A 72,089-nucleotide genomic window follows, 5' to 3' on the forward strand; every position below is an offset into this window, starting at 1 on the left:
CGCGGCGGCCGTAATAGGGCAGGTGACTGAGATGTTTGCCGCATTAGCCCGTCAGCTCGGTTCGGTGGCTGGCGCCAACCAGGCCGCAGCATCGGTAGCATCGGCGACAGCATCGCGCCCGCGGATAAATATGGAGGTCCCCTCCTTTTCCGGGTACACGGACGCGAAATCAGTCCACGAGTTTTTGGAACAACTCGAGGACTACCAGACGGCTCTGGGCGCCCCAGATGACGTAATGCTAGGGCAGGTCCTGCCTGCAGCACTCGTCGAGAGCGCGGCGCGATGGAGGCGCTGCCAGCCGACTTTCCAGTCGATGGCGGACTTCAAAGATCGTTTCCGCGCCGAGTTCTTGCCGCCTGATTATGAGCGCCGGATGCTGGAGGAGCTCGCGTTGCGCACCCAACACCCAGAGGAAAGCCTCCTCGAGTACGTACGCGCAATGCAAGAGCTGTACAAGAGGGCAGATCCGACGGCAACCGACCGAGATCAGGTTGCGCGTGTGATCAGGCAGTGCCATCCACGCTTCAAGCCGTATCTGCGGGGCCGCAGTTTTACAAACCTCGAGGCCCTAGCGCAGGAGGCCAAAACCGTGCAGGCGGATTTACTGGCCGAACTGCGCTACCAGCCGCCCCCCAGGCCGGCCGAATCGCTAGAACCGGGATGCGCATGGGATGGAGGCCGAGAATGCGCGATGAGGGCTCGGCGCGCCGAGGTAATGGCCGTGGAAAGGCAGGCGGAACCCCCTGTTGTCCTTCGCGCGCTGGACCCGTACGCATTCGAGCAGCGGCGCCGTGCCGGCCTCACAGGCCGCGCGCCGAGCGAGCGTCAGGAAGGCGCGGAGAAAGGGGAGAGTCGTCCCCAACCGCTTCGTGGAACGAGGGGTCCTCCGTCCACGCGGCGGGTGAACGACCGGCTTTGCTGGAATTGCAACCAGCCCGGCCACATGGCACGCGAGTGTCAAGCTAGGCGTATGCAGGGAAACGCCCGACGCTGGCGGTGATGTCTGGTGGCACCGGCCTTTCACCGTCAGCGGGAGAATTTCATGGTTTTCAAGGCGCTAGTCAGGAAAAGAACTCCCGCCCCGGCGACGGGGAGGCCTTTGTCCCGCTCGCCTGTAGAGCTCAGGGAGTCGTTCCGCGCTCAAGCCCTTTTATGCTAGTGCAGTTAGCGGGTCGATGCTACTCTGCACTCGTAGACACAGGCTCAACGCTGTCACTGGTCGGTGACGAGGTGTACGAGGCCTGCCGGATAGGTAACATCCGTGTCAGACCGGCCGAAACCCCGTTAAGCTTAGCATCTGGGGCGGCAAAGGCAAAGGGAGCAGTGCGTCTTACGATGCGCTTTGACGGCAGAAAGCGGAGACATCGCTTCGTCTATCTGCCTGGCTTGTCGATACCAGTAATTCTGGGAAGGGATTTTCTCTCGAGCGAAGGCATTGTGCTCGACATGGGGGAGAATGGCTATCGTTACAGCCAGCTCGCCCCCCTCATTCCCTTCGAAAGCGCATCCTTGGCCGGCTGTCCTGCACAAAAGGTGGGTGTCCACACCTGTGCGACAGAAAGGCAGGTGAGCTCCCTCGAGATGCTGAGAGACGGTGGCCCGTTAGAAGCGATTATTACGTCTTTCTCAGGACCCAGTAGTCAGCGCCGAAGGCTCGCGGAAACTTTACTCCCGTTTTCGGATTGCTTCACGGAGAAACCGGGCAGAACCGACCTGCTTCAGCACGAGATTCAGACGGGTGATGCGCGCCCTTTCAGGTGTAACCCGAGGCCGTTAAGTGCGCATAAGAGGCAACTTCTCGACTGTGCCCTTGACGAGATGATTGATACCGGTGCGGTGAGACCCTCACAAAGTCCCTGGGCGTCACCAGGGGTTCTAGCGCCGAAGAAAGATGGATCGGTCAGGCTGTGTGTTGATTATCGTAAGCTCAACTCACTGACGCCTACGGTTGCTTACCCTTTTCAGTCGATCGAGGCTGTGATGTACGCGTTAGGGAACGCGAGGTTCTTCACAGTCCTAGATGCAAGCAGAGGGTACCTGCAGATTGAGGTGGCCGAAGGTGACATTGAGAAAACCGCATTCACCTGCCACCGCGGGCTCTTCGAATTTACTCGACTCCCGTTTGGTTTGTCTAACGCCCCAAGCACGTTCATGCGACTGATGGACATCGTGCTGGGCGATGCAAGGTTCAACTACGCCATGGCGTACCTCGACGACGTTGTGATATTCTCACAGTCGTTCGAGGAGCACCTCATTCACCTGAATTCCGTTCACGATAGAATGAGACGTGCCGGTCTAACCATTAATCCAAAGAAAGTGCAGTTAGCATCGAAGAGAGTGAACCTCTCGGGCTTTGTCGTGGATGATGGCACACTGAGACCGAATGATGACAAACTGAAGGCAATTCTGAACTACCCCTGCCCCATGGATGTGAAAAGCTTGCAGAGGTTTTTGGGGATGGTTACGTTCTACAGGCAATTCATCCCGCGCTGTTCGGAGCTTGCAAGCCCGCTGAACCTGCTGTTGCGTAAAGGCTCGAAGTGGGTATGGGGCAAGGAACAGAGTCACGCATTTGTTGCCTTGTCTCGCGCGATAGCGAATACCGCTAGTCTGCGCCTCCCCGACCTGAACAAGCAGTTTGTCTTGCAGACAGACGCTAGTGACTACGGTGTTGGAGCTGTTTTGTTGCAGGAACACGAGGGCAAACTGCGCCCTGTCGCGTTCGCTAGTCGCACGCTCACATCGGCGGAGCGGAATTACTCCGTGACCGAAAAGGAATGCCTGGCGATCGTGTTCGCATTGTCGAAGTTCGACGTGTACCTAGATGGAGCGGTCTTCACCGTGCAGACAGATCATCAGGCATTGTCTTGGTTAAAGAGGCTCAAGAACCCCGCAGGCAGACTCGCGAGATGGGCGCTGACGTTGCAACGTTACGCGTACGCCATCGAGTACCGCCGGGGCAGCTTGAACAAGGTGACCGATGCTTTATCGCGCGCACCGTGGAATGCTGGCGGAAGCGCTTCAGAGGCGCAGCCCAGTGTTGTAAAAAGCGGCGTCACCGCTGTTGGAGAGGAGGAGAGGGCGGACGGGAGTGTCGCGCCCGGTTTGGAGAAAGAGGAGACGGACAAAGGTCCCGCACGGCGCTGTGACGGAAGGGAAACAAAGCAGCTCGTGGCGGCGACCGCTCGCCTGCCTAGGAGCGAGGCAGAAAGAAATCTGTCTTGGGGAGTAGCGGTCAGTAGAGAAGAGCTGATCGAGGCCCAGAAAGCAGACGGTCTTTGCCAGCGGGTGCTGAAGGAGCTTGCGAGCAGCGCAGCTTGCACCGGGAACGCTGAGGGCAAGTACGACGCGTATATGCTGGGCGATGATGGCTTGCTGCTCCGCTATATTCCCCAACTTGACGAGGAAGAGGCGATAGCATCCCCTTTCCGAGTCGTGGTCCCGAGAAGGTTGCGGAAACGGTTCCTGCAGTACTTCCATGACTCAGCGCTGGCAGTCCATGGCAGCGGCAGTAAGACTTACGACAAGTTATGCCGTGTCGCGACCTAGCCAGGCATGAGAAAGGATGTGCTGGGATACGCCCGTACCTGCCCGGTATGCCAGGTAGCCAAGCCTCGGGTGGGCAAGCCCGCTGGCATGATGAAGGCGGTAGTTAGGAACTACCCGTGGCAAGTGGTCGCGTGCGATATCATGGGACCCCTCCCTCGGTCCGCGCGCGGAAACCAATTCATCCTGGTAATAACGGACCACTATTCCAAGTGGGTTGAGGTTTTCCCCCTTAGGAAGCTTGTGTCGGAACGAATTTGGGAAAAACTGTTGAAGACTTTCACTCGTTTCGGTTTCCCTTCCGACCTGATTACAGACAATGCTTCTTATTTCGCAAGCAAAGTCTTTGTAGACTCTTGTCGGGCGCTTCAAATCCGCCACAGGAGAACGAGTCCCTACCACGCTCAGAGCAACATAACCGAGCGGGTGAATCGAAATGTGAAGAGCATGCTGGTCGCGACGACCGAGCAGCACAGAGATTGGGACGCGCGGCTGTCCGAACTTGCGTTCGCTACAAGGACAACCGTGAACAGGTCAGTGGGTATTACACCCGCTTACTTAAATTTTGGGAGAGAGATCGCTTTTCCGCTAGAGAATGCCCTACTCGACGCGGCGGCCTGCGCCCCCTCCGCTTTCGCAGTACGCGGCAAGGCTCCGGGAGCGCCTGGAGGCAGCGCAGCGAGCAGCCCGCGAAAACCTCGATATCGCGCGCATGGAGCAGGCGGATCAGTACAACAAAGGTCGCCGTCACGTCGTTTTCAACACGGGCGACTTAGTACTCAAGAGAACGCACCCACTTAGTAAGGCAGCGCGCGGTTTCGCCGCGTCGCTAGCGCACAAGTGGGCTGGGCCGTACCAAGTTACGGCACGGACTACGCCGCTCACCTACCAGCTGCGGTTGTTGACAAACGGCGAAACCGCCGGTCCGGTGCATGTCGCTGATTTGAAGGCTTTCGACCTTCGCAAGGACGATGGCTGCGAAGCGGTGGAAAATCAGCGCGATGCGGCGATCTCACCCCCGGGAGGACGAGCAGGTAGCGGTGCGGTTCGCAACCGACGCTACAACCTGAGGACCAGGTAGCACCCGTTTCTCTCGATCAATTATCACTCGCAGTGCTCTCGCCCTCTCAGTATGTCTTCTAGGAAGCTCCAGTGGACCGACGCCCGTGGCTCGGACTCCAGAAGGCAAGGCAGACCACCGTCGAACGGTGGCCGCCATCAAGGCGCGCCACCCGGCTGGCGGCAGGAGCCGCGCGAGTGGCGCAGGTTCCACGGCCGCGGTGGCCCCCACCGCCAGCCAAACCACATGCCTAACCAATGGAGAGCACCTCCCAGTGGTGCAGGCCAACGCAAGGGCGCTAGGGATCATCAAGCGCAGGGCACCCCTCAGCACCCAGCGGCGCTTCGGCCGCCGAGCAGCCGCAACCCAGGCGGTCCAGGAGCCATCGGCCGCTTGTACAACGACGAGGAGCGAGCCGGCCTGTGCTCGCTCTGCGGCACACTTGTTGTGCACCGGCTCCGCCATGAGGCCGGTGCGTTGCATACCTGGCATAACGGTGACTGCAGCACCTTTCCCCGCTGTCCCTGTTGAAAATTCCAGCAAAAGTCATGTTGGAGAAAACGGTGGGCCGAATGGAAGTGTTGGTTTCCATGTTGGAGAAAACGGTGGGCTGATTGGAAGTGTTGGTTTCCACGCTGGGTGCTGTTGGAGCGAATGGGAGAGATGTTGGATGCACTAATGGCGACTTTGGGCCACCCTGGATTGAGTGGAAATTGTGGTGGCTGCACTGGCACTTTCAGTAAACAATATTGGGCTGAATGGAAACCACGCTGGACACTTCAGTGAACACGGTGGGACGGGATGGGCTTGGTGGTATCCATCGTGATTATCTCGGTGGGCCTGGCAGGCAACACTGGACTATGTGGAAACCACGGTGGGAGCCTATGGATGTGTACAGTCGCGAGCAAAAAATATTAGCACAGATCACTGGCGATCAGAATTCGTATATCTCACCACGCGGCGCTGCGGTAGGCAGAACTGCCTAACGGGCCGTTTCCATGTTTGCAGCCTAGGGGGGGGGGGGGGGGGGGGGGGGCAGGAAGTAAGCTTTATCAAGCGTGCACCGCGCGAGCGTTGAAGTGCCAACCCTACGTGACTGTGCTTGCGGAATTTATTTTGGCTCGGTTATCATGAGCACAGATGGCTTCTTTTTATTACTGTTTTTTTATGTCCGCGATGGTTTGTCAAAAGGAACTCGCGGGAACAATAGATGATAGCGCTGCTTTTAGTCAGCAGTTTTGCTGTCCGTGGCAGTCCGCTAATTTGCTGTCCGTGGCAGTCCGCAGTAATTTTACTGTCCGTGGCAGACCCCCTTAATACTGTAGAATGGGAACGGCCCGGCACTCCCGTTATCAGCCTCTCCGCCACCCGCAGTGCCAGGCGTTGTCATTCCGGCGCTCTGGTGTTCCGTCATGTGTGCTAATCTTTTTTACCCACGACTGTACCTACTTGTTTGGCATGGCACAAACCATGGCTGTATTTGAATGGCCGATGCTGGGCAGCAGATACTGCATATGCATGTGCCTATATGGTTGACAAAATGAAACTCATCAATGCACTAACAATCTCAGTGGGTCAAATCCATCAAACGTACAGTCTTTGTCAAAAGTAACCAGGCTGCATGGTTTGCTTCTAGCTCGTACAGCGGATCCCTCACAGCTTCCCTGAAGCTGGAATGGTAGCTAAAGGTAAGGGCTGAGGGTCTTATTACCTTCCAACACGTTTTGATCCTTAGGAATAACACTCCTCTATACAAGCTAGAAGCAAACCATGCAGCCTGGTTACTTTTGACAAAGACTGTACACTTGGCACTTTATGCTGTTGGAATAAAAACTGCAAGACAAATTTCTCTTTTTTTACACGTGCATTTGTTGACTTGACAGTTTCAGAAAAATTTTTTAAAAAGTAACGACTTATATACTTGGGCTTAGATTATCATTAGCAAAATATTTGAGAAAAAGTTTAACTTCATTGTTCACAAAATAATAAATTGCAGGTTTGCAGAGCCCTGCATGCCTGAATCTGAACACTCAATTTCATTCAGAAAATTTTATTGAGCGTGCATTTCAAGACATATACTAATTCAATTAACAAATTGTTAACCACATAGCTGGCCACACAGCTTCTTTGTAGAAGGGTTACGAATACAAATATATACACAGAATATTTCGACAAGGCTGCACTCTTATACATGCACCTCGGTACACAATTACCAGTACAACACTGTTTTTCAAAATAGAAATGCAGATATATATAAATACAATATGAGGATATAAATTACACAGCATATTTCATACTAAGAATTGATTTGGTTTTCACGTTGGATGAGAGAACTCCACTATAAAAAATGCACACCTTCACTGTAGTCTCAAGAAAGCATATACCGTGGAGGTTGTTCTCTCGACGCGCGTTTCAACGCTGCCGCCTCTCACGTCGTGCTGCCGATCAAACAGCGTCACCATGTTTTTACGACAACCTACTCTCTACGACTGCTACGTTGGGTATTTTGTTAGCCTTGCTGATCTCCCATCAATATAAAAAAAAACTTCCCCATACAAACAGAAATCGGCAAATAATTTCGTGAATGAGCAAAGCAGCAAGCCATACTGCCGTGAGAACTCAGGCATTTTTCAACCGCAGCGCAAGCAACAGGTCGTTAATTCGCGCGTTTCTACCAGTGGTAATTGCTCGCAATCGCTGCAATTTCTGTGGATGCCGATACGGCTGAATACCCAATAAAAATACCAAAAATAAAATAAAAAGTAGGATACAAGCTTTTTCACAACGAAACCGAAACAAAAACTGGTTGTCACCGCCAGGTGGCTGCCGGTAGCTGTTTTTCTGTATAACCCTAATGGCGGTTCGGGTGCTGCGTCGCGTGCATCGCGCTTCGGCGCTTGCTACAATTCGCTACTTGGATTGTGAGCCGTCGTGAACTGTGTTGTGGTTTGCGTGTGTTTCTTCTTGCTCAAGGGTGCACAATCGCGCAGTGCTGTCGACGTAGCCTATTCGAGGCAAAGTGTCATTTTTCTGGTCTCTCTAACTTTTCAGTCTGTGCGCTTCTTTGTGTAGTCCAGGATGGGTGTCCAGGCACAAAGACGCGCGGGCAGTGTCGCGGTGGAAATGTTCCAAATAAGGCCCGGAATATTTTCTTCTGTGTGACTACGTGGTAGAGAGTGCCGGCTACGTAGCACTCGTGCTGAAATCTCACTGGTTGGTGTAGTGCCCGTGACACGAAGGCAAACAGCGTTCTGCACGACTACGCAATCATCTGAAAAGGTAAGCAGTACTCGTGCATTATCCGAAGCATATAATGCTGGAACGGTGACCTGTCGTACTGCTGCAGTATTCGTGTTCAATGCTATAAAAAGCGTTTAAGGCGCTTTTGTTGTCGCCGCGGTGAGTTGCTCTGCCAAGAATTGTCGCTGTCGGTACTTGTTTTGGCGAAGGGGATGCGACCGTGCGTGCGCTAGCTTTGCATGATTTTGGTATGCGCATGTTTGCGCGTTTTGTTTCTTGTTGAGCACAGATTTGTCCTCGTATATGCCTCGTTCTACGCGTTTCTGCCCATGCTTGTTCACACCACCGCGCACGTTTCAAGGACCGGCACTTTGGCTGTGCGTAAAATGTATGATTGTCTTTCAAGATAGCGTTAGCACTTTGAGGGGGATTGAAACACTTTTTATTCGCCGCGGTTTTTGCTTGGCCCTAGACTGTTGAACCTTAGGTCGTGGGGTCGATCCTGATGGCAGTAGCCGCATTTCGATTTAGGTGAAATGAAAAAAAGAATGCCCCTGTGCTGTGCGATGTCAGCTCACGTTAAGAAATTCTAGGTGGTCTAAATTAATCCGGAACCCTCCAATACGATCAGTGCCCATTTTCCGCATCTGAATTCAAACCCCACTATAAAGAAAGCACTGTCTCAGGTTGCAGTTACCAACGAAAGTTAATTTCCGGCCGTCAGGATCTAATTTTTAAATGAGTATGTGAAGATTTTTTTTTTTATGATACCGATAGCGTTTCTGGCTACCCAGAGTATAGGATCTTGCATTTCGATCACTCTGCTGTTTGAAAATTGGTTTCTGAGGAAAACAAGTGACGCAATAATTGTCTCAGTTATTACGATGTTTATCTACGCTTTCGAACGCAGATTTGTTTTGCTCATAGCAAGATTCCTTTACTAGTGCTAGGGGAACTGATGCATTTTAAACAGGGTAGTTTTCCTTTGTATTGAGGCGTATACTTGGGCAAGTATATTTGCGTATACTTGGGCAAGTATATTTTTCGTGATCTTTTTACATTCATGTGATATTCACTGTTGGACCGAGTTCGCATGCTTGTTTTTGTACTCCTGTCATAGTGATAATGGAAAATTGGTATCTGCAGGTGGCACATCTGTCTTCCAGTCCGAGTCAATGGCATGGATTTTGTGGCCACCAGATGAAGTCAAAAGCTGTGTTGTAAGTTGTTACTGCATTGTGCTTTGTTCTTGTGGTTGCCATGAAATGTTCTCTTACTTCCATTGCTCTTTTCCTTAATGCTACTGCTTGGAGCAGTTTGGATTGCTCTGCAGAGCCCATGCTTGTTCACACCACCGCGCACGTTTCAAGGACCGGCACTTTGGCTGTGCGTAAAATGTATGATTGTCTTTCAAGATAGCGTTAGCACTTTGAGGGGGATTGAAACACTTTTTATTCGCCGCGGTTTTTGCTTGGCACTAGACTGTTGAACCTTAGGTCGTGGGGTCGATCCTGATGGCAGTAGCCGCATTTCGATTTAGGTGAAATGAAAAAAAGAATGCCCCTGTGCTGTGCGATGTCAGCTCACGTTAAGAAATTCTAGGTGGTCTAAATTAATCCGGAACCCTCCAATACGATCAGTGCCCATTTTCCGCATCTGAATTCAAACCCCACTATAAAGAAAGCACTGTCTCAGGTTGCAGTTACCAACGAAAGTTAATTTCCGGCCGTCAGGATCTAATTTTTAAATGAGTATGTGAAGATTTTTTTTTTTTATGATACCGATAGCGTTTCTGGCTACCCAGAGTATAGGATCTTGCATTTCGATCACTCTGCTGTTTGAAAATTGGTTTCTGAGGAAAACAAGTGACGCAATAATTGTCTCAGTTATTACGATGTTTATCTACGCTTTCGAACGCAGATTTGTTTTGCTCATAGCAAGATTCCTTTACTAGTGCTAGGGGAACTGATGCATTTTAAACAGGGTAGTTTTCCTTTGTATTGAGGCGTATACTTGGGCAAGTATATTTGCGTATACTTGGGCAAGTATATTTTTCGTGATCTTTTTACATTCATGTGATATTCACTGTTGGACCGAGTTCGCATGCTTGTTTTTGCACTCCTGTCATAGTGATAATGGAAAATTGGTATCTGCAGGTGGCACATCTGTCTTCCAGTCCGAGTCAATGGCATGGATTTTGTGGCCACCAGATGAAGTCAAAAGCTGTGTTGTAAGTTGTTACTGCATTGTGCTTTGTTCTTGTGGTTGCCATGAAATGTTCTCTTACTTTCATTGCTCTTTTCCTTAATGCTACTGCTTGGAGCAGTTTGGATTGCTCTGGCCTGATATGTTTACATGTTTATATGAGTAATATTAGTTGGCTGTCAGAATGGGCCGGTTGCAGGCCATTTGAAGTTTTACATTCAATATTGCTCGTCTTTTAACCGTTGCATTCTATGCATGAAGTGCGAAATGTCTGCATGTTTTTGGCTGCATTATGTGATACTATTTGACTACGAATATTAACATTATGATGCATGTGTGTTAACTTAAATATGTGTTTTTATGCCACTCATCGCAGGTCACATATGTAAAAGAAAAAGTGCACACATGAGAACTGGTTTCATTACTGCTGCCTTGTTTTTGCTAAGCATGGAGAGCTGAGCTAATTGGTTCTGGGTAGAATTATGAGACATCATTCCAGTGTACAAAAACACATGAACGAAGAGAGTAGACTCCAGAGACCCCATACTTCAACTGAGGTTGATTCCACAACATGAGCTTTTTACATGCAAAGTGGTACTAGTGACCCCTGTGGCTGAAAAGTGTTTCCTCGACCAGGTAACAATTATTCAATGTTGCAAAAACAAAAACATAGGCGTAAGGTTAGCTTGTCACTCAAGTTGAATGCATTGGCGTGACTAAACATTGCCTACCTGGCTGACCCAACACACATTTGCGTTGAGATAATCTATTTCTTTTTCTGCCTGCCTGCTCCAGTCGCCTTACTTCGGCATTGACGCTGTCACGACTCTGTGACAGCATCAATGCGCAAGTAAGGAGACTGGAGCAGGCAGTTTTCACAGGAGAAATTGTAGCCTTAGTGGTAGAAAGCCAGGTTCGAGAGATGAAGTGTGCTGGGCAGCGCAAGCCGGAAGACAACGCACATTCGCAACAGTGACCTGTCATTGTGCCCTATTGGCATCAGGTGTCACACCGCCTCAAGAAGGCCAGTGACAAACACGATGTACATGTCGTATTTTCAGCTTGGGAAAGCTGGGATGCATGTGCCACCTGATAAATGACGTTACGAAAAAGCCTGCCTACAAAACTAAGCACACCAAACCCCTCGTTAAACATGAGGTTGACATGGTGTACAGCATCCTCCTTGCCTGTGGCAAACATTACATTAGACAGACGAGGCTTGCATCAATGAACGCTTGCTTGAACATTGCAGGACAGCTGATTCATTAAGTGGCAGAGGTCATTTAGCTGAGCACATTCGCCTTTGCTCGCACAAGCGAGCATGCAAGGCGTTTTTGAAAGAAACACATGCCTTGTGCAAGTTTAGCACTTGAAAGGGCTGGGAAATTTTTTAAGCCTTTTGTATCTCTGTTGAAAAAGAGAATTACGTCAGCAGCCCTTCTGCAGCGCTCCAGAAAAAGAAATAGATTATCTGGAGGCAAATATGTTTGTTGGGTCAGCCAGGTAGGTGATGCATAGGCGTGCCGATGTGTTTAATGTGAGTGGCAAGATACCTTTACCCCTATGTTTTTTTGTGTTTTGGTTTTTGCCGTCCTGAATAATTGTTATCTGGTGGCGGAAATACTTTTCAGCCCCAGGGATCACTAGTACCCCTTTGCACATAAAAAGCCTGTGTTGTGGAATAAACCTCAGTTGAAATATGGTGTCCATGGAGTCTACTCTCTTCATCCGTGTGATTTTGTGTGCCGGAATGATGTCTCATAATTCTCCCTTGTTTTCAGTGAATAAGGAGGGCTTCTGGTGTCTCTTTTTTTGTATGTGATGGTTATAACAAAGTGGCTACCCATAAACTGTCATTTTGGGCTTAATTGAAGGATCCTTGGGAATTTGTTTGACAGCATGTTCCATGGGCACTTTCTTGAGAAAAATCAGTTATTTGTTACCCATTTCACTGCATTAACCATTGCTTCTCATCATGTCTCGAAAGTCATTGATAAGCACAAGCTTTCGAGTACCTGAGGGCTGTGTGAGAAGCCTTCTGACATACTTTAAACTACTGAGGATATCTGAAGACAGATTTTACCAATAATTGTTAGCCAATCCAAACCTCTTGGTTCTATCCCTGACAACCTGAAGCTGACCTGTCAATAATTAAGGCTGGAAACCGTTCTGATCCCCAAACTGTTCTCCTATTTTATTGATGTGCATTTTGCATGAACTGTTAGAGCACGAAATGAGTCCGCATATTACTTGCCACCATAATTCAAACTAATATTTCTATACCACTCATCACGGCTCCCATTCTCTTTACTAATGTGCAATCCAACTTTTTGAATTCACAACAGATTTTCACCCAAATTTAGATTCTTTATTTTAGGCAAGTGTCATCGACTTGAATTTCTCCAAAGCTTTTCATGTTTGTCATTATAACCTTTTAGCTACACTCTCATGCTTGAGCCTTCATTCTTTGATATTAGTGTAGATTCATTGCTTCCTGTTCTACGGCTGGCCTTAAAAAGCTATTGTACTTCTTCTCTTATGAAGCCCAGCATATCAATATGCAAAATCATAAGGCGTCCCTCATCCTGAGTCACTTTGGGATGTTAAACCCCCATAAACCAAACCAAGCACATTACTAAAGTACATTAATATTAGCCATTCAATAACAGTCTTTGTCTTTATGTCCCAACCTTGTCTTTATGACTGCATTATTCTGAAGGATGCCCCAACTATCTCAGCTACTCTGACTGTATTGACTTTTGCAAGACGGATGAATGGGCTTGTTTGTAATTCATTATGTCAAAACAGCGCAAAGAAGAGAAAGATGAGGAAGGAATGCGACGGTGCGAGTGCTGACTTTCAAGAAGGTTTATTGGAAAGCACATCAAAATATATACACTGTGGCCTAAAAAAAGAATGAAGAAAGGGTGCCTTGTAACATTCACTTTGGATCTGTCAAAAACAAAACGAAAGTTGAATATGAAGCATTTAAGAGCATGAACTCTTTCTTAGGGAGCGATAAAGAAGGTGTGTTAACACATTGATTGCGTTTTTTCTACAATTTCAGTGGCCTCGATCATCTCATGCACAAACTTTTCTGTGTCTGTCTATCACAATGCAGCACAAGAAATTACGCCTCACAGCATAAAGGATGTGGCAAACGATCGCAGTCGCGACAATGAAACATCAGATTCTCCCTGCTAGCTTTGTTCACATCGTAACGGTGGTCTTTTGACCTCTCATTGGCACCTCTGCTAGTTTCTTGCTGAAGTTGATACATTAGCCAGATGGTTCAACTTTAGATTATTACATAGTTTCTTGGCTCTGGACATTGCTATTAACAAATCAGCTGTTGTGTGACACTTGAACTCAGAATTAACTGCCTCCGTTGCCTTGGACAGAAAGACGCCTTTAGACATGACCACAAAACCACCTTCTTTATCAGCAGTTGAATGCGATAGGGCCCACCGTCTTAAACCCGTTACAGTTCAGCCTGCGGGCAAGTTCCTGGCATGGTTCAAACCACGACACCCCATCAACCAACGCCCCCTGAAACACACCTGTCACGCTCAGGTCCAGGCACAGGAAGGCAAGACGTCAAAGTATGGCAAACAGCTCCAGAATAGTCCTCTTCGAAGGAACAATGGCAAATTTTGGCCCGTATATGCTTCAAGCAGCAGACGAGGCAGCAACTCAGTGTCGACATTGTGCACCTTGTTTTCAGACACTCGTGCCTTGGCTTCTCTGCTCCGGGCTAGTGAGCGCAAAGTGGCTGCAAAGTGGCATTCCAGATGGCTTTCACCTGGTCAACGGTGCGTGACACCGTCAACCAGCCACTCCCTGGCTTGTTTTCAGGCACAAGAGTTTGACAACAAGGTGCACACCTTCAGCTTGGAGTCGCTGCCTCGTCTGGTCCTTGAAGTGCTTATGGACCAAAATTTTCCGTTCCTCCGAAGAGAACTATTGTGGAGATGCTTGCCATGGTTTGACGAGTTGCCTTTTCCACGCACAGACCTGAGTGTGACAGGTGTGCTTCGGGATGTTTTGATGCAGTGTCACGGTTTGAACCCTCTTTAGGAACTTGCCCACAGGCCGAACTGTGTCGTATTTAAGAGGGTGGGCCCTCTTGCTTTCAACTGCTGATAAACGGTGGTTTTGTGGTCGTATCGAAAGGCGCCTGTCAGTCCAAGGCCACAGATGCAGTGTATTCTGAATTTGAGTGTCACTTACTATCTGATTTGTTAAAAGCAAAGTCCAGTGCCAAGAAACATTAACAATCTAGAGTTTAACCATCAGGCTAATGCCATCAACTTCAGTAAGAAAAATTGTCCAGCTATCTTCTTTACCGCAAAGACCCATAAAGGTGACTGCTCCTTGAGGGTTGTAGTTTAAGAGACTGGAACCTGTCAGAAACAAATCGCCTTCTCTTTGCGACATAAAATTAAGTTGCTGAGCATTGATGACTCCTCTCGTGTAAGATCTGCAGAGAAAGTAACGCAGTTTCTACACAATAACTCTCGCACCAGTTTCATGGGGTGCTATGTTGACATCAAAGATTTATATTATGCCATCCCTCAATCAGGATCAATAATGTGTTGAAGAATTCATTAACCTAAATGGAGCAGTGGCATTCCAAACGTCTCAGGCGTTTTGGTGAATAATTTTGTCGCACTTTTAAGCTCATACCTTCAGTCCACCTTTATTACATTTCAGAATAGCTTGTTTTTGCAAAAAAAACTATTAGCGCCGCTGTTACGTGGCTTATTGCAGGATCTCCAATCCTGACGAAGCATTGTCTAAGGTGAGAGAGGAGTTCAGTCAAAGCCTCAGTCCACTTTGAATCACCACTGAAATTATAGAGGATAATATGTCATCACATTTATTGGATCTCAATCTTGGGTGGTTACACTTGTTGGGCTTACGAGCCAAGGGAAAACAAGCTACTTTTACCATTTTCTTCGGTTCAGTCTAAGCTGGTCAAGAGGTGTCACTAACCTTTGCTTCAAAAATTCCTTAATGAAATCCTGTTTGATTGCCATGACATCCAGTTTTGCCCAGCTCATATGCCGTTTGTCCTTTACTGGATATTTAGAACCTTTGTCAGTGTCTTTAGCCGATTGCTTTAAGCAGAAGTTGAAACATTCTTTTTGTGCCCCCGTCGAGACTGTAACTCCCAAAAGGAAGTTTGTACGTACCTTTCTCTACATCCACAATTGGTCGCACCGGTTAAATAGGCAGTCGAGTTGGCGTCGATATTGTTTTTCTAACCCTATGAAGTTTCAGTACCTGTAGTCAACCGAGATTATCCATCAGAGTCTCTTCGTGCACTGCACAGAAGACATAGTGTGTTCGAACGCCTTGAAATGTGGCTATGTTTACAGTGGGAAAACAGGCAAGTGTGTCACTGAGAGGTTTAAAAGACCACCACGATGATGTGAACAAAGCTTGCGGGAGAACTTTGATGATTCACTGTCGCAATTTCAATTGTTTGCCAGATCCTAAACGCTGTGAACCGGAATTCATGTTCTGCATTTTGCCTGACAGACACAGAAAAGTTTGTGCGTGAGATAATCGAGGCCACTGAAATTTAAAAAAAAACCGTAATCACTGTGTTAGCACACCTTCTTTACGCTTCCTAAGGAAGAGTTCATGCTCTTAAATGCTTCTTTGTCAGTTTTTGTTTTGTTTTACACTCATGCAATGTGGTTGACACAAGGTGCCCTTTGTTCGTTGTTTTTTTTAGGCCACAGTGTATATATTTTGACGTGGTTTCCAATACACATTGGCGATAGTCAGCACTCATGCCATCATATTTATTCCTTCGTTGTCCTTGTCTTGTCTGCATTGTTTTGTCAACGTATTGACCTCCTTTCCCACCTCTAGGGTTAATGGTATGGAGAAACCTTAACCAGATGCAGCCCCACATACTTGGAGCATGTCACGATACATGCTGCTGGCACCACAAGGGCACTCGGGTTTATCAGGAGATGTCATGATCTGTGTGCTCTTGCCATGCTGCGCAGTTTATGCATAAAAATTTTATTGATTCCAAACTGAAGTATTCCCTAGCTCTTTCAATTTTGCACCAAACTGTTTGATGCTACGCCACCAACTCCCTTTAATCCAACAGCGACACTTGGTACAGCATATGTGTAATCAGTCATCTCATTTGACCACCAGACATCACTGCATAAAAGGGGAAACGCTCGTTTAGGTGTGTTCCATATACTCTACAATACTTTTCCACAACTTAATGTTAAATGTTGCTGCCCCGCTTCAGACCAGGATGCCATCACAACTAAATCAAGAAATTTTTCCTGTTCCCATTGAAGAATAAATCAAATCAAAGTTTATTTCCCATCTAGCACTACAGATGGAGGAATCGTAGAAAAAAGCTGCCCTTGGGCAGCTTGACGAGTCTACAATCCTTATTATTGACAGGGAGGCAACACAAGAGTTTATACAATTTTAAAAAACAAGCACATCAAGGAAGCACCGGAGAATACACGAAACAGCAATATGTATACATAATGAAACTTAAACAATGTTATGCAAAAACAAATTATGTAGTTCATGACGTGAAAAAGAAAACAAATCGAGGTTAATGTGGATATACCTATTTAGAAGAGATGGAAGTGTGTACTGAAGGCATTCCCTACCAAGATTTAGTCGAGGTGTTGGCACTGTCCATTCTTCGCCACGTCTTGTTGGATAGACTGATTCTTTTTTCCTTAGTTCTGCAAAATTTTTAAGATTTGTTACATTCTTCTTGATTTCTGTTTTAAAAGTAACACTGAGGCGATATTTATAAAGATTATGTGCTTTATTAACTCTGGAATGACAAAAGAAAGCTGCACTGGGATGTCGGAACGGTAAATTATATGCATTTCGGAGATATCTTTTTTGCATTAAATGAATACGTTCAAGGTTAGTGAATGTTGTAGTGCCCCACACCAACTGGCAATAGTTTAAATGCGAGTTGAATATTGAATTGTATACCAGCATCTTAGTTTTTGTGGGAAGTATGTATTTTAGACGGCCTATAACACCAGTGATTTGAGCTATTTTTTTTCAAGATATAATTGACATGATAATCCCATGACATACTGGCAGAAAATATGACCCCAAGGCATTTAAACTGCTCAACAATTTCTACAGCCCGCGAGTTTAATATAATATTCTCGTGCAGTGGGATAACTTTATTTTTCGGCCTAAATATGACAGCTTTGGTCTCACTCTCATTTATTTGCATCAGGTTAACTGCAGACCAGACCTCAAGAGGCATTGTGGCATTACATTGTTTGATAAGTTCATGAACATTTTCACCCGAAAAAAATACGCTCGTATCGTCTGCATAGATGGAAAACTTTGTATTATCGCTAATGTTGACAATATCGTTTCGGTAAATATTGAAGAGTAGAGGCCCTAGCGTACTGCCTTGGGGGACACCGTAGAAGAGCGGCTTCGGTTCAGACTGTATACCATTTATGTACACCACTTGCTGTCTAAACGACAAATAAGAACTTAACAATGAGAGCGCTTTTTCTCGGATACCATAGTAGTGTAATTTATTTAGTAAGATTTTATGATTTACCAGGTCAAAAGCCTTTGAGAAGTCCACAAATACACCAATGACAATAGATTTGTTTTCAAGTTGCTTTATTATATATTCCTTTTGTTGGAGTAATGCAAGTTCAGTGGATTTGCTTTTGCAGAAGCCAAACTGAAATGGTGTTAGCAAGTTAAATTTATGGATGAAATTTGACATTCTTAGATGCAGCATTTTCTCAAATACTTTCGAAAACACTGGCAAAATAGAGATTGGTCTGTAGTTGGCGAGGGCGTTGCGATCTCCTTTTTTGTAAAGAACAACAACTTTTGCTAATTGCATTTTTTCCGTAAAAACTGCAGTTTCTAAACAGATGTTAAAGATGTGAGCAAGTATGGGAGCAATTATGTCAACTACATGCTTGACTGGCCGTATTTGGATATCATCAATGTCACAGCTACTGCTATTGTTAAGATTTGTTATCACCGACACTACTTCGTCTACCGTGACTGGGTGCAGAAAAATTGTTTCATCATTCTGAATTCGAACATATTTGCAAGCGTCAGATCCGGCAGCACGTGTTATAGCACGGGTAGCCAAGCTCGTTAAAAAAGTATTGAATACATTAGCCAGTTCGACGCCAGAAACTTCCTTTCCATCAATATTTAATTTTGTTAATGCAGTGCGTGAACTGTCCCGCTGCAGAAGTGTATTTAATCTCGATCATAGTACACCATTTCGAACATTCTTAACATCTAGAAGTGACACGTGATAGGCTGTTCGTGTAGACCGCAGTTTTTTAGTCAATTTGTTCCTATATTTCTTAAATACCGCAAGGTCCTCAACCTTCCGGCTGCTCAAAAATTTTCTGTACAGCTTGTCTTTCATTTGTATTTCTCCGCGAAGCTCTGGCGTTACCCATGGCTTGCGGATTCTGCGACTTTTCACGCGTGTTACAAGAGGAAAGCAGTCGTGATTTATCTGTTTAAAGCAATCGACAAACGTATTATAGGCAACATTTGCATCATGAAGTTCAGCTATCTTACTCCAATATACTTTCATGAGCGCATCCCTAAAGGATTTCAATGATGATTCTGTAATAGCTTGGTATGTGATTGATGTGGACTTACTTCCTATTGTACTAGCGTTCTCAATGCAAGCAAACACAGGAAGATGGTCACTAACACAACAAGATAAAACACCAGAAAAAGCATTCAGCTGCATAGAGTTAGTAATAATTAAATCGAGAATAGAATGGCCTTCGCTTGTGACTCTACCTCACCACATTTTCATTGCATGTGGTCCCTCAAAATTATGGAAATAAGTGATATCGCTTGGAGCATTGACACTGGTTTGTTTTACCTTTTCTTTGCTGCTGTTTTTATTTTTTGCAACTGATGTATCAATGGATTGTATGCCTCTTTTCGTAGTGTATCGTCTGCGACATCTCAGCTGTGCTACTGCAGTCACCCTTCTGATGTTACCTTTATATTGTCCCTCTTATTAATACCCCACTAAAAGCCTTCAGAGGACAAAAAACGATGGCTTTTTTATTTTGCTCATTATGGCACACGTCAGGCTTATGTTTAGGGATATAGGAGAGGCCTTTGTCTTGCAGTGGTGCTAGTTATGCTGCTGATGATGGTACTTAATGACGAGCATATGATATATTGAATAAGAACCTCAAATTATTTTTCTTTTTGAGTGCGAATAGCTTCAGTGGTTCTTGATATAGGCTCACTTTATTCCTGTGGCCACAATACGGAGTTTACTTTTTTAGCACTCTAATACTGGCAAGAATAAAAACTTGTGGATCCTAATTCTTTCATTTCAATCTTTTCTGCAGAGTGCATCGCCCAGTTTTCCCAAGCCCTCATGCACCGGTGGTACATCAACAAGGCTGTTTCATGGGGCCCAGCTGCATTGACAAGTGGCTAAAGAAGAGCAAGAGGAGCATGAACACAAAATAAAACTGGCTGTAGGAGCTTCATCTATTTTGAAATTTGCTGTCTCATTGCGACAGACATAACATTGCTGCATGGCCCCTGCCCCAACATCTCCCAGTCATTCCAACATGCCCAGTCATTCCAACATGCCCAGTCATTCCAACATGCCCAGTTATTCCAACATGCCCAGTCATTCCAACATGCCCAGTCATTCCAACATGCCCAGCATTCCAACATGCCCAGTCATTCCAACGCATTTTCCATTACCATAATCCACCAAGGTTTCCAGTGTTGGTTTCCAATATTTACATCATTGCCTTTTTTTCCAATAGGGGTGCCACTGCAGAGGGTCAGCCCGGTGGAGGCGGCCCTCCGCATCCTCCAGTCCAGCCGCCCAGACCTGCTGTCCCCGGCGGCCGAGGAGCTTTGGAGGGCGCTGCCGGCAGGGCCCCCAGTGGAGCCAGGCGCCTCGCTCCCCCAGGCGGCTCGTGAGGAGCCCATCCAGCTAGCGGTGAGCGGCCCCCCGGCGAGCACCCCTCCCCCCTGCGACGACTCTATGGACCCGGACCAGGAGGTCATCGAACGCCTACTGGCGGACCCCGGGACGGACGTTTGAGGGGGGGGGAGATGTAGGGTCTGCTCGCGGGCAGGTCAAATCTCGCGCCGCTCACCGCGGGTAGCCTCGGACCCCTTCTTCCCGAGTGGTGGGGCGGGGGGAGCGAGGCTAGGAGAAAGCCTTCATAAGGCGCGACCGGGAAGGCCCGCGCTCTCTCGCTCTTGGACCAGCCTTGCCAAAGGACCACCTGACCCAGCTGCCACGACGACGACCGGCCCCCCTGATGTGAGAATAAACCGTTTTGTACAAAGACCTGCCTCGAGTGACTGCCTGTGCGTCCCCGCGCAGAGGAATCGCCCACAGTATGCGGCTGATTTCATTATGTGAGTCAATTAGACACCTGTTCTTCAAACTGTAAGGGCTCTTAAAGGAGTATGGACACCTAACCTTTGGGTGCGTGTTTTCTTCTTTGTAATGATGCGTGAGGCATTATTATACATGGAGTACCACCTAGAACTGCTAAATAATTTATTATCGATTTTTGTCTTGCTGTTTAAATTTCAATAACTTCACTATCAGTGGGACGTCAATGAGTGAGGCATGAAAAACTGCGATATAATAGCTGCGTCCTCGTTTTAATTCACCTAATGCTGGAGCCAGTCAGCCAGCTTCACTATCCGGACTTGTAAAGAATGTAAAACAGCGATTATATTGCACTTTTTTCATGCCTGCTGGTCATTTCCGAAATTCTGTGGGGGCACGTCGCCGGCGCAGCGCATTGAGTCAGCCACGCCTCGACTGGTACCTGTGCTGCTCGCGCTGCTGACACTCTTTCTTTCATTGTGCGTATATGCGGTCCTGCTCGTGGGTGCACAAAAGAGGGGTTGCCGCTCGTTGTGAGTCATGACTGGAATGCCTCGACGTTGAGAGAGTGGAGAAACGTATTGTTGTGTCGTTTGCTGCCACAATAGTTCTCACAACATCAACGGCCAAGAGCAGCCAGTGTAACTCTATAGATTTTTTGGACATATGTCCCACATTCCTGGAAAAAAAATCAATATTCGAAATTTGTAATCTACTGCTGAGGAAATTTTGGAGGTAATGGGGAATATTTTCGATGTGTAGCAAAATCTTGCAGAACTTTTCCATCGCTCGCATCGAGCGATAACAAAAACATTAATAGCAAGACAAAAAGAAACAAAACCATGCACGCATGTCGACGGGAGGTTGGTATAGTGAAATCTTCCAGTGTATAAAAAAAAATGCGTTCATACACTTTTTCCCATTCAAAAATGGTTTTCCAGGGAATTCTTGTCTGTGAAATGATTGAGAAGGAGAGACGGCAAGCCTGGATAACTTCTGTGCGCAAGCTGAAGTAGGCGGTTTTCTCTTGCTAAATTGGTTTGGTATGTTGCGCGTGTATATTATTTCTGACGAATTTTCATTGTAATTCACTAAGCATGCAGTGTTTAGTCGTAGAGCTCACGCTAACGAAACTATTTTTTTTTCCTGTAAAGCCCTCCGCCGGTCAGGTAACGCAAACAAATATTTTGGAGGCTGACATCAACAGCTGCGTTAGGCAGACGCGTGTGAGGCAAGGTCAGTGATCGCCTCATTGTTCCTTTGTGTGACGCCCGGCTCAACTTCCAAGTTATTTTTCTAGATGTAAAAAATGTCTAAAAGTAAAAGTAGTAACAATATTAGCTTGCACATGAATGAGCATTTGAATATAAGAGATGGCTCTGCAAATAAATTGTTTTGGGAATGCACGCGTGCGCTGCAATCGGCATTAAATTAAATATACCAACCACTGCATAGTGACTGACCAAACTACAGCATTTTTTCTCTTAGCCGTAAGCGAGCAGCTGGTAAGCACATTTCGCGCGTATTTTCGTTTTTGTTTTCAGCCTCGCCTATCTTTATTTTACGTCCAAATAAACACATACTCGTTCTTATTCGGCGAAAAACGTAAGGAAATTCCAACTATTTGGCCATAAAAGTTGCGTACATCGAAGTGCTCAGCTATTCAACAAAATTAAGTATTTGCGAAAATGACCGTGCCATAAAAAAAAAAGGTATTAAGCTCGAATTCCACGTCTTAAATGAACTTGCCATTTACTTGCGACATACATGTCGGCGCAACGGTGACGGCGGTTTCGTCAAATATCTGCTCCACGAAGTGGACCTGATGCACTGTCAGTTCTCTTTTTTTTTTCAGGTTCGGCGCAGAAAAAAAAAATCGCTGACCACTCTTTCATGGAACCTGCACCTGAGAGGATACTGTCGCGATAGAAAGAAATGCGAACAGCGCAGCGCCTAATTCGAACACAAGTACGCTACAAACATGAATTCCAATTTGGAATTGCGTAGGCAACATGCTGTTCACATTATTTTCTATCGCCCTTGTACATATTCCTAATCCTCTTAATCTCGTCAGCGTTCTAGCACGAAGGAAAAAGCAAGCGTCAGCGCAAACATATTTCCAGGCAGTCCAACACGTGCAAAGCATGTGCGTAACTGGTTTTTTTCAAGAGAAAGGGCGTTAGGCGCAACTTCTCAATGGTATGGGTGACAGGTCTGTCCGGTCAATTGTGGGGAGTCGCGGGAGACGGTGCTATGGTGCTTTTCACTCGCGCTTGCAACGCCCCTCTGCAAAGCTCTGGTTCCTTCGGCGTGCCTTTCGGAGCGAAAGAAAGGGGGAAAGTGACGCGGACCTGGACTATCCAGCCTCCAGCTATCTGCTGAGCACCGCCGAAGTCGGCAATGTGTCGCTTTTCTGCTGTTCTGGGGGGGTCTCGAGGGTCCGCTTTTTCACCGCCTCAGCAACGCCATCTCTCGCTCAGTAGGGTAAGGAACATTTTGCCGTGAGTGGTGGCTATATTCTAGGCACTATATGGTGGCTGACCGTGGACACAGCGGCGACTCATTTAATACGCAAATAAAGGATGTCTTGCTTCCCCGTGGCGGCCGGTCTCAGAACTGGCATCTGAATATCGGCCGGCAGGGGAGGTTGGATTATGAAGAGAAGAAAAAGTTGAGGCGAAAAGAAACAGACCGACGCGCATAGTATCAAGAACTATTTGCAGAAGATTTTTTACAAACTGTTCAGCTTGGCACAACAGTCGGAGTAGAATGGCGAGCTTGGTCAGTACACCACGGAGACTCGGCGGCGCGGAAAAGGCGATGGGTAAAAGATTTGCGTGTAGCGGTGGAGTTTTTCTCGTCTGCATTGTAAACGTTTTGATGGCAACTCTAGATAAATGAATTTCCAAACATTTTGTATTTTTTCTCTGACAATTATACTAGAGCGTTTTAATCTTCATCACTGTGCAGGAAGGAGCGATGTGTTATTTATGCTCCTGGACAAGAAATGGCTGTATGCTGCAGCGGTTTTGCAAACGTTTGTTGTCTGGCATTACCGCAAACAATGCAGGTTTCCTAGTCCTTCAGAACGGCATAGTTTTGGGGAACAGCGCCCAGAGAAGGAACGTACACCGCACCACCGGCTTGATGGTTTGAGTATTCATCACGTTTGCGAAGGGGCTGAGTTCGATCCCCAAGCACTTGTTGTACGTTCGGGACTATATAATCTATCAATAATCCTAAGAACTATGATTTCGATCGCAACCAACTCGCTGGACTTGTAATCCACTTATTTAGACCCAGTCAGGAAGGTTCAGTTCGTCAGGAAGGTTCGAAGTCCACCCAAGATAGAAAGCGCGTATATGCATATATTAGTACATTTAAATCATAGCAAAGTTGAAGGTGATTTATAGCACTGTACTTTAATTCACCTTAGTTAAACACCGCTATGTAATAGCAGTCTAACTTGATTGAAGCCTCAATCATACAAAGCTTAGTACCTTGTTGTGCGGTGTGTTTCACCATCTTAATTAACCAATATTATCATGTTTGACACAAAGTTAATTATTTAAGTTCGGAAGTATATGGCACAAGCACCCCAGATATGAGGTAGGATATGTTCCATATCTGCAAGATTGTTTGCATATAAGGATTTCAAGGTCCCCATATAAAGAAAGAGAATCTATATAAGGACTCAAATACGACTATATATAGCAGTATATGGCACTATATAAGGTACCTTATGGCCGTATCTGCCCGTATTTGTGGTCTTATACGCCCATATATAGCAGTATATTGCGGCATATCAGGTTTCCCATGGTTATATCTGGCCGTATATACGACCATATATGGACCTATTTAACTGTATATGATCCCATATATGAGTATATACAGCCATATATAAAATATATCTGGCCCATATCTGCCGTTTTCGTAAGGGGCAGTACTCGAACAGAACGGCCGCCGCTCTCGGCAGTGCTCTTTTTAAAGCTGATAGAGAACTTTAAACATTAAGCTTGCAAAGTTACTGGAACACTCTGGAACAACGTAGAATGGGCTCCGCCTGGATGCGATCAACTGAGATAAATCTAGGCGCGTCTTGCATCACAAACGAAGCGATAAAGCGGCGTGCCGGCAGCTTTGAAGAATGAGCAAACGCTACAAAAATTCGCAGCAGTATGAAGGGCTTGAAGTGCGTTCACAGCCAATCTCTACTTGTACCTCGACTGTTTGGCGCAGATATAGCCTACTGAAACTGCCGCGGGACAAGCGATGTAGGCATCGCATCTATAGGCTGCGGCGAAAATGCTTAGATTACCCTCTCTTCGCAATGAAAACGGCCCAGGTGGCCCTATGTCGATCGCAGAAGGTAAGGGTCTGGTAGCAGCAGTTGGTATAGTGGCATCTGAGGTAGCTAAAATTTAGTCGATGTGGGTGTGAGTGCATTTTGAGAGGCGGAGTCAGGTGCAGTGAAGCAATCTTTGACTTTTCTGACAAGAAGAGATCAGGAAAACAGCGGCTTTTACTTTCACACTCTGACGAAGGACAACCATTCTTTTAGTTGCTGAAACATTCTTTTATTTATGCTTGGTAGTGGCTCTGAAGCAAAGCATACATACGACATCACCCTTTTATGGTGGGAACCTTTTTTTAAAGCTCCTCACCGCTATTTCCTGCAGCCTTAAGGTACGAACGCATTGGCGGAAAAAAAGCGCGCGGCAAGCCACGGGCGAGACCTGGGCGGCGGCGGCTTGATTTGCCGCGCAGCAAATCGATCGAGGAGCCATTTTGGGCGGCTTGCCGTGTGCCACGGAACGGGAAGCCCAGTGAGGGGCGCCCAGCCTAGCCACGTGGGAAGTGTTTGAGCCGTCACCACGTGGCTCCTACTTAACGTTCCAGCGGTGGCTGCGGAGCCGCGCGTGCTCATCCAGAATCACTGACATCTACCTGCTTGGCACGGCGGCGCGCTTTCCGGCACATTCCTCACCGACGACATGGCCGTGCCTTTAGCAACAGGGGTGTACGTTTTTGCGCTAATGTGTTCGTACCTTTAAAGTAGCTGCTCTGGGATTACAGGCTACAACACATGCACGCAGCACTGCTGTCGGCCGCTGCAGCGCCAGTGTGTATTCAACCTCCCACCACAGCATTGACCTGGCGGAGCGCAGAATCCTCCCTTGGTTCTGCACTGAGGTTTTGGGCGGCGAGGGATGCAGCACCACTGATGGCGGTAGGGGCAAGACCCTGGCTTACTCAGGGTCCCATGGCATCTGCCAGGCGTCGCGCAGTATCCTCCAACAGAGCGGCAGCTTCCAGGTCCACCTGCGTGGTTTGAACACTAAGAGTAAGCGTAAGCGCTATGATTTTGCAAAATTTTTGTTAAAAAAAACAGAGTATTATCGGGATTACACCGGACGTACTCCAATAGAGGCAGGCAGACTTTATGTTACGCAGTTAAACTTAGCGCTCAAAGATATGTTGCAACCACTCCGGGAGGTTAAAACTAATGAGAGTCTTCCATAACAGCACGCCTCCTAGCCCAGAAGTCTTAATTTTCAACCTATTAATCTCTGATTTACTTAAGCTGATACCAAACCTCTTCAAAAAAAACATCGAGCCAATCTCCTGGAGACAGGACGCCAATCTGTACTCCTCTGGAAGTCGGAGCCATCACAATGGAAGACGAAGTTTCGGAAAACCCTCTGAGTGCTTGAAAATAGGAGCCAGCTGCGTGAAGATGATAGCGTTAGGTTGGGGAACGGCACGCATTGCTCTCATAACACGAGCTGTCTGCAGGTTGAGTTGATGGGTTTTCACATTAATGTACTGCCGCTCACCAGCTGTCAATTCGGTGTAAATAACTCTCGATATACAACTCGTTTTCTGTGAACTTCGCTACTAATTAAGCTCGGCTCATCATCAATGGGCTTAGTTTAGACCGCAATTAACAACGCTTCGGTCCAAAAAAAAGGCCCTCATGCAGTTTCTACGGCTTACAGGTTTCGGCAGTATGCAAAAATAGACTCGTTCGGTCTCCCACTCTACCTACCAATGATTTGTTCTCCATATATCAAAATCTGTCTATGTCTTTCTGTCACAGAATACATAGGCATAAACAAATTTTCACACTGAGAAATCCTAAAGTTTGTGGAGCCCTTTTCGCAAGAAGGAATACGCGTTTAACTTTAGGACAACCAAAGAAAAATTAGTATAAATAGTTGGTGATTTGCTGAAAGAAAAAAAGGACCTAACGCCGGAGCGTCTTGCTTCTTATTATGCATATTAGCATTCGACAGTAGCAAACTCCAAAGACACCCTAATACAGAGCATCGCATTATTCCGCCTAGAGTAAAAGCCCTCCCCATTGAAGTACGAGGAGGTTCACACCCAACTGCGCGGAAACGCGGACGTGCTCTGCATGGGCTCCCTGAATCGTCAGTGTTCTTGACCGGAAAACCCCAGTTTAATGCAAAGTGTTTATTGGATGTGTTCCGTGAAGTTACGAGGACCATCTGGACACCAATTTTATCTCTGTGAGTAGAATATTTTTCCACTTACGGGACATTGAAATCTTGAGGCGGCGAGAGCCACGCTACACCTAACGCCGACATAGCGTCGGCCGTGGCCGAAGCAGGAGACGCATGGACTTCGCTGGCCCTATCGGGGCCGAGCAGCCTCGACGGCGGCATGGCATCAGCATCGACTGCGGCACACATTACGGCCCCGGTTATTGAAAATAACCCGGGTACGGACCAGCCCCAAGCCATGGAGCTTGCAAGCACCAACAACGCTGGAGCTACGTGGGGACCGCAAGAACAACCAACAGTCTACCCAGTCAACGAGACCCCGTGGCGAGTGATGAAGGAATTAGTGGAGCGCAGAGCCCAGAAGGATAGGAAAGCTACCGGTCAGGCAAGTACACCTTCGGAGGCAAACAAGACTCCAGTGAGAACGAGCGAGCCACAGCAGCAGAAACCTGGGACGTCGGGACCGAACGCCATGGTCCCGAACGCGCCACCGGCGTCCGCTGCAAACAACCAATTGAAGACACTCCCTGGTAACAGGCGAGATTTTGTACAGCTCCCAAAAGGAGGATACAAAATCGTATTCCGACCGAAGAGCCACAACCTAAGAGTTGGAGATTTCAAGCCCAGCGATTACATACAAGCCCTGGTGAAGGAATGCAACCTGGTATACATCGGCGACATGCTTGTCGCGGTGAAAGCCATCTCAAACATAATAATAGTCCGGACGCCAGTCGCTTTGGGACGTTAAACCCCATAAACCAAACCAAACCAGATGGTGCGAAGGCAGAAGCTCTACAAAAGACGAGGAAGTTGTTCCTCGGAGACAAAGAATTTGAGTTCAATGCCTACTGCTCCACGGCGGAGGGAACTGTCCGGGGTGTGGTGCATGGAGTGATGGCCGGCACCACGCAAGAAGTCCTAATGAACCACATCCAAGTAGCAACGCCGGGAATTCGTGCAGTCTACGCAAGAATGCTCGTGAAGTGAGAGTCAGCGCTCATCGCGTTCGATGGACCGAGGTTGCCCAAGACAGTCGCAGTGATGGGAGGACTGTACAGAGTTTACCCTTACCAACCTACGAAGCAGGTGTGCTTCAGATGCCACCTGCAGAAGCACCGATCAGACGTCTGCCCGTCACCAGAACCCATTCCGCAGTGCCCTAGATGCAAACGTGCCAACGTCGACGGACACGAGTGTGGGGAGCCCAGGTGTGAGTGGTGCGGCGAAGCTCACGCCACGGGCGATATAGGATGTAAGAGACGTCTCAAGCGGAAAGGCCAGCAGAACCAGCAAGGCAAGAAAAAAGAAAGCAGTTACCACGGTGGCCATAGGCCGCGGTGGTTCGACAGCGAGGAAGCCGAAACGAAAGGAAAGAACGGATCTTCAAGATCTGCGTCTCGGAACAGGCGCGGCGGCAGCAGAAGCCGAACGCCGTTCTTCAAAGAGGGAGACTTTCCGGGGCTAGCAGACGCTAGAACCACCAACCACGGTGGCGACAACGCCTGGGTTCGAGGGAACGCTCATGGCGCTTCCGCATCTAAACAGAAGACCAAGCAGTCCAAGAAGGTGAGTCAGTCTAGGAGCGAGTCTCCAGTCTATCCCACTGCTCTAGACTATTCGATACAGGCTACATTCGAAGCTCTAGAAAAAACCAACAGGGAACTTAGAGAGGAAAATGAACGACTAAAAAGGAGGCTCAAATGATACAAACCGACGAAAAGTACACGGAGTACAATCGCCAACAACGAAAACGAGCACACAGGGGCCAGCAGCCGTACAACCGCAAGTAAGGGAAGAAATAGATGCTACTATACCACAACACCAAATACAGGAGCAACAGAAAACAGTCTTGACGACGCTGGAACAAATCATGAGCAGACTGAACGCGACCGATCAGAGATTGGCAGAACTGTTCAGGAGACAAAACAAGAGAGCACCGGAACAGGTCGACCTAAACGAAAGCGCGAAAATCTTCGCGGCGCAGCAGTAGTGTCACATCATGGCTAACGCAGAAGAAAAATTTACAATATGGCAATTGAACTGTAGAGGATTTCGAAAAAAAACGATTTCAACATACATGTAATGCAGCATAAACACCCTCCCACTGTAATAGCGCTGCAAGAAACTAACACTTCGCCGAAGATAGTCGGCTACGACACCATAGTCGATGAAAGATTTAAAAAAGTGGCCATTTTATGTCAGAAGGGGGTCACTACGCACAAGCACACGACATCAGAAGAAGATATAGAACACCTTTTAATAGAGGTAATACCTAACAAGCGCGGGGAAAAGAGCCTATTTGTACTTAACATATATTCACCACCGCGCAAGAAGAGACATGACTTCAGAGAAATCATTAGAGCGGTGATCGGCCTGGTAAAACAAAACCACCTTGTGATTGTAGGAGATTTCAATACTCCGCACAAAGAGTGGGGCGACAAGATGAATACAGAGAAAGGAAAAACCATCCTAGATGGAGTGGACACGCACGGGCTGGAAATCGTTACCGATAGCAGATACCCTACTAAGGTCGGAAACAGCGTTTCAAGAGACACTAGCCCTGATTTGACCATCATAGGAAATATCCTGGACTACGAATGGTCTAAAAAAGGGGGGCAGTTCGGATGTGACCACTACGTAATTCAAACGCAAATTAAACTTACAAGGTTCAGCACAATCCAGAGAAAGACAAAAATCACAGATTGGAAAAAATTCCGTGAACAGCTGGAGAATGAAGCCGGAAGAACTGCGATACCGGACATCGAAAAGTGGACCAACCGACTACGGGAGGTCCACAGAGACAATACTACGGAGCTAGAGGTCACCGATGAATTTCCACGTGCGGATAAACGATTGCTACATCTTTGGGAGGCTCGTAGGGGACTGACGAAAAGATGGAAGAAACAAAAACATAACAGGAAATTGAGATTCAGAATAGCTCAAATCAATAAGGAGATAGAAGACCACACTGCAAACTTACTTAGAGATAATTGGCACCAAATTTGCAATGAACTAAACGGCAACTTGGGTAGCGCTAAAACATGGGCGCTGCTCAGGCCCCTCTAAGACCCGACAAAATCGAAAAGAGAAAACAGCAAAACGATAGAACGTATCAAGCACAATTTTCAGGGAACGGACGCCCAAATTACAGATTTTCTTTGGTCCAGGTACGTCGGAAGCACGCAAGTGCCACCCTGCACCATGGTATATTCAGGGACAAGGAACTCGAAGCTGGATGAACCGATAAAAGACTACGAGGTATACGCGGCTGCCAGGTCATTCACAAGGAACACAACACCGGGAAAAGATCAAGTAACAAATGCAATGATCACAAACCTCAGTGATGACCAAATCGAAAGCCTGACTGGACTAATCAACGAGCACTGGGAAAAGGGCACATTTCCGGCGGAGTGGAAACACGCTGAGATTATTGTGATACCTAAACCAGGGAAAACACCCAGTTTAGAGAACCTTAGGCCCATTTCACTAACTTCATGCCTCGGTAAACTAGACGAGAAAGTGGTGAAGACTAGACTGAGCATTTACATGGAGGACAACGGTCTGTTTCCGGATACCATGTTCGGGTTCAGAACGGGGCTCTCCACGCAAGACGTGATGCTCCAGTTAAGAGACACGGTATAAAACAAATATCGGGCACTCGAGAAGGCGTAATCTTGGCCGTAGACCTCAAGGGGGCCTTCGACAACATCGGCCACAATGCCATTCTCACAGAACTCTCGGCAACAAACTGTGGGGAGAGGATCTTCGCATACGTAAAGGCCTTCCTGTCTAACAGAACAGCAACGATCGGCATCAACAACATTAGGTCAGAAAAGAAGACGCCAAACAGAGGGACGCCACAAGGATCCATCATCTCACCTTTTCTCTTTAACATAGCAATGATTGGACTAACTAGGAGACTGAAAAACATCAAAGATGTAGAACATTCAATTTATGCGGACGACATCACAGTGTGGACGACAAAAGGATCGACGGGAAACAAGCAAGAAATACTGCAGCGGCGCATGAGATCGGTAAATTTGCTTTATTTAGCGGGATGCAGTGCTCCCCAGAAAAATCAGAATTTATTATACTTCACAAAAATAAAGAGGACAGGGGAACGATAGAATTAGAGATAGATGGACAACCCGTAAGAAGGACAAATAAGCTTCGCATCTTGGGAATGTGGCTGCAGGAGAAACGCAAAGGGGACCATACCATCCAGCTCTTGGAACACTCCACTAAACAGATATGCAGGATGTTAAGCCGGATTACGAACCAGAGAAAAGGGGTGAAGGAGCGAGATGCGTTACGGATCACTTCTGCGCTCATCATACCGAGGATGACGTACGCGCTTCCGTACCTACAACCTAACAAAGGAGAAAAAAACAAAATGGAAACATGCATCAGAAGGGCGTATAAGCAAGCCTTAGGCGTCATGACCTGCGCCTCGACAGAGAAGCTGATGAACATGGGGGTGTACGGCACCTGTGAGGAGCACAGCGAAACCATGCTCAGATTTCAAATGGAAAGACTTAAAGAACAGCCGCTGGCCGCGCACTACTGGTCAAGCTCGGATACCCGGCAGAAGACGAGGACGAAGACAAGACAGACATTGACAGCCAAATTAGGAGCACTTTTAAGCATGAAATGCTTTTAGCCCCCGTTGTCGGCAGTGTGGTGACGTCACGCCGAGACCGAGATCCACTCATCCGGGCATTGAAATCCACTCATCCGGGCATTGAAATCCACTCATCCGGGCATTGAAATCCACTCATCCGAGCACTGAATTCCAGTCATCCGGGCTCTGAAACGAGAACATCCGGGCACCGTACGAGACAACGAGAATTAACGAGACTCTGTAAGCCCTCCTACGCGACCGGCATGCAAGCGCCGGTTGGTCTCCAAAGGAGTCACAAAAAAAAACTACTGCCAGTGCCTTCTCAATGTTTATCAAGATATCAGTCGCTGTGCGTTTGATGATGCACGGAATTATAATTTCCGATTTCTAATAACGCATGCAAAAAGCACATAAATGCCACGATACACTTGGTTGTCGTACGTGATCTCTTAGGGGCTTCGCGCATCGAAGCAAAGCCGCGCAGGCGGACAGGGGCCCGGGGGAGAAGCGCTGCGTTCAAAGGGCAAGGCATCGCGCGCCGAACGAGTGGTGGCGTTCCTCCCTTCCTTTACGGTGCGGTTCGGGTGTCCACCGAGATGGCAGAGAATTACTCCACCATTTCCTTTCCTCAAAAAACCTTGCGTTGAAATGGCAAGGCATCGCGCTGAACGGGTGGTGGCGTTCCTCCCTTCCTGTACGGTGCGGTTCGGGTGTCCACCGAGATGACATTAGGCCCGTAAACATTTCATGCTTACTCTACTCTCGGTTACGGGAGAGGCAGAGAATTTTTTTTGGTTAAACCAGTGCCCAGAAACATGGACCCGAAGCACCACGAAGGAAGACGGGCGGCGAGATCATTGGAGCTGGACAGGTTCCTAAAGAAGAAACAGATGGTTCTGTATGTTGACGCGTCCAAGTACAGAACGAAGGAAAACGCTAGGGCGGTAGCAGTAGTGAACGCCAATGGGAATATAGTTACTGGTGCATCAGTGCGCACAAGGACAACACAAGCAGCGGAAGAGATCGCCATAGCTCTAGCCCTGACTGAATCCAATCGGCAAGGACTGAGTTACTGGATAGCCACGGATTCTCAGGCTGCAGCAAGGGCATACAGAGATGGAAGGATCGGCCGAAAAGCCGCGAGTATCCTCTTCCAACAAAAACAACACAGACATGGATCAAACAATACAAACATTCAACACACCATCATTTGGGTCCCTGACACTGGGGTTGAGGGAAATCTCATGGCAGACACCGTTGTCCGAGGGTTCACGAACCGGAGGGCGGGTTTGCCGGTCGAACCCTTCAGCACGCCAGAAACTTACGGGGAGGCAATGAAGGCGTTGTTGGGAGCGCGCAAGAAGTACTCGGCTCCGACGGATATCCTCGACAGAGAGCAGGCCACCAAGCTCAGGCGATTACAAACAAACACCTACCCAAGCAGAGCCATGTATCACAAAATGTGGCCGAACAGATACGCGAAAGAGTGCGTGTGGTGTGGGGGCTACGCCACAACGTACCACGCCACCTGGGGCTGCGAAAAAAGCCCTTTACTACCAAAGGTAAATAGCCCTAGTCTAGAGCAGTGGGAGGCCCTCCTGGCTGACTCCGACCCGAGCACACAGCTAATGCTGGTGACGAGGGCCAAGGCAGCGGCGGAGGCCAACGGGATCCTGGACTAGGGAAGACCGACCACTGAAGCTCCACATCTATCTATCCCCATCCCCCTACTCCCTAACTCTTCCTTCTGAAAAAAAAAATGTTTTCACTACTACTACTACTACTCCCCATTTTGTCTAATATAATATGGGCGCCGACCTGCGAACTCTTAACAGGCAGCGTGTTTTGTGCCAGCGCACAAGGGCCTGCTACTTCTGTTGGACCTGCTCCATACCTTTAGGCTGTTATCTCCCGACCACGTGCAGCGTTTGAGGCGCGCTTCTAAGCGTCTGGAACGACTCACATGCACGCATCCACTAAATGACGGCAAACAAACATTGGATGAAGAAAAAGAACGGGGGGGGGGGGGCAGGAGAGTCGACACCATACGTCCCCCTCCCCATCGACCCCACGCTCACACCACTTGAAGAAGACGAACGCAGAGCGAGGCACGTGACCACCGAATAGGGCCACGTGACCACCAAATAGGGCCACTCGTGGGTCGATGTGGGAGGTGTGTATCATAGCTATCCTGTAAAAGCCAATGTTAAAGAAAGGACTTCCTGCTTACCAGAGCTTCTGAAGCCCTTTTCGAGATTTAACTCCCAAGGGGAAAGAAAGCTTTGTTCAGACGGGGTGGTTTTCAATATAATTTCCTCTATAATTCGACGAGACGTTGCACCATGCTATCAGATTATATTAAGAGTAATAACAATGTTTTTTTTTTCGTTCAAGAAATATATTGCAACATGTAGAGAACAAAAGTCACGGTTGGGCTTCTAGGATGTCGTCTGGCAGCGCCAGCAAACTTTCTCACTTTCAGACTAAAGTTTTGTTAAACGATTACCTTACTGACTTACAGCAGTTCAAGCATAGCAGTGGCCTCACGCAACTGAGAGCGAGTGCTCCGGTCAAAACATCGTTGGCAAATATACAAAGTGTCCACGCTAACTTTAGCCAAGGGTTAAAAAATAAAATATTTGAAGTAGGCAAGGGCCGAAATCGAAATCAGATTGTCGAAATCAGCTTCCATACACCTACCAACCGGCTTGTGCATCATAGGCAATTTTTTGTGTTGCAATTAAGTGTTTACCAATTAAAATAATTTTTCTCAACGCGTAAATATTGCCTTTAGACCGCAAATGTGAATAGCAAAGTTGGAGAGCACCTTCAGAGACCCCCATTCCATTGATCTGCGATAAAGAAAGCCTCACGTGTATCGTTTTTCCCGAGCTCGAAAGAAAGCCCACGAAATAAAAAAAAATTACCGACGATTACGTTACTTCCTAATGCGAAATTTGAGCGCAGCAAATAAGCTGTTTCACGTTTTCGATAGTGAGTCAACCCCAGCTGCGGAGTTGGTTTCAGGGACAACGCCGCCGATGCCGACACAAACAATATGATACCCTCGCTTCCGCAGCGCTAAGAACCAGGTCTAGCCGTGGGAAGGTGGTCACGTATTCGTCGACGTGCCGGGGCCTACGTGAAATAACCGGCGCGTCGGCAACTGAAGAGCACCCTATCCGCCACACAAGAACAGGGGGGGGGGGGCGACCCTTTCCTTTTCTTTCTGCATGGCGGCGACGGTGTTCTATGCAGTCACGTTATCTTGACTCTCTAGCGGCGTCAGCGGCAGCCAGCGGTATCAGTCGGTTGCTGCTAGCGCTGGGGGGATGAAAGGGGGGCGGAGCTGGTTACGAGGCCGACGACAACGCCGACGACGACGCGAAACCCAGGAACGGACGCCAAAGAGCTGCGCTCTAAAAAATCACATGACTTGCGCATTCGCGAGCCACGAATGTGCTGGTCTCAACCGTGACTTGAGTGAACGAAATCAGCTGCTGGCAAGGCGCGACAACCTCAATGCTCCGGCAGGCCGATATGTTGCGGCGCCCGCGCGAGCCAGTCTGCAAGCGTGACGGTGCAAGTTGCAGCGAACGCGCCGGGCATTGTGAGCTATAAAATGGCCAAAGGTGACAAACACAAATGCGGCGAGTCTTATTCGTCACTGAGAGGCAAAAGAAGATAAGCATTTTACTTATCTTCTTATGCCTCTCAGTACCGAGACGTTCGCTGCAACTTGCACCGTCACGCTTGCAGACTGGCTCGCGCGGGCGCCGCAAGCACCGTTGACATATCGGCCCGCCGGAGCAATGAGGTCGTCGCGCCTTGCCAGCAGCTGATTTCGTTCACTCAAGCCACGGTTGGCAGTAGCGCAATCGTGGCGCGCAAATGCACTAATCACGAGATTTGTTTTGTATTTCGCGGGCTTTCTTTAGGGCTCGGAAAAAAGATACACGTGAGACTTTCTTTATCGCAAATCAATAGAATGGGGGTTTCTGAAGGTGCTCTCGAACTTTACTATCCATATTTGCTGTCCAAAGTCAATATTTACGCGTTTAGAAAAATTATCTTATTTGGTAATTCATTAATTGCAAAGCAAAAAATTGCCGATGATGCGCAAGCCAGTTGGTAGATGTATGTAAGTGGTTTCCCTGCCCTACCTCGCATATATTTTTAACCCGTGGCTAAAGTTAGCGTGGACATCCTGTATATATTTATATACAGGGTGTCCCAGCTAAATGTAACCAAGCTTTTAAAAAAGACGAAGTGCCCTAGCCCCGGTGAGACCAACTGAGAGTTGTTGCCAGTCGCGTGTCCTAGTCTGTAGTATTTTTTTATTATGCAATGGTGATTAATTAGCAGAGACTAATTAGTGATACAGCTTCTTTTATTTGCCTTAAAAGAGCGCCTGCGAAATACAAAAACAACCACGTGATAGGGAAGCACCTTAAGCGCGCCCACACGACCGGCCAAGCAACGACATTCGCTTATGTTTGCAACGCTGTCCCGCACGGGGTTCGGCGTTGTGTGATGGTTGCGAGATATACGAAAGCAAATCTCGCATGGACGCTAGGGCGACCGTTTCTTCAGCGCGTGACGATTCAAGTTGGGAGGAACGGCCATTTTCTCCTCCCCATCCGATCAAGAACCCGATTTTAATCCGGTCTATACATTCAAAGATATTACAACATATTATCAAAATTGTCATCGCCTTTACCCTAGCCCATGTAAAGGCCTGAAGAAAGCGGATGAGCGGCTCCTTCTCCGCCTTCTCACCAATACTTTGCTGTGCCCGGCAGCGCTAAAACATTTTGACCCCTCCTTTAGCGGCAGCTGCCCACACTGTAGTGCAGTGTCTTCTGACACCTATCACATGGTGTGGGCCTGTCCCTCCAACCCCGCTATTCCCCCATCCCCAACCCAACCCGGGAGGACTGGGAGGCGACCCTGCTCGGCTGCCACGACTTACAGGCCCAACAAGCCTTAGTCGGGCGCGCCCGGGCGGCGGCAACCGCCACTGGGGTCCCATACTAGGGACCTCCACCTAGTGTTTGTAAGGATCGGTCCCTTACGGGCTGATCCAAACATACCTCCAGTTCATTCGAAATAAATGTTTTCACCACCACCACCACATGCCAATCACTCGAGGCGAGGCTTCGGGTGAAAAGCGCTCCATGCGAGCCGCGCTTCGCTTCACTTCCTCGAAAAGCAGTGCCCGCTCACTTTCCATGACGCATAAGCTGTCCTGGAGCATATCTCGCCACTACCACAAAACGCCGAACCTTGTTCGGGACAGCGTTGCAAACATTAGGGGATTTCGTTGCTTTACCGGTCGTTTGGGAGCACTCAAACTGTTTCCGTACCACGTGGTTCTTTTTGTATTTCGCGGGCTTTCTTTTAAGTCAAATAAAAAAAGATGTTACAGCGGCACTTGGCTGCAAATACGGCAAACGGTTATATTTTATGGGATCTACAACTCCTGCATTGACCCTTTCTTCCTGAAGACAATAATTAAAAAGTTAGCTAATTATTCTCTGCTAATTAATTGCTTTTGTATAACGAAAAAAATTCCGCAGACTTCTACACGCGACTGTCAACAACCCCCAGTTGGTCTCACTGGGGCTAAGGAACATCCTCTCTTTTACAAGCTTGGTTACATTTAGCTGGGACGCCCTGTCTATATATAAATATATATATATATATATATATATATATATATATATATATACACCGAAAAAAGATAAGCGTATTTCGTTGCTGGAGGTAAAATGCGATACTGTGAAATGCTTCATATAGGTAAACATTTCGAGTCGACGCTTCGAACAGAGGCTGTCCTTTTTCAAGACATTGAAAAAGAACAGGCTTTGCTCGAAACGTCGACTCGCCATCAATGCTTAGCTACAGAAATTCTATCTGCGCAAACAATTCCAATGTTCCGAAAATGACACATAAAAAAAACATGGTTATTCTTGCTAATAGGGCATGCTTTTTTTTCACTCGTATTATAGAAAGCATATGTTGATTGTCAAAAGGATTTTTTTGTTTTCGAAACCCTGCTGCAGAGTGCGGTGTTTAAAAGATTAATGAAGTGTATTAATTTTTTTATTTTTATTTTTAATAAAAATATTTTTTATTTTTCTCGGCTTTATTTTTCACGCAAGATTTGAAATTCTTTTGCGTACTTCACGTATCTGAAATTATTGCATAGTGCTTCTGAGTTGTTCTAATCTGTCATATGAGCAGTGGGAGGTGGCCCTGAGGAGACCCTGGATCAGCAACTTAAATTGGTTCAGCAAGTCCGTCAGTCAGCTAAAGCCAGTGGCGCCTTGGACTAGGGGTGCCACCCAAGTTGCTCGAGCAACCTTCCTCTTTTTAAATAAAATTTTCTCTCTCTCTCTCTCTGAGTTGTAGTACTATGCGAAACTTAGACTTATCGGCGCCACTGTTATTGGAAGTTTTGTCAATATTTCTTACTACTCTGACCTTGTGTGGTTTTGAATCAGCAATTAGTAAATAAAAATCATAATGTATGCCCCGAAATGTACAGAAATTACTCGCAGCAAGAAGGGTGGTGAGAAAATTAAAAAGAAATAAGCAATATTTCGACTGCAATTACACTTACTTGGATTCCATGGGTGGGGTCCTCCTTTGTTGGGGAACAGAAAAGAGGGGAAAAGGTGAAGTGCAAGTGAGGTTTTTTTGACGTCTCCCTGCACTATGTCATTCTTAACATAGAATGCTATTTTCGTCAATGTATGGCGGAATATTTGGGGGAAATCAGTTCAAATGATGGAAAGGAAATGCAATGGAATTTGTCTTTCAGTTACCAATATATTTAAAATGCGAATAAATTTCAGTTTCAGTTTTGTTCCACTCTTGATTCTATAGTCATTCTGATGACTTCTTTTAGTAATTTTGCGTTGTCACTCATAGCCGTTTTTTATGAGCTCTTCCTCCCTGCTCTTCCTTACAAGTGGCGAGCTAGATGGGGGAAGGTCACAGAGGGTAAGGGTGGAGAGAAGGATGGTCAGCCGGTCATAGGTGTGACAGGCGGCAGGTGTGGCCATCTCACAGGCGTGAAGACGGCGGCCGCCGGGTTTTCGCTCCAATGAAACTTCTATGCTATCGCATAATATTATTGTTATATGACTGGCTGTTTTCAGCGCAGCTTTCAGCTAGTGCTGTGCTTAAATTGGTGAAGTGAAACGTTACCACACTCAGTGAGGCGGACAAATCGTACTATCTGCTCATGCGTCACAGCTCTTCTTCACCCGAAACCTGGGCGCTGTACAGCACACCATAAAATACGCTGGCGCGGTTGCGGGCACCGAAACTGACGCGACGGTGGGCGCGCGCCGCTTCATCCCTGGCGTGACGTCACATATCACGTGATGCAGCGATGGTGGCGCCGCCGCCGCGTCGCGCGCGACGGCGTGAACCGAAGCGTGGAGGCATGGCGTGGAGGCCTCCGCCGGGCGACGTCCGACGGCGCGATATCAGGCCCCTTCTGCAGCCGGTGTGACGTCATCACGTGACGTCACATCATGTGATCTCACTTCAAGGTCAACGGTGGCCACCGCCGGGCGTCGCGCGAAGGCCCGAAACCTACGTTAATATGCTTCGCATAAAAATGATGCAATGACGCGTGCATGGCGGTCACACACAGCTGGAGAAAAATTGAGGCTTGGTACACAGGAGCGCACAGAAAACATGCATGTATCGAGGCACCCTACACGGACGTGCGTCCACACGTCATCCGGCGGGATGCTCGTGCCTTCGACAGTTTGCCTCCATATTGGCACCTTTTCAACGTGATTGCCTCTTGACTTCCGCCGAATCCACTGGCGAGGTGGAGGACGAGGCGCGAGGCGCTCTTTTTGAGCTGGCATATCGTTCACGTCGTTGAGCGGCGCACGCACTACAAAATGAAGGCTGCGCTTCAAGCGGTTTTTTCACTAGCCATATTGATTTTCATGCTTGCCCCCGTCCCACACACGAGGATATTACTGCGTCGGTTCTCGTCCTAATTGCGCTTTTCGGGTTTAGAGCAAACACACTGGTCTATAGGATTGGATTTCAACGTGTTGTTCTAAGCACCGACAAACCAATGAATTAATGCGGCGCTGTTCCTTAAAGTTACCTAAAAGATTTTGTTACACATCATGTATCGTCTATAACGCAGGATATCAAATAATTTTCAGTTTAGAACGTTCGTACCCCACTTTGCCCCTCTCTGGCCTTTTAGCGTGCGTTAGCCTTCTTGCCTTTACTGTAAATCTTCTGTACAACTTGCCTGCCTCGCATGTCTAGACTGGTCCCATATGACACTCTTACCTGTAGGAGTGGGAAAAGTGCATCCGCGACTGCCACTTTTTTTTTGTGATGGAACAGACCAAAACACCGGGACAAGAGACAAGTCCTGGTGTCCTGCTCATGCTGTGCCCGCTGACAAGTCCCAGAGTGAGTCTCTTGTTCCGGTGTTTTGCGCTGTTCCATCACAAATGAGTAGCCAATATGCCCAAGCTGCTGTCGTAACTGCTACCTAGGTCCCCATTTTGCAGCGGTCCATCACTTTCCGTTGGATTTGTCCCTCTCTGCTGGCAACTTCTCCCACTGGCATATGGTGTTAGAGTAGCCGTCACGCTGGCCGTGACCTAAACGCGCGCTAGATGTCGCTTATGAGCATGAACGTGTCTCGAGCCCCTTTCTCCCAGGTGGAGCGGCGCTGTACTTTATCGTCGCTAGTTTGGTCTCGGAAGAGAAGCTGGACTTCGCTTATGCGATGAATTTGCCGCAGCGTGGTCCGTGCACGTGAGTCAGCCGTACTTCATGCGGCGGCACGAGGCCGACTAGCAGCGGCTCGTTGGCCACACCAGCTGTTTCTGTGATTTTCCGTTCGCGCTTTTCACCTGCTGTTGCAGTCGTCACGCTGACCTGACGTCCAAATGTTAAATGGAATGAATCGTCGCAGAATACAGCCCCTTTTACCGCTAGTCCCCAAAATCATGTAGTTTAAATCTGAAAGCAACTGTGCCGCAGAGCGAAGCGTGTATTAAGTTAAACACGTTGATGTTTCATAAGTTGCAGGTGCTCTCAATATTTACGATGCTTTCTGGAAGTCTTGTGGACGTTCTGTCTCCCAATTCCGAAAACACTGACAAGTCTCAACCATTCCTGTCTTCCTGATGATAAAGTTTGCATCGGTTGAACAATCTATAAATGTGGTTCAGGTATCACTGCCTCATGTTGCCGCCCTTTGTCACTGCTACATTACCTCCGGCAATATACTTCAGCATGTAATATACACGTGAATAGTAAACCGTTGTCAACATGGCTTCCACAAGGATCTTCCAGCCTAGCGTAGTTAAAAGAATTCAGTACCACCAATCATAATCCTTTAGCCTGATTTTAGTAAAGCATTGGGTGTCCTTTATCACCAGATATTACAGTTATCATCAGAAAGTAATATTTAGTACATTTCTCTCCCACATTTCTGAATGCTTGCGCGCAAGGCGTCAGTTATACCAAATGTGAGGCAATTGACATTGTTGATGTTACAGCAGGCGCCATTCATCGAACGGTCTTGAGACCTTTGCTTATCTTAATGTATATGACAGACATTGAGGAGAACGTCACGTCATGAGTGAGAGTGTCTGGGAATGGCTGCGTATTACACAGGAAAAGCTAACGCATTTAACATTGCATCATAAATAAAAAGGAAAAGGTGGAATACCCGCGTGATATAAATATCGACGTTGAAGCTAAGTCCGGAAAGACAGCGTGTGTGATATTTACGAAGAAGAAAACAATAAACATTTTCCAGTATAACTTGAACGGCGTAACCTTAAGATAACTCCCGAGTATAAACATTTTGGACTTCATCTGACCTTATCATTATGTAGTCATCGACATGTAGGTTACAATGTTGCCAAAGCATGTAAATCCGTTAGGTTCTCACGCCGGAGCAATAAAAACTTTGCTCAGGTGACCAGAGAAGCTGTATACGAGTCGAACGTTCGTTCAATTCAGAATGGGATTTACGGCTTGGCATCTTTCCACTGCAATTGAACGCGATAAGCTAGAAGGAGTACAAAAAGGAGCTTCTTGTTCTTCGTTGCGCAGAGCGGCAAAACGGTGAGTCCCTCGAGTGCACGACCACTGGCATCATCGTTCTTTGCTCTTGCATGCCTATAGAATCTTGCACGCGTGGATGTAATTTACGAGGAAAAACCCGTCTATCCTGTAAATAATTTAAACACATAGTTTTTCAGCGCAATGGCACACGGCCAAAGAAAAGAAGCAGGAAGAGAAGAAAGACGAACACAGCGCTGTAAATAAGTCCAAGGGTAGCAATGCCAATTCTTAACAAAACATTTTTCTTGGCAGGTGAATTTTTTTTTCCATCACAAATCCGACCGCCTGCTAAGTTACTTATAGGTAGCGGTGTCGCAGAGGGTAACGACAGCCTCAACACCATAAAATTTACCTATAAGGGTATTCAATGCTTACCTCACAGAAACGTGGATTATTTGCGTATATGCAACATGCATGCTGCAGTTCCACAAAAATAAACAAAAAGAGGAATTAAGCATATCAAGGAATGTTCACAGCCAGAGAAAAGAAAATTAGGTACGAAAACGAGAAAACTTACCACGTGCATCAATTGTTGAAATCCCTATGTTTTGAAGGAAAGGGTAGAACCAAGAAAACATATTAAAGGTCATGGAATGCGCTAGTTTAATCAACACTCAATAAGTCTGTCTTTTGCTGCTAGCAGCAGTCTGTGGTGAGGTGTTATTTTTCACAAATGATTGGAGGAGAAAACGTCACCAGTACGTATCACAAATGGGAACGCTGTTTATCTGTGTATTCACCCTGAACAACTGCAGATAGGACGTTGGTGTTAACCACGTGTAAAACAAGCGCTTTAGTATTCTTCAAGTATAGTTTATTCACTTTAACACAAAGAAAATGTTCTGCCTTTCCAGTGTAGGTTAAATTCTCTTCATCGTGATTAATTTCACGCTGAGAGTACAAGGGTAGCATTCTTACAAAACCTAGGTCAAAAAAATTTAATGTACTGGTGTAGTTAATTTGGTGTAAAAAGGCGTCTTATCCCAATTTCAGTCTTTAACGCCAGTTGAAAGTTCATATTGATGTACGTGTCCTACAGCTAATGACCAGACACTGTGAAGGAGGGACCATAGGCTTAGGTTTGCCGTCAAGGGAGGAAAATGCGCTCTGGAGTATATAACAAGGCGATTTAATCTAGTACTAGGTCTGGGATGTAATGTACAGAGGAGAGCAGAGAAAAATTCCTTAGAGTGACAACGTAGAAAGAAGCCAAAGACAAATATATCTTGCAGCGCCAGAAAATAAGATATAAGGACAAATTTTTATATTTATTTATAATCTCGTCGGCCTCTACGAAACAGAGCGGGGAATAGGACATCAATGTATATGTGATTGGGACTGAAGTAGCGGTTGCCATGATAATGATATGAGAGAAACAAGCGGCACAGCTAGAGCCAGGGGACCGAAGGAAGAGCGGATAACTAAAAATACAATGGTGTTCTGAGATGGAGGAAGTCAGCACAGGGTGTTTTCGTTAGGTGAGGAAATTTCTGAGCATTTGCTATCCAACCCCTTGTTAAACATTAATAATTCATATTTATGTCCTCAAGAAACATATTACTTTCGCTGAATTATTTCCAAAACCTCATTAACCCAACAATCATTCAGTGAACTAACACATATACTACTCACCGACAAGGACAATAATAATTAAGACGGCTAGGTAAGCAGCTCGCATCGTGAAAAAGAGAGTTCTTGCTTTCCTTTCGTTTCAGTACCGATAAATGCCTATATTTGAGTTCTTTTTGGGGCTCGATAACGCACAACGCGTATTTGAGCTTTCGCGAGGCAAGCGACACTCTGACGTACTCGATTGTTGTCCGTGTTTGAATAGGTACTAGGTGACATATTCGTCTCTCCTCCACTGAAGGTAGAAAGAACGAACTTTTTGACAGCGCAATGCATCGTTTCTTTTCTTCGTGACATTTGTTCAAGTGCCCAACGCGATCGTTCTACCGCTATAGCTTCAGAGGCGGTCGGCTATGCGTGTTTCTTGTCTGCGCATGGCGATGACTCCACGCAGAACATTTGTTATTATCAAAAATTGCTTAGCGATAGTCATGGCACAGTAGAACTTGTCGGGCTAGTTGGTTCATTATTCATGCGAAGCAAAGAACTGCCCGAACGAGACACGGAAGACGAAGAGGCAGAGAAGCACAGAAACGCAGACTAACTGCCATGTATCGATGGAAAGCTGTTAGTCTGCGTTTGTGTGCGTCCTTGCCTCTTCGCCGTCCTTGCCTTGTTTGCGCAGTTCTTTCTAGGAAAGTCGTGGCACGCCTAGGTGTACATGTTATCTAAGGATAACCCGCTGTTTGGGGGGAGCTCTCGTGGGTGAAAGCGCGGCCTGGTGGTGCCACTCCTCGTGTGATTTATTGTATTCCTTAAAGTTTCAAGAGAAAATTTCAACAAGATTGCTTACAAAGCGTATGATAAATGCAACTGTTTTCTAGAGTAATATTATTGTTCCTTCTAAAGCTATTATCGCTATTATGATTGAACCCACAGAAACAGAGCAAATGAGCTCAGTCCCACTACATGCGCCTTGCATAAAACAGCGCGAACAACGTCGGACAAGAATAAGAAGGACAGGGAACGTGTGCTGTCCCGTGTACGTCTCGTTCTTGTCGGACGTTGTTTGCGCTGTTTCGCAAGAGATGCATCTGTACCAACTTTCCCAGTTTAACGTTCTACTAACCCACTAAATGTTCACGAACCCCCCTTCTTTGCGAACAGTGGCTCACTAAGGACCAGCGTCTGAATACCAGGGTAATATAAGCTGCATCAGCAACGTTTCAGGAGAGAGTTCAGAACGAATCCAATTGCATCACCAGAAGCGCACCAGAAGCTTGAAGAAACGCTAGCACTACATTGATTGATAACAAAGCAGACGCCAAGGACTCGAAATATTACAGACCAATCAGCTTACTGTCTGTTTCCTACATAGTATTCACCAAGGTAATTGCAAATAAAATCAGGGCCACCTTCGACTTAAATCAGCCACATGATCAGGCAGGCTATTGTAAAACATACTCGACAACACACCATATTACACTACCAATCAGGTGATACATAAATGCGCAGAATATAGTCAACTCCTACATAGAGCGTTCATTCATTAACAGAAACCATTCGACTGATTTGAAACCACAGCAGCCATGCAGGCATTGTGGAAACAGGGTGTAAAAGAGTCTTAAGTGAAAATACTGAAAGATAGCTACGACGACTGCACAGTTACTTCATAAAGCCAGCAATAACATTCCTATAGAAAGGATGTCAGGCAAGAAGACATGATCTCGCCAATGCTATTCATGACATGTTTGCAGGAAGCGTTCCGAGGCCTGGATATGGAACCGTTGGGGATAAAAGCTAATGGAGAATAGCTATGTATTTTCGATTCGCTGATGACATTGCCTTGCTAAGTCAGTCAGGAGATGAGCTTCAAAGCGTGATGATTGAGTTAGGAAGCAAAATCATAAAGGTAGGTCTTAAAATTATTTTAACAACCAGAAGAAATTAATATTCATCATTCTCGTAAGGGAACTTGTAAGGGAACAGCTGTATCTTACCGGTACTCACCAACGGAGTACAAATGTGGAGGCTAGCAAAAAGGGTTCAGCTTCTATGGAACAACCAAACAGGGGTACATATGGTATATGGTGTATATAAAAATGATGTTACAAAATGCGCAGAAAAATGCAGTATTGCATATGATATTGTAATTGACTGGAAAATTCAGCAAGCGGCAGTGCACAAAATTATCCATCCAATGAGTTCCAATTTTTACGGTGTGCGGAAAAAAGAATATTTATGAGCATCGATGGGCGCCTGCAAAGGAACTAAGTTGAGCGGGCTACTGCGTAGTATGTGCGGCGCAGAAGGAATGGCCAACTGAATTTATGCTTTTGCAGATAAAGTGTAGTGTACGTTCTCGTTCAAAACAATGATGCCGTCATGCATGCGTAGGTCAGGAAAGGAAAGAACTGATAAGATGTCGGCTTCAGTCGAGGACGAGGAATTGCGGTCATAACGCTGATAAATAAATCCCATTGATTTTTAAAGATACTAAAGATCTTTTATATCGCGTACATGATAGGATGACCGAGCAGGATAAGCATACTGGAGGAGTGGTCTTACTAATCATTTGTACGCTGCGAGCTTGCATTGTTCTGTGCTTATCTTAAAACAGCGCTGCAAAAAGAATTTCCGAGGCGGTTTCGCTGAAATCATATCTCTATGCCTATGCCACTTCAGATTAGGTGTGAACTAACACCTAAATATTTCAACTCATTTACTTGTGACAAGCTTATAGGTGTTTTTAGGTGGTTGTCTTTTGTTTGTTACTGTCATTTAAGCTGCCTTCTTGAAATTAATCGACAATCGCCATCTCAAACCTCACTCACAGAACCATTAAAATGTATTATTCACCTTTTCTTGATCAACAATTGAGGATATTTCAGAATAAAGCACGCAGTGGTTGGCTTATAACCGACTTTCTACCGGAAGGTCACCTATAGCTGGAATAACATCACTGATGCAAATAATAAATAAAAGTAGCCCTAAATAAGACTCTTGTGGAAACCCCAAAGTTACCCTGATCCTAGGCGATTTTGTCTGGTTGAAGGAAACGAACCGTGAACTTAAGCGCCAATAATTTTTTAGCCAACCAGCAAGGTTACAATCATTAAAAATGCCATCAATTTAATTAAGTTTTAATTCCGAATGCTATCCATAGCTGCTGCGTAATTGATAAAAATGGCTTCAATCTGTCATCGAGCGTTAAGCGTTGTACGATATCGGGCGTGAATTCGATATATTGTGACAGAGGAAAAACCTGCACGGAACCCGTGCTATGCCTTGTATAATATTTTACGCTCCGGTAAATACTGTAGAGTACATTACCTTTTAGTAGAAATGATCACCTTTTAATTTTTTTTTTACGCTTTGATTGTTAGGCCGCTGTATTTAATCAAACGCGCTTTTTCCCAATAAACCATTAGTGAGAACCGTGCGTGTCCTGTGTCTTCTTTTTTATGCCTCGTTCAGTTTGCGGCCATGTATTTCCATCATGAACGATTGCTGTCGTTCAAACCCGAGTGCTTTCACTTTTCTTCAGTCAAGCAGACTGCAGTGCTCGCCAAGTTTTTTATGGGATGTTGAACAATGCATACAATTAACAGGATGCAATAGGTGTGGCAATGCAGCCACGCGCTGCAACAGGACATATTGTTACGTGGCCCGAAGTCTATGTCGGCACAAGGACGACCGGAGCACAGGGCACAGATCACAGCTAGCCCCGAGCGGCAAGCACGCACACACCGGGCACTTCCTCTACGTCGTCTTCACGGAGATTATCCGTTGCATGGCCCCCCGGTCGGAAAGGCACCGTCTCGGTGTTCATCAGGGTAGTGAGGGGGACTACAAGACGTAGGGCTTGAGGCGAGAGACGTGCACAACATCGGTCTGATGCTGAGAGGACGTGGCACCGGGGAAGGCCGGAGCGATCTCGTAGGTGACTGCGGTGACTTGGCGCAGGACACGGTACGGGCCGATGTAGCGGGACAGAAGTTTTTCAGAGAGCCCCACGCGGCGAGATGGCGACCAAAGTAAGACGAGGGAGCCAGGGGTGAAGGAGACCATACGGTGACGGCGGTTGTAGAATTCCTGCTGAGAGGTCTGGGAAGCGAGGAGCCGGAAGCGTGCGAGTTGGCGAGCGTGGTCAGCGCGAGTAATGGCGTCGTGGGCGTATGCAGACTGCGGGGCAGGAGAAGTGGGAAGCAGCGTGTCCAGAGGCAGAAGGGGCTCGCGGCCGTACAAAAGATAAAAAGGGGAGTAACCGGCAGTGTCATGGCGGGAGGAGTTGTAGGCGAAGGTCACATAGGAAAGAGCGGTATCCCAGTCGCGATGGTCCGGAGAAACGTACATAACCAGCATATCGGTGAGAGTGCGGTTGAAGCGTTCTGTGAGGCCGTTCGTCTGCGGGTGGTAGGCGGTGGTGAGCTTATGTTTCGTAGAGCACGACCGAAGAATGTCAGCGACAACTCTGGACAGAAAGCATCGGCCTCGGTCGGTCAGAAGTTGACGGGGAGCTCCATGATGTAGGATAAGGTCGGTCAAAAGAAAGTCGGCAACATCAGTAGCCGTACTGGTGGGCAGTGCCCGTGTGATCGCGTAACGGGTAGCGTAGTCTGTGGCAACAGCTATCCATTTGTTGCCCGAGGCGGATTCCGGAAATGGTCCCAAAAGGTCTAAGCCGACGCGATGGAAAGGTTCGGGTGGGACGTCAATGGGCTGAAGCAGACCGGCTGACAAAGTGGTGGGGCGTTTCCGGCGCTGGCACTCATCGCAGGCAGCAACATAGCGGCGTACACAGCGGTAGAGGCGCGGCCAAAAGAATCGACGACGCACGCGGTCGTAAGTACGGGAGACACCCAAGTGACCAGCAGTGGGAAGATCATGCAGCTCTTGGAGGACAGCAGTGCGAAGGTGCTCGGGGACAACGAGAAGGAGGTCTGGGCCAACTTGGCTAAGGCTCCTGCGGTATAAAACGCCATCACGGAGCACAAAGCGGCGCATCGGAGGGTCGAATGGGGCGGTGTTTAGGCGGTCGATAATGGAGCGCAGCTCGGCATCGCGGCGCTGTTCTTCGGCCATGTTAGCGAGGACAGAGAGGGAGCACAGAGCATCCTCGCTGTCAGTGCCAAGATTGTAACACGGGCCAACGGGGTAACGGGAAAGGCAGTCGGCATCGGCGTGCAAGCGGCCAGACTTGTAGAGTACAGAGTAATGGTACTGCTGCAGGCTGAGTGCCCAACGACCAAGCCGTCCTGTAGGGTCTTTCAAGGAAGAGAGCCAGCACAACGCATAGTGGTCAGTGACAACTGTAAAGGGGCGGCCGTATAAATATGGGCGGAAGTTCCGAACAGCCCAGACAAGAGCTAAGCACTCGCGTTCGGTAATTGAGTAATTCCGCTCCGGGGCAGAGAGGAGACGGCTGGCGTACGCGATCACACGGTGCTCTCCGGATTGTCTCTGTGAGAGGATAGCCCCGATGCCGTAGCCACTGGCGTCAGTGCGAACTTCAGTGGGAGCGGTCACATCGAAGTGGGCGAGAACTGGCGCGGTAGTAAGCTTCGATATCAAGTTGGAAAACGCTTGTGCCTGGTCGGGTCCCCAGATGAAGGTCGTGTCTTTCTTCAGAAGGTTGGTTAGGGGGCGGGCGATGTCGGCGAAGCTTTGAACGAATCGACGAAAGTAGGAGCAGAGCCCCAAGAAGCTTCGGACGTCGTTAGAAGAACGTGGCTGGGGAAAGTCTTTGACGGCTCGGATCTTCTCAGGGTCAGGGTGGACCCCCGTATTGTCGACGACCTGACCGAAGATGGTGAGCTGGCGGCGCGCGAAACGACGAGTTGAGCTGCAGGCCGGCATGTCGAAAGAGGGAAAGGATCTGGGAAAGGTCAGTGATATGAGTGGAAAACGTGGGCGAAAAGACAACGACGTCATCGAGGTAGCACAGGCAGGTGGACCGCTTAAAGCCGTGCAAAAGGGCATCCATCATGCGCTCGAATGTGGCTGGCGCGTTGCACAATCCGAAAGGCATAACTTTGAATTGGTAAAGCCCATCAGGTGTCACAAAGGCGGTCTTTTCACGGTCCTGGTCGTCTACAGCAATTTGCCAGTAGCCGGAGCGAAGATCTATGGATGAGAAAAATTTGGCACCATGAAGGCAGTCAAGGGCGTCATCGATACGCGGCAAGGGGTACACGTCCTTTTTAGTGATCTTATTCAAGTGCCGATAATCAATGCAAAAACGCCAGGAGCCATCCTTTTTCTTCACAAGTACGACGGGTGAGGACCAGGGACTGTGCGAGGGTTCGATAATGTTTTTCGCGTGCATTTTAGTAACTTCCGCATTGATAACTTGACGCTCGGCGTGAGAGACTCGATAGGGGCGGCGGCGGATGGGAGGGGCATCGCCAGTTTCAATGCGGTGCCTGACGGCGAGAGTTTGGCCCAGCGTCGTGTTGTTGACATCAAAAATATCCGAAAAAGATTCGAGAAGGGCACGAAGCTGGGCAGTTTGGTCGGGACTGAGGTCGGTGGCCATCATGGTCGTGAAGGCGTCGGGCGACTGTGGAGACTGCCAGCGCGGGGTGGCAGTGTCTTGAATAGGGGTGTTGGCCAACTGGGCGACGTGGCAAGGAGCGAGAGGAGATAGTGTAGCCACGCAGATGCCGGACGGGAGCACTTGAGAAGAGACGCCGAAGTTGAGGAAAGGCAGAGAGAGGGCGTTAGCTTGGATGGTGGCGATGGTATGAGGTAGGGCAACGTTACGGGTCAGCAGGAGGTCAAGGTTGGGCGTAACGAGATAGTCGCCATCAGGAACTGGGCGAGATGGGGTCAGTGGAACGAAAGAGGCGGTTCGGGATGACAGGCGAGCATAATCGGTACTGTACAGTCGCAGGGATATATCGACGGGTTCTGAATCGAGCAGTGGAAGTTCGAGGTGTAGGACGCCATCCGAGCAGTCAATGAGGGCGGAATGGTCAGTCAGAAAATCCAAGCCAAGAATGAGGTCATGGGCGCAGGTGGTCAGCACGGTGAATTGAACCGGTATACTGTGGCCGGCAATAGTAACGCGCGCGGTACACGTACCGTCGACAGCAGGCGTGCCACCATCCGCGACACGCACACGGGACATTGCAGGCGTGAGGACTTTGCGGAGGCGACGGCGGAGGGCAGCACTCATCACTGATATTTGAGCACCGGTGTCAATCAGGGCGCGCACAGGAACACGGTCGATAAAGACGTCCAGGAGATTTGGTCGAGAGGTAGAGAGAGGATTTGTGGTCCGGGTCGTTGATGCAGCGTTACCTCCGGGAGCTGCATCATTTAGTTTTCCAAATGGGAGCGGCTGGTTGAAGGCGACTGTGGGGAGCGAGAGCGGCGGCCCTGCGGCGACGGAGAGCGGGAGAATCGGCGTGGAGGGGGAACGGCTGCTTCAGATGCTTCGGACGAGGCTCGGGGCGAGAAGGTACGGGTCGAGGTAGAACTGTAGAAGGAAGGGCAGACGTTGCGGGCTGGTGAAGACCATGGACTGCGGCAGTGTCTGGCGATGTGGCCTATGCGAGAACACCGGAAGCAGATGGGGCGGTCGTCTGCCGTACGCCACTCATTGGGATTGCGATAACGCTGCGGAGAATAATAGGTGCGCCGATAAACAGAGAGAGGTGGCTGGGGGGTGTCCGGGCTTCTGATGGTGCACACAGCCGGAGGAAGGTTCAGGTTAGCGAGTTCCTGACGCACGACGGCCTGAATCAGCGACACGGTGGGTAGAGAGTTATCAGGTGCGGTCGGGCGGGGCAGAACAGGCGCAAGGGCTTCCAGTTCGCGGCGAACGATGCGGGTCACAGTGCCGGCAACGGGGTCATCATCGGAAGAGGCGCGGGACGGTAATCGTTGTTCCTCACAGGATGAAGTAGCGGCAGTATTAGGGAGCCGAGAGAACTGCTGTGGAATTCGGCGGCTTTTAACCTGTTCGAAATGACGGCATTCTTTTATGATTGCGTCCACGGTGGTGCAGTCTTTGCAAACCAGTAAGTTAAAAGCATCATCCGCAATCCCTTTCAGAATATGGCTCACTTTGTCGGACTCGGTCATGGCGGCGTCGACCTTTTGGCAAAGCGACAAGACATCTTGGATATATGCCACATAGCTTTCGGTTGACGACTGGGCGCGCGACGCGAGCTGCATCTGCGCGGAGAGCTTACGGTCATCGGGTCTGTCAAACAAAGTACGGTGCTTTTCTTTAAAAGTGTCCCAGCTCGTCAGTTCTTCTTCATGGGTTTCGTACCAGACCCGGGCCGTGCCACTAAGATAGAAGATCGCATTCGCTAGCATCACGGTGGGATCCCACCGGTTATAGGTGCTCACTCGTTCATATAGGCTGAGCCAGTCGTCGACATCGGTACCGTCGTTCCCAGAAAAGATACCAGGGTCACGGGGAGGAGCCATGACCACGAAGGGAGCAGAGGGAGCAGAGGGAGTGGTTCGTGAATCGCCGGGTGGAGCCATGATGGTAGTAGCCCCGGCCTGACGACCGCTTCGGAGCTGCGTGGCGTGGAGATCGTTTACCCGGCACGTCCACCAAAGATGTTACGTGGCCCGAAGTCTATGTCGGCACAAGGACGACCGGAGCACAGGGTACAGATCACAGCTAGTTGTTGTTGTTGTTGTCCTCTAGAAAATGGCGCATACCCACTGCGGGGGATTGGCCAAGAGACAGGCGGCAACTGATAGGTGTACAAAAAGTTAAACAAGAAAATAATTGTGGGGAAAAATAAAATAATCATGATAATAATAGCAATTGGGAAATAAATGAAAGGATCTCAAATGTGTAATTGAAATAGGTTAACACAGCTAGCCCCGAGCGGCAAGCACGCACACACCGGGCACTTCCTCTACGTCGTCTTCACGGAGATTATCCGTTGCAATATGGTTGGCTGAACTTTCCTAAGTTAGCACAAACTGTGCAGCTGCATAGAAAGCTCGTAGAAAATCGAAAAAACAAACAACAAGAAACCTGAAGAGAAAACTCATGTGGAGCTGTGAACTCTAAGGAGCATAAGTCACGGGCAATAAATGTAGAACATTTGCTTCTTAAAATGCTCCAAATTGTCGCTGAGTGCCAGCTTTGCTGGCTTATGATTCCACTGGGATGATATACATGGAATGACATCATCCTTCACTAGGATGATGTGCAGAGGGCAAAACGCATGTCTAGAATACTTTCTGAGCGTGTTTAGGGCTGTACACGCGATAAATAGCGATATGATTTGGTTAAAAATGGTCTGGATGTAAACATGTGCAGCTAAACCCGTAGAATTAAATCGTCATTTTTTGCCTTCTTCGTCGCAGCGGCTATGGTAGCGGTGGAACACACAGTTTGGTTGATCTAGGCATGTGTTTTGCCCTCTGTACATTGAATGGCATGGACCTGGCGACAACCATGGCCCCCAAAACTACAGACCAATGCCATTAACGTCAATTTCGCGCAAGCTAATTTAACACGTCATATATTCTAGCCTCATGTCTCCTCGTGAATGTAATTTTTGATTCACGCCTAACCAACGCGGTTTTTTAAAAAACCATAGCTGCGAAACTCAAGTGCTCGCTTTCGCCAGCACTATATTTTGCATTCTGGATTCTTCACCATTCGTGGATTGCATTTTTATTGACTGCTACTTTTCAAGCTTAGCATGCAAGATCTTCATACTAACCTTATGAAACAAATAAAGTGTTTTGCAGTTTTGCAGGACCGTACCCAGTACATTACAAATGCTGTGAGTCACCTGTATGTCCTGTAAAATCCGGAGTTTCTGAAGGCTCCGTACTAGGTCCGCTGCTTTTTCTAATTTATACTAATATCCTCTCACAAATTTGTCTTTACGCCGATGATTGTGCATTATATAGACAAACATGTAACTCTTCTGATACAGTCGCTGTTCTGTCTGATCTTGATAACGTATCTTTTTGGTGCCACAACTGGTCTTTGAAACTAATTATAGGTAAGTGCAAAGGAACGAAATTACGCTTACGCTCAACCAGTCTTCGGGCAAGTATTTCCTAAATAACACCCCTTTATTCTGCGGCAGATTATAAATATCTGCACGTATGTATACCCGCCAGCCTCTCACGGAGGAGAAATTCTAGAGGCCCGTGTACTGTGCGATGTCAGTGCACGTTAAAGAACCCCAGGTGGTCGAAATTTCCGGAACCCTTCACTACGGCGTCTCTCATAGCCTTAGTCGCTTTGGGACGTTAAACCCCACAAAACCAACCAACCAACCAGCCTCTCACGGAGGACGTACACTGAACATATTACTATAAATGCTAGCTGAACTCTTGTTTTTCTTCCCCGTAATTTTCCCTCGCTCCTGTGTCTCCAAAACTACTTCTATTGAAGTCACTTGCCCACCTGAAACTGGAGTATGCCTGTTCTGTCTGGGTGAGAGACTGTGAGAGTGGCATTGGTGAGAGAATAAGTGAGAAATTGGGTGTGAGTGGTGTGAGAGATTTGCGTCGCAGTAACTGTTCTTCGCAGCCATACCTAATGCAGCAGTGCGCGTAAGCTCTTCAATGAACTAACGAATATGTCCTATAGTGCACTGAGGAAAATAACAGCCTTCCTCCAACCACACACACGCACGCACGCACACACACACACACACACACGCACACACGCACGCACGCACGCACGCACGCACGCACACACACACACACACAGCGATAAAAAGAGCACACGTGCACGTGTGTGTCCCCATGGCCACGAACGTTCAGTACGTAAAAAAAGCAGTCGCAAGATCCCAGATAACACAGAACGTGGGCAGCGTTGCGTACACAACCAAAACAAATATGAAAATGGCAAAACACGCTGTACAAAACGGAAAAGGGTCGAAACGCATCTTCTTGTCTGATGATCGTAGCGACGAGCACATCACGCTTTAGCATTTCTGGCTACGCCACTCATAGTGGCCAGAGTTCGGAGTCGCTAACTCGCCCTAATGATAATCCCATTTTCAGCGTCCTGAGAGATGCTTGTTTCGCCGCCTATTCGAGTTAGTTTATGGTTTATGGGGGTTTAATGTCTCAAAGCGACTCAGGCAGTGAGACGCCGCAGTGAAGCGCTCCGGAAATTTCGACCGCCTTGGGTTCTTTAACGTGCACTGACATCGCACAGCACACGGGCCTGTAGAATTTCGCCTCCATCGAAATTCGACCGTTGCGGCAGGGATCCAAATCATGTCTTTCGGAACAGCAGCTGAACACCATAACCGCTGAGCCACCGCGGCGGCTGCCTATTCGAGTTAAACGAAGCGGTAACTAAATAGATCCCAGTTACCGAGAGTTTCACACAATAGATATGTGCATGCGTTTTGAGAATCGTTACTTGGTGTCGCGATTATTTAGTGTTTTGTTTGAATGGTTTCGAATTAGCACTACTTTAGTGTGCTGATATATTTAGGGACCATTACACGGGACCTATTAGCACACTGTGTGCACGACCTAGCCTGAGCCAACAAGATCAGTAATTATCGCCAATGTGTGCCTGTGAAATCGAGTCGATCAATGTGTGCATAGCAATGCGAGTATGACTGTGAATCAGAAGGGAATTGAAAGTACTCTATTAAGTGGTGGGAGACTGGCAGTATTTGTATATAACAAACCAGCGATGTGCAGCCCGCATTTCTGTGAAACACTTTAATCATTGAGGTGCTTTCGTGGCGGCGCATACTCTTCTTTATTGCTCTCTACGGCTGTCAGTGCGGTTAACCGTAAACAAGAGGTGAGGCAACACTGCGTAGAGAAGGCAGCCAAGGCTTAGACCTGATATTTAGCAGCCACGATGCAGAAAAAAACAGAATGGGTCGATGAATCGAGAACGGCCGATCCCGTTCAGAAATGAAGCTATTATTTTGTTTCGGAAGGTGTACCAAACTGAAAAAAAAAGATGCTCAGGTATCTCAGAAACATAGGACGGGGTGGAGTGGAAAATATGCAATGTGGAAACACCACCAGTCGAAGCAGCCCCGCATGCCGTTAATATGGCGTGAAAGCAGCCACTTAGAAGCGAAGTTGGATAAACACCCGAGCCGTGCAGAAAAAAAAAAGCAAAACAATCCAGCCGTGTTGCCGAGCCGGTAAATCAATTTTTTTTTTTTTAATCCGAAGGCGCAGCTGTGCAGTTGAACATTCTAGGTTGGCAGGACACTCAGAATGCAGCGTGATCATAGTTAATATTTGTTATCAAGTCAGAGACGGCGCGCACAGAGATCTAAGTCGCTTTCTTACTCACAATGGCGTCTGCACAAGCGGCATGGCTTTTGTATTCATTTCACACAATAGTACATCCCCTGTGCGCTACGCCTGTCATCGGTCCGCTATGGGACGAGAGTTGCTGCCGCTGACGGTGGGCTGGAGCATTGTTCTCATCGGAGAAACTTTTAAGCTCGCTCTCAACCTCAATATGCTTGTCAGGCCATAGGAGCAGTTCTAAGCTTTATGGAAAACATCTTTCTGCTGCCTGTTATTTGCACGTTATGAAGATACTCGAATTTCCGGTATGCAGTCCGCGGACTGTAAATGTTTAAATGTTATAATCTTGCTCTCGCCGTGCTGCCTACAGGTGCACACAATGGAGAAAATGTTTATTTTGAAAATCACTTAACCAGGTTTTTTACGGTCCTACTTACGTTGGGTTTAAGTTTGTGTTACAGATATTTTTTTCTGATTTTAGGTTATTTACTGCCGCTCTAGAAGGTATCTAAAATCTGTCTAGAATCTATATATCTTAGAACGAACATGTTGACAACATCTCTAGAGCGGAATTTAGGAAACTGCGTTTGCAGGGCATAGGCTCTAAAATTGTCCATCCAATATAAAACTTCTTAACTATGTTTCTTTACCCAGTCTAAAGCATAAATATGCGTGCATAGTTTGGGATCCGTACTGTACACTGACTACAAAGAAGCTTTCAAAAGTGCAAAGAAAACTCCAAATGTTTGTGTACTCGAAATCTTTTATATCCATTTGTCTTTATCAATTAACGGAATCTGGTTTAATATCGACATATTCTGCACAAATAATCTTGTATAAGATTTCGTTTTTCCCCGCACCGTCACTTTTGCCCTGCAACAATGTGCCCTGCAACAATTTGCCCATCTCTAATTGTCCCCTGATGGACTAGCGCTTTAGTTGCTGAATTTTGCTTCATCTTGCAGCTCCTCGTGGCTCCGTAGGAGTCGGAACTTTTTCTTAAGTTGCAAGCTCTTAGCTTGTTTCAAGTGTCTTGTATGTAGGAAGGTGCACTGCAATTTCTTTCTCTATTTTTTAATGCACCTCCACTCTCCTTATACTTTGTTAAGCTTTATCCCGCTATAAACTTTCTGTGTGGTGTGTTGTCTGTACCTCATAAGTCGTGAATTGCTGGATATTTTGTATATTTTTGAATACATTTATTCACTGATGTGTACATTGCACTTCCTCCTTGCCCCTACTTCCTGCTTGGTCCCCAGTATGTCCTTAAATGAATAAAAGAAAAAAAATATTGCGCTTTTCCTCTCTACAACCCACGTCACAATTAATGACATGGCCGATCATTGTGCCTGATTGGTTAAGACATGCGTGTAGCCTTGCTAGTATCGCAAGCGCGAAGCCCAGTGTTCTACTGTGTGTTTCATCTGCAAGAAGCAATGTTGTGAAGTCAGTGGTACAAAGGCGTGCTCTGAAAATGAACTGGAGCGGAAAAAAAACGAATATATGCCATCTATACATGTAGGAATCGCATACCTTCGTTGCTGTAAAAACCAGGACAAAACAGATTATGAAGGGTTGTGCGGCTGCAGAACTTTTTCCAGCGTTTGCTAAAAGCCTGAACTTTGCCAGATAGAAGAGAGAAAAATGTTTTCTTTTCTTTCACGGGTTCACGAACTATTATTCGCGACCAAGTTCAATGAGGAATATCTGTAAAAGGCTGATTTTAAAAGATAATTTTGGGCGGCACACAAGAACTGCCTGCACCAAAACAGCTTCAGTCAAAACAGGGCAGGCTCATTCCTTGAGGAACAGCATTGTTTGAACGTTGCATATGGCGGAACTAGTGTGAGTGCAGTCCATGCTTGCTTGCTGGACTTCAGTGACCTATTTTCTCTCTGCATTTTGTGAGAACAATCCGGGCAACAGAGAGAAAAAATGGCCCGGGCATGCGCTCTGTGGTATATTGTCCCGGGTAGTTTATGCTGTATCATTTGCGATCTATGCTTGGTTTCCTTGGCTGCTTTCGATGGATTATGTGCCGCCCCACTCAGCCGCTTCCTTTTTCAGCTCCTAGACCGCAAGCATGGCGTCTCTCGCTTGATTTCTCACTCTGACATGTCATAACCTTCGCCCGTTCTTCAGTGGCTAGAGCTAAAAATCGCGGCGATAAATTATTCCAAAGCATAGCGAAAGAGGCTACCATTTAGAACAGGGGGTGCGAGAGGCTGTAGCAATGTCGAGTTCTTCAAGGCATGGAAAAGCGTAGCGCGTCTTTGGGTCGAAATCAGATTGATGTATTATATTTTTTTTCTGCTTCGTACAGTTTTGTCGCAAGAGTGCTGAGAGTCGAAAGCATCAAAATGGCACCTAACAGCCCCAACAAAGAAAATCAAAGACGAACGAAAGTCTGTAAAGGACAATAGATATCGAATCTTAGTTTCGTGCCATATAATTCGGATATCTAGCCGAGCTTTCTTTTCTTGAAACGATCGCCACTGCAGGAAATAATCCTATTCGTTAATTTGGTCACAAACACTGAGCGGTTGCAGATAGCCTGAGGTATGCTCAATTTTTGAAGCTTACGGAAGCTTCACATGCGAACTTAAGTTACACTCGAGCTTGTTAGAATGAAGTTGGAATCCAGCTGGCTTGCGCGATGTTTTTCTCGTCCACGTGATCAGTGCTCATGAGAGCTGCGTTATTTGCTTTTGAACCACGGGGACCCTATAGCAGCGCAGGTAAATTGCAGTGATATATGCAGTACGTATTTTACTGTGGCAACCATTTATTGTTGCCTCTTGATCAGCTAACACGTTAGTAAAAGCACTTGCGACAAGGAAGGTGGACATGCTACATTTCTCAACATCACCAATACTGAAGGTCAAGCTTTCATTGCGAGATATCTCCTTATATGGCCCTGCGGTGGTACAGGAGATATGTTTCCTAAATTTTCTCAGTACCTCAATCAGAGCTGTTCACACTAACCGGGCCCTGATATTTTTCTGATAGGAACTTGTCTAGACTTGGGACAAGGAAAAAAAAAATCTTGCATGCACCCTCGGTCTCAATTTAGTGAATCCTTACCAGGGTCAGGGAATAGCTACGCCTTTTAAACATAGCATTGACCACCGAGCTCAATTCTACTTATTGTAGGTATACAGGGTGTTTCACCTTATGATTTTGCATAATTGCTAAAAATATGCTTTATGATATAGAAGAGCACCTTTTTCGGCGTAGTATTGTCAGCGATGTAGTAAACAAATGCGACAAAGATGTGTTAACTAGGAATCTGCTTAACTAAAATAATATCAATATTTTTCACTATCATTGTTAGGCTCCTTAAATACTGACAGGTGTGTCGCCCACCGCAATTAATATTCATATCATTTTTTTTAATTTCTAGAACGCGGTTAGCAGCGGCCTTGTGGCCCAACAAATGTTTTGCTATTTCGGCGAGTTACGTCGTACTAGAGAGCGCTTCTCGAAAGCGAATGCATTTTAGCGCGATGTAGCCGCGCATTGGAAATTCTAAAAACGACAGGGATATTATTTACGGTAGGCTACACTCTTCTGAATAAATGAGGAGCTAAAAGCAATGGCTAAAAAGTCAACTATTCTGTACTAGTAACCATCCTGCTAGTTAACACGTCTTAGCTGTATTCTGATGTACTACACCACTGACAATTATATGACGTGAAAGTACTCCTCTGACTCAAAAGCCTATTTTTAAAAAATGCGTTAAGCCTTGATGAAACACCCTGTATATAAAACAATGGCACTGGTTTTCTGAGAGACATCTTGGGGAATTAAGAGCTGTCTTTTGAGCGTTATACTGGGCGCTATCTCGTAGTTTCTCTGATGGCTACATGTGCCGTTCATAAATATTTGTTAAATAACATAGCGTTCGGCTATTTTCTTTGATGAACCATGGAACAATTTATACGGTCATTTATATCCCCCCGTATTACGATTTTTCTGCGCATTTGGCATTCTCTTTGGGACTATCCTTAGACAATGCAAGCATGCAGTCTCTGTTTCATTCTTGTTCTAAGCTACTATTTATATTATTGGATTTTTTGGGTCCATCTTCAGTTTTGATTCTAAGCTTAAGCTACTTCAAGACCCGCCGCGGTGGCCCAGTGGTTTTGGCATTTCGCTGCTGATTCCAAGGCCAGGATCAAATCCCAACCCCGGCGACAGCTTACCGGTGAAGGTGAGGTGTAGTAGACGGCCACGTGTTACCGTGCGACCCGTTAATGCTTCCCCTCTATAAGCAGCCCTGACCTAGTATTTAGGTTCATTCACAGCACCATTGAAAATCCCCCGATATTACGATGAAGAGGCGAACGCCAATGCCACTGAGCCATCACGGCGGCCGCTTTATGACAAAGCAGAGATACAATAGATGTGTTATCGTGCAATGTCTGCGCATGTTTTAGAACATAAGGTGGCGTAAACAAATTTTCAAGTGCTTACGCTCTGCTGCATGAAAAGCTAAAGTCAGCGGAAGCTATGGTCGTGCTGCTGGATGTGTGTGGTGTTTGTTTTGTATTTTTTTTTTGGTTTCGTTATTTTTGCTGACACGAGAATTGTAAACTTTTAATAATTACTGTACGAGCACCTCTGCTGGGTTGGAATTAAGTAATGATCAATTATATAACAGTTAAGTATCTAGCTGCCCTCGCACCTTCACGACGAATATTACTGAGTTTGACGAAGATGGGTTAATGAACGGGCAGAATCGTTCTACCCAACTTTATTCCGCTGTCAGGCTAACCTAGAGATCTCTTTTTTTTTTGAAGAAAGTTAGGCTTTATTAGTCGCCAAAAAATATACAAGACATCATAACTGTACAGACGAGGGTCCCAAAGTCAGACTGCACCGGGACCCTCGATAAATCATTAGTACAAGAAATGGTTACAGCATAGTTAGCGGATAAATAAAAAAAAAGAAAATATAAAATCAATACTTCACAAAAATAGGGTCAAAAATCACAATAACGCAGGCAATATAACACATCAGCAAAAAGAGAATAACACATCAGCATTCGAAAAAAAAAATACTTTGAGCTTGTTTTTGAATTCAGGCAAGGAAATTGATGTTTTTAGATTGGGTGGCAATGTGTTCCAAATTGAAATGGCTTGAGAAGACGACGTCGATTTACTATAATTGGTATGGACTTTGGGGAGCAGAAGATTGCCAATAAAGTTGTAACCACCGTCTCCCGTACTTTGCCCCCAACCCTGCTCTGTGCCACCTGAGGCCACCCTAACCACACAAACTACATATTTCATCCACCCAACTGACCTTCTGCCCCCTCCTGCTATATTTCTCTTCTCTTGGATTATCCAGTCTGTTGTCATTCAGGCCATCGCTTATCTTGCTTTCTCGTTACAAGCCCTACTGAAGCCCACTTCCTTTTCATTTTTACTGGGATGCCAGTAACTCGCGTTTATTTTCTGACCGTTTTGCCCTCTCCCTCTCTCTTAACGTTACGCTTAACAGTTTTCTTTCCGTAGTTCGTTGCGTTGTCCTCAATCCAAGTTCAACCTTTTTCGTTAGCCTATATGTTTCTGCGCCATAGATACGGCGGTTATAAGTACACTTTTCTCATGAGGGTACTGGTTAATTGATATTCATGTTCTTAGAGAATCTTCGTAATGGGCTCGAACTTGTTTTTATTCCCCTAGTCATTTCACCGTCATTATTCTGATTTGCGGTCACTGCCTCCCCTCAGTAGACGAATTCTCTTACCACATTCAGCGCCTCGCTACCAACTGTAAACTGCTGTCCTCTTCCGAAACTGTTAAACAATCCTTCAGTTTTCTCCATATTAAATCTTAGACCACAGACACAGACGCTGCTGCTAAGGTGCGACGACATCGGCACAGTCGCCGAAGACCTAAATGTGTAAGGGTCATTGGGGAGGATGGTCCCGACGTTACTAACCACTTATCCTACCCCTTCACATGACGCTCTAAAGGATCAGAGCCATACCACTGGGAAAGCAGTGTTTGTTGTAGCAGACGCGCGTTGGCATTCTGTTGCGAAGCTACACACATCGACAGTGGCAGAGCAGGTACCGCGCACTCAAGGTACTCAGCGCTATCAAGCCACACTCCGGTCCAAACCACGACCCTCGCTACCGAAGCGCTGCGCATTTTCACTGAGAGTGCTGGCAGCGAGCCCATTGCTCTGGTCCTACTAATCGTCGGGCACCAAACAAGGAACCGGGCTGCGTCTGAGACGAGCTAGTTATTGCCATCCTGGAGATCCTTATGAACACCAGGCGTGCGCTGATTTCTAGCCTGAACAGTCAGCTGCACGAAATGCACTGCAGGTGCTGTGCGTGTTCAGTCTGGCCCTTGCAGCATTTAAGTCGCGAGCACAATTGTTCCCCTCTCGAGTTAATTTTTTGAGAAGCCGGGATGTCTCCTTTTATATTCGGCGTTATCAACCGCAACACCAAGCGGGCTTGCTTAATGGTTACAAGTCCGTGCAGTGTGACTTCCCTCTTTTTGGCGCTGAACGATGAACTCTATGTTGTACTGTGGTCACAACGCTCGCCAACCACGAAGGTGTGCAACCAAAGGTGTGCCTCTGCTGGGGTGGCCGCACTTTCAGAGCTCGTATCCTAGCTTTGTGTGCTAGTTCTAAGCCACATTTATAATTTTTCTCTTTCACTTTTACGTCGCTCTTCCCTACCCGTGTGCAAGGAAGCCAACCGAAACACCGTTTCGGTTAGCCTCCCTCCATTCTCTCTACCTATATTCTCTCTCTCGCTCGCTTGTGAAGCGCATTTGGGTTAATGCGAGCGCGCCATACTTGCTCGAGTTTGAAGACAATATTCATTCTCAATTTGTTTCTAGAGAATATAGCCTGACTCGTTACCGAACTTCACGAAAAAAAAACATTCGCAGAAATGTTCATTTACACCTTTGGAACGTCAGTAATTCCGACTACGATGAATAAAGAAAAGTTTGGCGACCGCATCAGATACTGGGACGGTAGTATGACGTTGCCGTCTACGCTTCCATTGCTTTTACTTTCGCACTTGCACTCAAATGCCCTGCTCTGTGCTCAGCGCCGTGCATACCCGACAATTCCTTCTAATGCCTGAGTGGCATGGGGGCTTGCAGTCACCGAAAGAGCATTCCATAGATTTTATTACAGCTTTCTTCCTGAAATACGATCCCACTCACGCTGCTTTACACTGAATACTGTATTTTGTTTTGCTCAACGCTGTCTCAAGACGCTTGTTTAGCAGCGTGAGAGCGAGAAAAAGAGAAAAACATTTAGTTCACTACCCTGACCTGAGTCGCCGCCTCAAGTCGGAGACTCGGAGCCCGCATCCCTCAATCCACTGGTGATATGGACGACCAACGCCAATTTTCAAGATCATGTTGAGAGCAGTACACTTAAATTGGCAACTTGCAACTGAGTCGCCAAATCAGCGTCGGTTGCCGTAATAAAACGCTCATCCAGTGTAGCCAGGAGTGCGCACTAGGCGGTGCCATGCGGCTCGGCGCGTATGGTCGTCTTTTTCTTTACAATGGCTCCCGGGCAGAAAAGAAGCCCTCCTGGCGGCGTAGGCGGCGGACAAGACTATGCATTCATAGGAGGGCTTGAGGTGCTGGACAAGTACAGTCTCGCGGCCGCGGCGGCCGAGATCAGGAGATGACGTCAGTGGATCCACAATATAGTTCACAGGATGTATTCGCTTCAAGATGCGTCAGTGGACTGGACATTTAGCTCGAGGTTTCCAGGAGAGGTCCGGAGTACGGGGAGGTATCAACAGCCAGGCAAGAGAGCAGGGCCCAAAATGCTGGGCAGGTTGACCGTTGTGGCGGGTATTTTGGAGGGATTGGATAGCTGTCGGAAGCGACCAGGCTTTATAGAGGCAATCTTCTCAAATTTTGGAAGATTGACGCCAAATTGCGGGCAATCTTCGACAGTCTTGCGGACTGGTGACTTCAGAAACAGTGCTGAACTCTGGTGTTTCAGGGTGACAGGAGAGAACATTATCCCTGGGAACGGAAGGATGTCGGTGGTAGAGAAAGAAAAAAACGAGAAAACCTTGTTGTAGACTGTTTCAGATCGTATGGTTTGATCCGATGTACATAGACAGCATGTCACCCAGAGTACGAATAAAGCATTCGGTGAGGCCGTGTTTCTGAGGGTGGTAAGCTGTGCAAGTCCGCTGGATGACGTTGCACTCGCGGAGCAGAGCTTAGATAATGTCAGACAAGAAGAAGCGGCCCTGTCGCTTGGCAGTTCACGAGGGGCACCATGTCCTAATATGAACCGCCGCAGAAGAAAGGATGCCACATCCAGGGCCGCCGCAGCATGGAGAGTGGCGGTTTCAGCAGATATCGTGAGGTGATCTACGGCAACAAAAACCTATCATTTGCGAAAAACAGTATACGGGAGGGGCCACTATAAATCTATGCCAGCGCGGTCGAAGGGGCGAGGCGAACAAGGTAACGGCCGCAAGTCGCCAGCAGTACCGTTAGTGGATGTCTTGCAGCGTGCGCAGTCAAGGCACGAACGTACTTATTTCACAACTAAGTTATACATGCCACGCCAGTACAAACGGATGCGGGAGCGCGTGTACAGTCCTTGTCAAAAGTAACCAGGCTTCACGGTGTTGCTTCTCAGTCGTATATGTAAACTATTATGCCAGCCCTCAAGCTCTAAATCTCTGTATGGTAAGAAGAACCCCTGTTCTCACCTACAAAGAACTTTTCGATCTTAAGGAAAGCCGTAAAGCTCTACTATACAGATGGGAAGCAAACCATGCAGTCTGGTTGCTTTTGACAAAAACTGTACATTTTGAAAAGGCCCGCGTAACCACATTCTAAAGTCAGAGTGAAAACTCGAGCAAACGTAGGGCCGTGGGTGTCGAGGAATGACGAGGAGCCGCTGATGGGCCGGCAAGAAAGTCGAGAAGAGCCCTAAGCCAGAGATCCTTCCGGTGTTCAGAAGGAAGCTCACTGATGGCGTTACACGGCTCTATGGAGGCTGGCAGTTTCGGTGGGTAGCGGGGAGCGAGACTAGGCAGCGGTGCCCTGATGCTGGCGGCCGGACAGGTAGCCGACGTGGATATAATACTTTTTAGACGCAGCACCCATCGGGCTAGGCGGCCGGAAGGATCTGTCAATCAAGGAAGCCAATAGAAGGCGTGATAATCTGCAACCGCGCCGAAAGGCCGGAGGTATTCGTAAGGGAGAAACTTGCCTAGGGCCCACACAATGGCGAAGCACTCACTTTCGGTCACAGAGTAATTGGACTCAGTCTTGGTAAGTGTGCGGCTGGCATGGGCAACATATTCGTCGAACGCCTATTTGCGCTGGGCGAGCACTGCACCGGGACCGCCACCACTTGTATCTGTGTGAACTTCAGTCAGTGCCACCGGCTCGAAAAGGCTTAAGATGGGAGGTGCTGTAAGGAGGCGACGCAACGTTTTGTAGGCGTCGTCGCATGTGGGGCGACCAAGCAGGAAAATTGACATTCTTCTTCTAAATATTCAGCACTAAACAGCTCAGTCAAAGGGGCAGCAATTGATGCAAAGTTGCGAATAAAACGCCTAAAGTAACAGCACAGCAAAAGGAAGTTGCGGACATCCTTTGTGGTCGAAGGTTTGGAAAACGCATTCATAGTACGAAGTTCGACGCGGTCAAGGCGCACACAACCTTTGGACACCAAGTGACCTAATTAGTGAGTTCACTGGCAGCAAAAGTGCATTCCTTTCAGCTGTTTGAGAAGCGTGTGAAGACATTCTTCAGGCGGCATAGCAGTTTCCAAATGTCGGGCGACAAGGTGACTATATCGTTCAGGTAGCACAAGGAAGTTTTATACTTGAGGCCAAGCGAAATTGTATCCATCTTTCGCTCGAAACTAGCACGAGGATTACAGGCCGAAAGATATGACAGTAAAGCCGTAGAGGCCGTCCGAGGTCACAAATGCGGTTTTGGGACAATCGGCAGCTGCCGTTGGGACCTGCAAATAACAACAGCTCAAATCAAGTGCAGAAAAAAAGCTCGCGCCTTGGAGAGAGCCGAAAGCGTCATCAGTACGGGGCAGATGGTAAGAACCTTTCCGCATGGTCTATTAAAGCAGCTGTAATCGACGCAAAATAGAACGGACCCATCCTTCTTTTTAAGAAGAACAGCCGGTGAGGCCAATCGGCAATTTGAGGGCGGAAAAACTCCGCTTTTAAGCATAGCGTGCACCTTCTCTTCAATAACTTGTCGTTCAGTGGTGGAAGCACTGGTGGGTGCTGTAGCAGAGTTGCAGTGGTATCGGTGTCAATGTAATGCTCTACAGTCGACGTGCGAACCACGACGGGTTGATGGCAGTCTAAGAACGGAACCTCCTCAAGAACGCAAGAATCTGGGTTCGTGGAGGTGGAGGGTGAATGGCGTCAACAGAGCGAAGGAATAGGTCGGTCGACAACAGGGCAGGCGCAGGAGGAGCTCAGCTGAGGGCGGCCATGGAGAGCGGCGGCGATTGAGCGGCGTGTCGTGGTTCAGAACAGAATTAAAGGGCTGCATGGGGCCGAGGCATTCGCCCCGTCGCAAAGCGAAGGGGCTTGAAAACGGGTTGGAGACCCACAGTGCGGTGAGGCTGGCAGATATTGTGAGAAGGGCATACGCCAGGGGCAGACAGTGGCGGCGCAGAAAAGTTTGAGGCAGTGAGAAGACGACACTTGCATATTGAACAGAACCGTTGGGGTTTGAACGATCATATAAAAGCTCTAGGGAAAGCCGGTGCTGTCGGCGACAAGTGCTTTGGCCGAAACAGAGGCATTACAAAGTTCAGCCTCTGGCACGGGACGCGGCAGTGTAGAGAGCGCTACTTGAGCACGAGCACAGCCTATGACCGCGTCGTGGAGCGGTAAGAAGTCCCAATCCATGATGATCGCATGCAAACATAACAGCAGAATGATGAACTGGGTGGAATATAAAATCTCTTGTATCACTATTCGAGGAGTACACGCTGCTAATGCTATATGAGGTGCGTGCTTGCAGTTCGTAACGACCGGCCAGAAAGGGCGTCTTAACTTTCCTCAAAGAGTGTCAAAGGTCTACTTCCGTGACAGATACCGCCGGAACCGTGTCGACAAGTGCGATCACGAACACGCCCTCTAAGAAAACTTTAGTTAAATTAGCGGCAGAGAAATGAGGCCTTTCAAATGTCAACGACTGCGTAGTTCTCGCCTCAGGAACTGCGGCACCTGGTTTTCCTCTTGAGTTGCCGAGGGACGCCTTTGCATCGGCAAGATGTCGCGCCAACGTGGAGATTGCGAACGAAGTCGAGAAGATGGTGCAGTCAGGTGACCGATGACGGCTTAGGGATGATCCAGCAACAGGTTAGTACTGAAGCTGGAGCCAGTAACCGGCAACTTCGTGAGGTGGTCGGGAGACATTACGGCGTCGATAGCAAAGTTGCGCCACATGACCTGGCAAGCTGCAGAAGTAGCAGAGTGATCGACTGTCAGGTGTGCGGCAGGAGCTTCCCAAATGAGCAGGCGGGTCAATATAAGTTGCGGGCGCTTGAGCGGTGCCAGGCGGCACAGCACGAACAGGCGGTCGAGGTCTTGCCAGAACGTCCGCATATGTCAGCGGACCCGTGACAGATGTGGGCTTAGGTAAGTGACTTGCAGAAGAGCCTCAGCCACTTGTTCTTGAACAATCTGGCGGAGGTTTGGAGCCAGGGGTGGTGATGGCTCTTGATGGCGTAAAATTATTTAGAGGTGTGGAAAAACTTCTTCATGGATGAAGCTCTCGATGTGTAGCAGGAGCGACGACTGGTCGCCCGCATCTGTCAGGGCAGCAAGCGACTCGACGCACATGGTGTCCTCGCAAGTGAGCGCCCTCTGATTGCGTAGTCGTGAGAAGCTCTTAAATACAATGACGACTTCTGCGACGGTTCGCAGGTCTCGAGCTAACATCTGAGCTGCGTCGTCGCTAGTACCCTTGAGAATGTGCCTGATCTTATTGGTTTGTAAGATCTGTGCGTTCGCTGGCTGGCGCAGTTTGACGACATCCTCACTGTTACACGCGAAGTTCTCGCCAACCTGTTGAGACCGCGCAGGCAAGCGCTGTTGGGCTTGGAGTTTTCAGACACCCGGACGGCCTAAGACTTCTGAGAAGCCTGTTTTGAGAACGGACCATGATGTAATTTCCGCTTCGTGATTCCGACACCACAGATTTGCTATTGCCGTCAGGCATTATATTACATTCCCAGTTTGGTTTCCGCGTTCCTTTTCTTGTATGCCCTCATCCGCTCATAGGATGTGAGCCAGTCCTCAACATCATGGTCAGCGTTGGCGCTGAAAGCAGGGTCTCGCTGGCGGAAAAAACCGGCACAGACGACGGCCAAGCTCACTTTTATGGCTCGATGGTTGGCGTGATTAGGCATTGCGGGAGGGGGTAGCGTGTGGCTGCGGAGTTCCAGTGTGAGGGTATGTTACCGGCACCTCCACCAAATGTAAGGTAGGGTTTATATGTTGACACTTGGCAACAGTAGCCGGGCCAACACCAGCCCGATATTAGGCAGGACAGCTAGCAGCGTACTCTAGGCGATGGCCAAGCGGCTCGCTCATATGCCCGTCGTCTTCTTACAATGGGAGCACTTTTGCTTAAAATTCTCATCCAGCACACATTATTTAACTCATCAGGACCGCAGTAGTTCTAAAGGTAAAGCTACATTTTGAAAGATTTCAAAACCAGAGATTCAGTTTCTTTGAACGGGTTACTTACTTATGTCAACACCAGGTTGGCTGATGTCCCTAAACTAAGCAGCCGCGTTTTCAGTCCTCAGTACGTCATCTGAAAGGAGAAAGTACAGCATGGTTCTCTTCCGCCAGCTGCACTGGTGGACGCGTGTAGAGAATTTACTCGCGGCAGCTTTGATCGGTATAATATGCTAGTTTCGAGCACACATTACCGCGAAAGACGGAAATAAACAGTATGCTTTCAATTTACCTTCTCTTGCACATTTTTGTTCTATCATGAAATATACGCTGCTGTACTTTCTGCAGGACAGTGGGTCTTCCTGTGTGTACAACAGTGCCTTTGTATTCTGGGTCGCTGTTATTATGGTTCTTCCCACTTTTTTAACAAAACCCCTGTATCCGCTAAGCAAGGAATTATATGTTTCTGTTCATATTGCTAGCGATGCCGAATAAGAAGTTGATGTGCTTATTATTAGTTATAAAAAATGTTTGGTTATGTGAAGTGGATTTTGCGCAATGCAGGTCGCTATTGCTAGGCTTTTGATGCCTGCTGTGGAGAGTCCTCAAGTTCTGTAAATAAACGTTTGGAAGCGTGTTGTCTGTCACTATGAATCGATTCTACGCCTAGTGACCAGGTTATATTGGGGATTCTTGCCAGTCACGACCACTTTGTAACGTTAAGTGTGAAGGCATTTCGGGCTACAGAAACCTTTCGCCGAAAAACGGCTTATAAAGTGTCTACTCTGCCAAAAGAAAGATATGGAGTACAAACAACGTGGAGAAATATGTTCTTGTTAGGATCGCGTAGGTGACACAGTTTTATTGAAGTGTAAATAGAAGAGCGCAGTGAATAGGGCAGCAAAATATGATAGCATTGATTCAACATGTTTTGCAAAGCGATGGTCACCTAGAGTGGGAAAAAAACTAGACTTTCTTGTGCCAAAGCTCTTTTCTTTTTACAAAGTGGCAGGCAGGAGTCGATTTTTCGGATCAAACTGTCAACAACTGTCTAAGACTGGGATGAAGGGGAAAACGGAGAGATTGATAATCACAAAATAGCTGAACTTTCAAATCGTGAATGCCTGGCCGATCTACCAGATAACTGGCGACGAGCGTGTTTACCTTTTTCAGGTCGTGAGAAGCATTAGTCATCATTATCTCTACCTTGGCACGCAGCAACAAGCCGTTCGGTGAGGCACCGCATGAGTAGTGCCTGATGTACCTTTGACCAAGGAGAAAACTTCCCAACATCCCGCACAGATTAGCCCCTTACCGCATGAGTTTTTATTTTTGCGCAAAAAATTTTACTGGCCTTCATTTGTGACGGAAACACCCATGCCATGCTTCATTTAAAAAAAACACGCAGTTGCAATTTATAGCCGTATTTTGTTCGCGTATCCCATGTGATACACTATGCAGTTGCGGCTATATTTTGTGGATATAAACAAAAACATATGATATGAAAAAAAAGGAAGATTGACAAATATGTAGAGAGTAAGTGAAATAACAAAATTTATTGCAGAAAAATGAAAATCTGTTCAACATTAACAGTGAAACTTCTGCAATGAGGTGACGTCATTGACTTTGCCCCTCTCATGCTGATGATTCTGCTAATGGAACAAAGCAAACCAGTTTCGGTCCCTGTTGAAGCAGAGAGCAGCATTGCTCTTCTTGCGTGAAACATTTGTGAGCCGGTTGCAAGAGGGCAGCTGGCAGCGCACTCGCTTGTGAAGCCAATTAGGCATGTGGTCCGTTTTGTCCAGGCAGACATCAGCAGTAGGCGACGGCACGAGCGGAGTCCTCTTCTTTGGGTGGATGAGCGTCTCAATTTTCGACCTTGATCGCCCTGCGCACTTTCTCTCGTGTGGCTTCCCTGCCTTGCAGAGTCCTTCTGCGACGGCAGACTTGAATTCAAGAAGGGGAGTTTTGGCGCTTCCTTGTTTTTGTCACAGCAGACAGGCATTCACCACGCTCAGGTCCATCGAGTGAAAGAAGATCCGATGGTATCACTTCTTGGACCGTATTTTGATCCGATAGTAGACCAAAATTGAGTCCAGGAGATCATCGCAAATGACTCCTCGCCAATGATCTCAAAAATCTCTACAGGACAAAGAAATTTGAAGAACTGTACGGGTGTGACAAGGTCTGTGATAGTGGACGGCATCTCAGCGTCGGTGGACACCTGAACCACAGCCTACAGGACGGGAGGAGGTGGATAAAGAAGAAAGAGAAAGAGGTGCCCTAATGAAGAAAACGAAATTTTATTTGTAACTGCCTCACATATCTCGGTGGACACCAGTCGAAAATTGTATTTGAGGAAAGGAAATGGCGCCGTAACTATCTCGGATATTTCGGTGGACACCCGTCAAAATCGCGCGCAGTGACGTCATGACCATTTTGACCAGTCTGAAGCGCAGACAAACTTGCTAACACGTCTTGGTCGACAGTATGAGCCATTAAAGGCTTTCGCATTAAATATCCCCTCCTGGTCGTCGTCTGACAGCTCATCATCCCTACTTCTATCGCCATCACCTGGAATGGGCCGGACTCCACGTTTCGTTCCACCGTAAAAAGCGCCGACATCCACGGCCTCGAATATAAAAAAAAAAGATTTCTCGCCGTAGGGCAAACGCAAATAAAGGAAATCACAATACAAATTTATTATTTCTCTAAAAAAAATGTCAACGTGTTTCCACACACAAAAATTACCCCTAACTGCATAGTGTATCACATGTGATACAAGCCTAAATGTGGCCCTCCCGGCATAAAGAAAAGGTTTTGCACACTCAGAAGGTGCCCAGAGGAAGTGAAGGAACAATTCTTTACGTTAATAATTTTTTGAAACGTGAGTATGTGTCAGAATTACAAAAACATAGGATTGACTTACCAACTTGGTGCGCACAACTTGCGACGCTGCGTTCTCGTGTTTGCAAACAGAAATGAAGTTCAAAACAACTTCGAGAGGTGGAGCTACCACCGGCGTAGTTGCTAGACATAATGTAGATTCCCGCTAAATGCAGAATAATTTTTTTTTAGTTTCGTTTCTGTGGCTTGAGAGGAAGTTTGGTGTGTATCATATATGATGCCCTCAGGCTTAGTGGGTATGTGCCATTAACCCTGAGGACATCATCATCATATGATACACCATGCGGTAAGGGGTTAGGGAGACAAATCAGGTGCCAGTGTAGGCACTAAAGATGTAGGTATGTGTGCGTGAAGTGTAATCTATCTCGCTGCGTAAATTTCAGCTACTTGCAATATTCACGCAACCTAGTAGGAGTGGGTAGAACTACCCACTTCTGCTGTGACGAGCAGCCAGCATACAAGAGAAGCGCTCCAATGTAACTTTCGAACACATAAAGCAATGTGTACAAAATTTCAGCAATATGTTTTCCGTAGAAGACCACATTATATTCTAAAATTAAAAATTCCACAGTAGGATTTTTTCCTTGCACCGAACGGGTTAAGCTCGTCAATATTTGAAGGTGATGTACACTCCTGTCATCTCCTGTGTAATCGCTTTTCCTGATTTTCTCATTGGAGTGATGCCTAAGAATTTTACAAATATCTATGTAAGCACTCAGTCCTTCACCATTGTACGGCACCGTGTTCACTTGATATGTTCAAAATATTGGCGGTGGTCATTTCCAAAGATGCCGAGGAAATGTCATAATGTGCTTCTTTTCCTCGCCAATGAATTCCAGTTCTGAATTATGACTCGACTGTCTTTTTGCTCCCTTATATATTGCTATTCTGATTCCATTCGTATTTGGATTGCGCTACCC

General features: G+C 47.3%; 2 long non-coding RNA genes across 4 annotated transcripts; one reads left to right on the top strand and one right to left on the bottom strand.

The window, feature by feature from the left end:
- The first annotated feature begins 7,468 nt into the window (after positions 1-7,468).
- LOC149370317 (uncharacterized) lies at positions 7,469-19,594 on the top strand. Of its 3 annotated transcripts, XR_016285697.1 has the most exons (4): positions 7,469-7,885; positions 8,993-9,066; positions 10,003-10,076; positions 19,447-19,594. It is a non-coding gene; the product is annotated as an uncharacterized LOC149370317 (long non-coding RNA). The 3 variants fall into 3 exon arrangements; XR_016285698.1 differs by lacking the exon at positions 7,469-7,885 and having other exon boundaries at positions 8,315-9,066; XR_016285699.1 differs by lacking the exons at positions 7,469-7,885; positions 8,993-9,066 and adding an exon at positions 9,163-9,243.
- Positions 19,595-25,026: 5,432 nt separating this feature from the next.
- Positions 25,027-43,510, bottom strand: LOC149370318 (uncharacterized). Its single transcript, XR_016291171.1, has 4 exons — positions 43,383-43,510; positions 42,268-42,291; positions 38,239-38,262; positions 25,027-25,787 (listed from the first exon to the last, which is right to left on the bottom strand). It is a non-coding gene; the product is annotated as an uncharacterized LOC149370318 (long non-coding RNA).
- Between the last annotated feature and the right edge of the window lie 28,579 nt (positions 43,511-72,089).

Source organism: Amblyomma mixtum, chromosome 1 (genome assembly GCF_055824585.1).
Source record: "Amblyomma mixtum isolate Tamu chromosome 1, ASM5582458v1, whole genome shotgun sequence".
Classification (NCBI taxonomy): domain Eukaryota; kingdom Metazoa; phylum Arthropoda; class Arachnida; order Ixodida; family Ixodidae; genus Amblyomma; species Amblyomma mixtum.